This window comes from Rhyacophila brunnea, unplaced genomic scaffold, assembly GCF_057557595.1.
Source record: "Rhyacophila brunnea isolate RB1 unplaced genomic scaffold, BYU_Rbru_1.0 scaffold_22, whole genome shotgun sequence".
Taxonomy (NCBI): Eukaryota; Metazoa; Arthropoda; class Insecta; order Trichoptera; family Rhyacophilidae; genus Rhyacophila; species Rhyacophila brunnea.
This window is the reverse complement of record NW_028232882.1, coordinates 7,977,821-8,041,859: the sequence shown is the minus strand read 5'-3', so window position 1 is coordinate 8,041,859 and position 64,039 is coordinate 7,977,821. Positions and strand designations below refer to the sequence as shown.

Below are 64,039 nucleotides of genomic sequence, written 5' to 3'. Positions count from 1 at the left end.
GTTTGAGAAGGTGTCAAAAGGAAAATAATTATAAACTTTAAAATAGAGATGACGAAGAAATTTTTTCTGAACACGCTCTAAAACAAGCTTATAGGAAACTTCATAAGGACTCCAGATGATGGAGCCATACTCAAGAATACTCCGTACTAACGACACATAGAGTGTACGTAAAACAGTTGGATTCTTGAATGACTTGGCTTGTCTCATGACGAATCCTGGAAGCTTGCTCGCACGAAATGCCGTAGAAGTGATGTGCGAGCGAAATGATAAACGTGAGTCAAACAATATGCCAAGATCTTTAATTTCTGATTGACGCTTCAGTAATCTATTTGACATATTATATATGTCTTGTGATGTCTGTCTGTGTGATATAATTTGATGTGGTTGTGGCGTGTGTGTGATTGATGATAATTCACATGTAGAATTTTATTTTATATTATTTGTAGTGTATTTCCTGACTAATAAAAATGGCTATATGGAAACAAAAACCTTTCTTCAATTTTGGTTGAATTGAACTGAAGAATAATATAATACTTTGTCAAGAAAAACAATGCAATTAGGTACAATGCTACAATGTAACATCATATTTATGCGAAACGGAATTTTCTGCATTAGATGCAATGAAATCCTTATAACGAGCCCGTTTAGTAGAAATAAAGCACTTTGTGTAAAAATGTATTTAATGAAATAAAGGGGGAGGTGCCAAGATTAGATTGTTTTAAAAGGGAGGCATAGTAACGTAAAGTTTGGAAACAACTGCATTAGAGGCAGAAGGACGTACAGTTGACTTACATCTTAATGAAACTGAGTCATAAAGATGCAAATTCTTATAAATCTATCTGCTTCTAATGAGTTGCGAAATTCCTTTATTGTTTTGAGATATGACTTGCATTTCTCTGCCACTAACAAACATGATTATTAACTATAAGTTTTCATCATTCCCTAATTTCTTCAAATTTTAGACTTGCAACCAGTCACGTCCTGTGGGGGTGGCAGTTACTCGAAGGGCGGCAAATCGAGGAGAATCATTTGGTATATATATATAAATGCCAAATGGCTACCTAAACTTACTAATAACGGAAAATATCTTTCCACTAATAAGTCAGCTCACTGGTTGGAAACAAAATGTATCAATTGACGTAAAAGATATAACAGGATTATTATTTTTTATCGGGTTCGCGATGTCTAGTTTACTTCCGTTTACTTTGGATATCACGTCCTTGGTAACCACGAGCAGATTTGCGAATTATATTTGAATTATAGGTAAGTACATGATTATCTAATTTTAAATTTAACCAAATATTTTTGCCAGACAATCAATCGTGAGTTTTTGGAAGTTATCAGGTGTATTTTTAAATACATCTGAAACCCTGGACTCGCAATATTGTCTATTGAAGCAGAGATGGCATTTAAATTAGATTTGGATGACATATTTACTGACTTTGCAACAAAAAAAGGCCAGGATTTTTATGTTTTAAGGGTTGATAAATAATACACTATTAATTAACAGTGTGTGTATTTATGATTAAAAGAAAAATATTGGATTCGTGAAAGGATGATAAAAAATACTTTATAAAAAATGGGGCAGCATTTTGGCGCTGTCTAGAGGCGGTATTTTGTCTAGGGACATCACTGCTTGGAACTGTCTGCTTCTAATGAGTTGTGGTTGTTGCATCCGTATACACTTTGAAATTCATTTATTCTTTTGAGATATGACTTGAATTTCTCTGCCACTTATAAACATTAGCGTTAACTATAAGTTTTCATCATTAACTCATTTATTTAAATTTTGGACTTGCATCTGTATACTTCTCAGGTACAGTGACATTATTTACGTGTGCATATTTAAATTCACACCAAGAATTAAATAATAATATAATAATTTCAATATATACCTACTTAAATAATATTATTAAATATATAATTTAAAAGTACCTATAATTTTATTTTCGAATGTCATTCGATTGCGTGGCGCCCAGTTGTCCCGGCGCCGAATAGCCCTAGATCGGGAGAGAGGGGTTGTGAACTGGATTTTTTTTAAGTTACCTTTAGTTTACACTACACCACTGTAATCATTATCTATATCCGATGTTGTTCACAAGGGGAAATCTAGGCTTACTTAATATTATCAAACATTGTATGTACTATTTACTTGATAATTTACCTATTCTTGAATTAAAATATTGTGGGTTTTTACCTCAAACAGCACAACATGGTATCTATAATTTAACCAACAAGTTTATTGGTTTTTCTTGTGGTGGTTTCTAGTTCATCATTTGTTAATCAGTTTGTGGGAAAGTTAACCTTGCATTATTTAATTTGATTTTCCTGTAATTCCATTAAACATATTTGGTTAATTACATATTATTATGTAAAAAGCATTAACATCATTATAGTAGGTAATAATTTTGTACTTGATTACTTAGTTTTAAAGTATCGGGGGTAATAATATGTAGATCAGTCTTTCTCAAAGTAGGCGCTGCAGGCTTTCAGGAGAGCAGTTGAAGGCTCAAAAAATTAGGGGGCGTTTGGTTTAGCGTTAAGGAAATTTAGAAGGGTGATGGCAGACAAATTCTATCTATAAAAATCCGACGGAATCTAGACACGACACCACTTGAGATGCGATTTACTACTCGAATGCTTGGAGTTCCGTATATACGGCTAAATTAGAGTCGCTTACGCATGTAATAATGTGGATGCAGCTTTATATTTCATGTACGTAGTCCATGACTAAATAACTAAATAAAATTGTCTGTGATTTCCGATATTTTTTTTCATACAAAAATTTTCGGCTTTCAAAGCCTTCTTTTAATGTTAATAAAAATACTCCTAAATATGATTAAATGAGTTTTATTTCCTCTCATTGAAACAATCTGTGATCTCAGAAATAGGATATGGATCATCTATCCTATACATATAATAATGCATGTTTAAAATTTGCAATACAATGTAAAAATGTAAGTTAAACAATATGGGGGGCATTAGATTTGCTTTAAATCTCAAAGTGGGCGGTGGTCGAAATAAGTTTGAAAACTTGTGATGTAGATAGATGCTTATTAGTCCCCGATGTTATTAATATCTGGTCTGGAAGGTAGCGTTGGGTGTAGGTACGTGATAAAATGGTAGATTCGGGATACAGTTGAATAATACACGGTGTTCGTATTTTCTTGGGTTTATATTGTAGTAGTAAAGTTTGAACAAACACGGCACTAATAAATGACTATCACATTAGTTTTATGCTGCCCTTGCCCCTCCCTTGCCTTCAGAGTCCACGATTGAAAGTATAAATAAAATGGCACATACTGGTGAAAAACCATGTCAATTCGCAATGGCGGTTTCCCACGAAGTAATTTGGAGGTCATTGGCTGTTCTAGATACGAATATACTACATAGGTACCTACCTAATTTACGGTCAATTATTATAATTAATTTGAGACATATAATGCATATCTAGGTACCCTATACCCACAGGTTACAGCATTGCATAATACGTAGGTACATATAACTAAATAATATCATGGCTGCTCGCCATTTAGTGCTCATTATTGAAGGACTTGGGACTACGTCTACATGCACATTGTTGTTGTTGTGACATGTTGCAAGTGTTTTATTTTTAAAATATTTTTGAAGTTATACTTCTTGTGGGGCGTTTGGTAGAGAGTGAAATTGAGAGCTGCGCGCGCACACCTTTACGAAAGTGCGCGACAGTATGAAGTTAGCTGCGAATCAGTCAGCTGTATTCAAACGCAAGTTTGATAGTAGAATTGTTCCGTTCCTAGGCAACGAATTTATTATTGTCGGCCATTTGCAATTCCTTACGTAAACAAACGATTAAACGTCAGAGTGGCAGTTGTTACTTTAAAAATAAAAACAACGAGAAATAATAATTATATAATTTAGTAATATAAGTTAAAGTGTACTTATGAGAAATAAACAAACGGCGCTTCAATAAGCGGCCCCTTTTATTGAGTGTGTAATTTAACAAGGTATAAGAGCTAGTCGCACAATCTAGGTTATCACAAGTTTTGTTTTGTTACGCCAAAAAAGTATAACTTCTAACACGCGTACATAAGTACATACACCGATTTTTTTTTCTTGTCACTTGGAAACCGCTTGAGATATCGAGATGAAACTACTTATTTAGAACCTGAATACTACTGAAATCTAGAATATGTAAGTATGTAGTGTATTAAAAAATGGTCTATTTGCATGGTAGAGGGCGGCTGTTTTCGGCTCCAGCCCCTCCCTAGAAACGAAAAATACAAATTATTTAGGTGAACGGAATATTACCTACTTCTTTTTCTTTTTCTTCGCCATGTCAATCGTCGCCCAGATAATTTGGTTGTCGAATAGCCTTCTCTCACTTCAAAGTGCGGAGTGTCCGGGTATGGGGAATGTTCCTGGAAAATGTGGTGAGATTTTATTTCGCTCAATTAAAAAAAAACAGTAATAAAAATTATGGACATTTTCCGAAATTCCTCTCTCAGGCTCTCTCCGTGACACTTTTCTGTGTGCGCGTCCGTCACATGGCTCCGTCTGGTATATATTCCAAGCCCAATCAACTAACTTCAATTAATATTCATATAATGGTGTTAAAAAAGATTAAACCGTAAAGAGACATTGATAATAACTATTTTTGTGCATTTTAATTTGTATTATCTTTTTTACGGTTTTACCAGTAACATTAAATTATTATCGTTCAGTTTTTTTGTTCGTCGCTTGATGTCAAATCAGAGGTTCCCAACTATGTGCCCATATGCAGTTTTTTTTGTCAATATACCAACTAATTGCTTAACCTCATACGGTGTAAGCAGCGACGTCCCATGGGGGTAGGCAGATTGAGCTTCGCTTGGGGGCGGCAGTTACTCGAAAGGCGGGAAATCGAGGAGAATCATTAGGTATATATAGAAATAGCTACCTGAACGTAGTAATAACGAAAATATCTTTCCATTAAAAAATCAGTTCACTGGTTGGAAACAAAATGTAGTAATTAACTAACATACAAGATTTAATAGGACTATATTTTTTGTTGGGTTCGCGATGTCTAGTTTACTTCTGTCGTCCTTGATGACCAGCAATGACACGTGCAGATTTTTGAATTATATGTATGTACATACTTGCCTAATTTAAAATTTATCCAAATATTTTTGCCAGTCGTTCGCGAGTTTAGGAAGTTACCAGGTGTATTTTTAAATGTATCTGAAACCGTGGAAATATTTCTATTGAAGCAGAGCAAATAGATTTAGTAGTATACGTCATTTTGTCGGTAATGTAGCTATACCATACATTTCTTAGATATTCTTGTCAGAAGGATAATGAAGAATATTGTATTGAAAAAATGGGGTGGCATTTTGGCGCTGCTTAGGGGCGGCATTTTGTCTAGGGACGTCACTGTGTGTAAACTTCGACAATTAAGAATTTGGAGTAGGGTAGGAAATAGTAAGTAGGTAGTTATCAGTCAATTAATATGTTGGAACCTCAATATTAAAAAACCAAAAATCTGCAAAATTCTGCGAAAAGAACGACTACACCCACTACGGTGGTGGTGTAAATCAAAAGAACATTTTTTTCGGTGTAATTCGGAATAAATATTGTATTGTTATTTTAATTTAATAAAACTTTTATTAAATAGATTAGGACCGGTTTCGTCCGCCTCAGAGGGACATTTTCAACTAGTTGAAAATGTCCCTATGTATATCGCCATGTATTGTGAAAATATGTAAAAATATTTATATGAAGAAGAAAAAGAGCCTATGGGACTAATTTACATTCTCCTCCTTGGGCCCCCCCCAATAATAATTCCTGGGTGCGCCACTGGTAGTTATAATATGTCATTAGTATGTGTGCCTAAACTTGTTTCATCCTAGAAATCTACATTTCATGATCAAAATAGAACATACCATGTAATTTATAACTACCATAGGTATTATTGTATTATAATTTATTAAGTTATTGATGTTACTAAAACTTATTCCTAACAATTATAGCCGAGTTCCGAAGAAGAAGAAGGGCTCGGAATCTTTTGGAGCACACCGGAGCGCCCATCCGGTTTTTTTTTCTAGATGCCTTTATGGATACCTCGCATTTACTATCGAGGTTTCTTAAGAACTTTGGCACGCAAACTACTCTGCTTGGTGCCAGTCAAATGAAAATTGTGCCAGCTGAGAGAATATACCTTATTGAAAACTATTCTTCTACCCGCATCGGGTATTGCTAATTTGAATTCGGCCAGGGCCTATGAAACCGCCTTGCAAAAACCCTGAAAAATTCTTTGTAGCGCAAGGCGGTGATTTATCATATCTTATAATATGATCGCAGTCACTGGATCTGAAAGGCATGAATCATCATTGTTGACGAAATCTCCAAATGCTCCGTTCGCGGACAAATTTATTTGACCATCTGGGCATCTATTCTATACACAAGACTACTTTCGGCCTTTACGGCGGCTAAATAGGGTAGGAAAGTATCGAAATATTTAAACTTATTGTAACAATTACAATAAGTTAACCATTGTATTGTCAAAACTGTCTATCTCACTATGAAATTTATCAGAACCAAGAGAGGCGCTGTTAAAACATGGCACTTATTGTAACAATTACAACTAACTTATTGTAATTGTTACAATAAGTGCTAATACTTGGATACTTTCCTACCCTAGATAGTGGCCGAAAGCAGTCTTGTTTATAGAATAGATGCGCTGAGCTAGATAAGCGATATAACAAAAAATTTAAGACACTTATTTTCATAAAATACTAGCTGAAGTACCCGGCTTCGCACAGGGTCGCTTCGTGGTTATATTTATCTTAGATATTTAAAAAATAATAAGAGGTAATTATTTTTTAAATATTAAAATATCTGTGTAATAAATAATTCTAATAGGAGTACCTAAAGGTCAAACAAAAGACCACTAAATTAAAATCGAATCCAAAATATGCAAACGTTATTAGTGTTATTAATATGTAGTAAAAAAAATCTAAATTGGATGGGACAAACAAACAAAAAACTTTGTATTTTATATAATACTAATTTAGAAACCTTCGCAGGTGTGCGCACAACAACTGACAAAAGTTTCATCGCAATCGGATGAATGGTATATGAACGCATACGAATAGAAGAAGAAAATGAATTAATAATTCAGAAATCGTCGTGGGCATGCGCACGACAACTCACCAAAGTTTCATTGCGAATAGAAGAAGATAAAATAGAAGACGAAGAAGAATATGGTTGTACTAACTCAGAAACCTGCGCGAGTGTTAGCACAATTACTGACGAAAGTTTTATTGCAATCGGATGAATAGAATAGGAACCATACTAATAATAGAAAATAGAATAAAGAAGAAGAAGAAAATGATAATTTTTCTAATTCAGAAACCTTAACGGGTGTGCATAGAACCACTTACCAAAATTTCATCGCAATCGGATGAATGGTATAGGAACGCATACGGGACAGACAGAAAGACAGACAGACAGACAGATATTCATTTTTATATATAAGATATAGCTTATACTCTTCGCGCAAGTCCAAGCAATAAGTTGACAAAGTTTTATTGCAATCCGATGAACGGCTTGGCAGCGCATAAAATACGAACAAACAAACAAACAAATATTGATTTTTATATTATAGATATATTTTAGAAAATTATTTTTCCTCTAGCTCATAACGCTCTCGTTCGTAAAATTTTACATTTCGAACGCTGTAAATATTGTACATGGTCAGCGCCTTCTTTAAATTCATAAAGCCTGAGCATATCTTTTTGCAAAAGCAACGAGTGGTCCACTGTTCAGCTGTTAAAATCAGATCCCAGATTGCTTGACATATTGATTCGCCCTTTCTCGTTTCAAATTAAATTTTAAAAATTCTCAAATCAAATATATTAACTATCAGTATTATTTATAAATACTATACATTCCTGTTATTCATCAGCTGTCAAAGTCAGACTAGTCCTTCACATAGAAACCGGTGGTAATATGGTGGTGATAAAAAATATGTAGCATTGATCTATGCATTAAATTATCGTAGAAGGTGTGTTAATGCTAGTGTATTATTTATCATGTAACTCATATATCTCAATCAAACCATCCCCTGTGTGAACACGACAGACGCGTCAGTATGAGCACTCTATAGAACAATGCCAGGTCATCCATAGACAACAACGGGAGGGGCGGAAAAAGTAGGACCAGTCGTTGTGAATGTATCGGCTTTCTACTTGAGTCGGCAATGACATGGTATAACTACAAAAACAGAATGAGCCCTCCACTCCCTTCTTGGCAATGAATGTGTTTGTGAAAAAAAATCAATTGAAAACCTGTATGTTAATCAATGTATACCGCGGTCTGATTGTTGGCAACATAGTCTGAGGTTAAAAAAAAACTGGACAATGGTCGTGATAAATAGGTAACGCATAATCACACCACAACTAAGGGATGAATCATCGCCATTGTTTTTTTTTCAAAAAAGTGTTGTCATCAATAAATATATTAATTAGCTGTCGGATATTACGATAATTACGTGTTCATTTTAACATACGATTGTTATAAAAAAAACCGCAAAATTTCAATCTGAATATTTTAGTTAATACGTCAGGCAAGACATTTCAATTTCTTATCGGCCATTTATTTACTTAGTTATTTTTTATTCATAAAAACAGTGGGTAGGCATTGTGAGATATGACCAGGGGACTCATGGCGGATGGGGAGATATGGCTTGGTTTTCGCAGGGTTTCATTGAATTTTAAAAACTAACCAACACTCTGTAAATTGTAGTCTGATTTCAATGAAAACAAATAGGTATGAAAACAAGGAGAGGTCGTCAGTTTATTAATTTTGTTGTTATTAAGTAGGTAAGTACATATTTATCTTGGTTTGGTGAAACCATTGTTTTACATATTTTACAATATTAGCTATTATATTTTATTGTAATGTGTGATTCAAAAACCGCCAATTGAATGACGTCTTCTAAGAAACTGGACGTCCTTTGATGATAAGGCGGTAAATGGCGTTACAAAGTATTTCCGCTTTGATATAACATAAATATGCAAACATTAAGTTTTACTGGGTAGATAGGTGCCTAGTACGTACCATCTACTGACATTTAATTTATCGATAAATAATACTTAATAAAATATATTACTTACTTCTTTACTTCACCATGTCACACCACAGCATAAGGGAATAGGGCTAGCACAAGTTCGAGCCACTTCCCTCGGTCCATCGTCAACTTTCGCGCCATGCTAGATCGCTTTTGTAGCACCGCTGCAGGGTGACGGAGGGCCGGCGATGGGGACGGAATCCTTAAGGGTGTGCCACGTCACGTGCCACGTGTTACGTCATGTCGCTATTAAACTATCTTTTGAAAATGTACAAGAGAGTTTTTCGCCAAATTATTAATCTAAAACTGTATTTTAGCTTTGAAAGGTTTTATAGAGTTTTACATAGCTAATCATTTCTGTTATAATATAATATGTTTATTTTTCCCCTGATGTTATGGAGGTTACCTAATGGTTCGAATGTTTGACCTTTTGAAATTATTCAATTTTTAATCTCTTCCAAAAGATTAATATATCGGCCAAGAACAGCTTTGCCCTTACTTAGCCATCTTATATCTGTATGTACCTAAAATAAGGTCAGCTTGTCAGGATTGTTTTTTTCTATGAGGGCTTTCTGTGTGATAAAATGATTTATTCGAATATTGTTGATTATTTTCAGAACGTCATGCATGACATTTTCAAATGATAATATTTTGGCACATAATTCTTCTTGATGGATAATACAATGATTCAATATAAAATACGTGAAGGATGATTCATCTCTCTTGCAATGGGAAATTTATCTTTGACATGTTGTGTGGATGATGAAGGATGAGGAGAGTGTTGTGTGGAGTATGTAGGCTTGTCGTAACTGGCAGAGATGACGAGTTTATTTTTATGGATTGAGGTGTACGGTTACATAAAACCAGGTTTGACAGTTTGTTAACACAATAATACATTATAATATAACGTGTGAGATATTTATTAAATGCGCGGTAATACAGAGTGACAGTTGTTCTCTAACAAGATAAAATGCGGAGTGACATATCCGTTCAATCGTGTTAGCCTTTTTATTGAACCCATCACGATTGAAAATGCTTACACTAAGTATCCCAGGCCTTCGGTGAGAAAATGCATTTTAAGCATAAGTAATAATAAATTATTGATAAATATTGTTGAGATGAAAAGTGATTATTTGCATTTGTAGAAATTCGATTGTATGCAAGAAATATATAAGTAAGTAATAAACAATGTTATTTTCGGCGTTTCTCACTGAGTTAGCATTATTCAAAACTGCCGACGGCCTGTGAACAATGTATAAATAATAATTAAATAAATAATATCAATTTGAGAACTATTCGTATGTCAGAATTTTGCTGACAATGCTTGGTTTTCACTGACCCTTTGACCACCACAAATCCAATCTTGCAGCCCATCATTGCTGAAGCGCCATCAGTAATTATTGCTGATACTTTGGACACAGGGTTAAGAACCCCTAACATCAGTGGTGAAGGGTGGAGACAGGCTGTTAAATCCGCCATAAGTAGTGCACATTCAACTTTGTTAGGCATACGTATCTGTTTTTATTGAATCAAGACTACAATTGGACATAGTTATGCAGAAAGTAGCCAGTCCATAAAAAATAAAAAATGAGATATGATATAGATCAGATGCGAGAAGGTTTTCTCTACGTTCTGCTGAAAATAGCCAAGCCGCAAAAATCATTCTTGAAATAAAATACTATATAGAGGAAGGGTGCCTATTATGAGATACTTTTTTTTGTGACATTCTCAAATCTAAAATAAACTCATTGCAGGGTATCTATTATTATAAATACATCAAACATACTGTTTACTAATAAATTTGTAGTCATGAGATTTTTCTTTCAGCCCGTTTATTTTAGATTCGCATTTTAGTGAAAAATGTCAAATAAGCTGTTCTCCAAAAAGTGTTCCTAATTTGAGATAGTCGCTGTTCCTAATATGAGACTATCTCATATTGGGAACATTATGAAAAAAACAACAGCTGTAATTGATATGAATAATTATATATTTGTTTACATATTTTCACGTGATCTCATTTAATCCAAATCCACTTTTTATTCAAATATTATCATAACAAAAAACACAAATAAAAACATCTCCTCCTGCTAAATTACTACAATCTTCATGACTCAATTTGAAACACCTGCGCCCATTTTTATACTCTTGTATCTTCCGTAAAATTCCAACTACAGTAAATAATTACGCATGGCATCATTTTCTTCATCGTCGTCATCAGCACTATCATCGTTAAATATCATCTCTTCTCCACCTTCGCTTGACGACGACTCAAATTCCTCTTTCTTCCTTTTAATTTCTTTCTAATTTTTCTTTCCCATCGCTTTTTCCATTCTAGTTTTCTTTTTTTCCTCAGCCGTCTTTTCTTTTTGTAATTTGTGGGTTTTGACCATCTTTGACATAACGCTCCAGCGTGGCTTTTGGTACTCCGAACTGTTTGGCAGCTTTCGGATATCCCATTTTTTTCTTTCAAACGACGTTCAGAGCTTGAAACATAGACTCGGGGTCCCATCTTTTCCTTTTTGACGGAGGCATCTATGGAAAATATAATATAAAACATACACACACATTATAAACGTTGATATGGTTTCAAAGTAAAATGTGTACCCAATATGAGATATCTCATATTGGGCACACCCAAGTATCTCATTTTAGGCTCATTCAAAATTTGACATAAAAAATTAACTATTCTTCTTCTAAAGTCGATAATGATACAGAAGATACTCAAATATAAAGTAAACTACCAAACCACGTGTTTAATTAAGAAATAAACATTGTACGATACCTTAGAGATGTTCTATGATCATCAAAAGTAGCACGTGGAAAAATTTCTTGGACGAGTGATCGACGAAAACACACATCCACCACCAAAGACAAGCGCTGCATGCTGCACACTGACAGTCGTTTGGAGCTATTACTCCTCGCTACCGCGTGACACCAACACCATATTTTATTATCGTCCGGTTGCTGAGTTATTGCTATATCTCATATTAGGCACCTATCTCATAATAGGCACCCTTCCTCTACCAGTGGTTCCCAAAGTTGACTGGGCTCCGACCCATCTAACAAAAATTTCCAATCTTGGGACCCACCTCTTAGCTGTCTTAGAGTAAAGAGGGCATAAATGTTGGTAATGCTCAGATTCCCTAGTGGCGAGTCGTGGAACTACTTAATGCTGTCTTATTTGTTCTAAATGAAATAAAAAAAATATTTTTTATAAGTGTTACCAATATGAATGAAAGACTGTTGAAATAAGAAACACAACTTAAATAAAAAAAATATTACTTAAATACCTACACCTGCAAGGTTTTTTTACAAAGTTATTTCAATGGGAAGGATGTATTTGTTTCTTATTTCTCTTCATTACAGTTTTAGCATCAACTTCAACTTTAATTACTTTTAATCGCAGTGAGTTTGATATATCCAATTTATTTCGGTATTTAGTTTTAATGTTAACCATAGCCGAAAATCCGACCTCACATAGATATGAGGTAGTAAAGAGGAGGAGGACTTTCATAGCATCATCGAACAGGCAAGGATAATTATCAGCAACTGAGAGCCAGAATTTCGTTAACTGTTTACGATTGAAACTATTTTTCAGTGACGTATCTTCTGATAAATCAATGAGTTCTTCACTTGCTTTTGTTGATATACTAGTTGGTAAGTCGTCTTGAAACGGGTTACAAATCCAACGCAACGAATCAAACTTTTTCATCTCTTCCCCAAAATAATTATTAAGGAAATATTAACGAAATGGGAAACAATATTTGTTGAAGATTTCATATTCAACAATTTACGTTGAAAAAAGTCTACTGGCTTGTTTTTATCGTTGGAATGCTTTGTTTCTATATGACGCGTCAACTTACATGGGCGCATACTTTCGTTCGCTAATGTATCGTAGCAAATCACGCATTGAGGACGCGGATCTATCGTATCATGATTCCAAGTGAATCCTAGTTTTAGATATGCAGGGTCATATTTTCTCACAACTTTTCGTCGCTTGGTTTCATGTGAACTCGTTGAGGGAGTTCGGAAGTCAGACTCCTTGCCACTTTTGTCACATAAAAGATTTTCTATATTTTCATCACTTTGTTCACAATTCAACCACTTTTCCATTGCTTTATAGATTACAATGACGTACGCGTACGCTGCCCAACACAACACAACGCACCCCCAGTAAAATACTGTCGTAAGTCTGAAATGGGCGTTTTCGAGTTATGGATGTGGTTGGATTCGTATTTTTATTTGCTATTTTAATAAAATACTATCGTATCTCAAACTCAAATAGTGTCGGAGAGAAAGCACTTAATACAGTACATTACTTTCCGAAAACTGTTGAATAGATAATAAAATAGTGTTGTAACTAAGTTACGACAGTATTTTACAAGAAGCTTTCTAAAAAACTAAAACAATACTTTTCAAAAAAATACTGTTGTAACTCTGTTACTACAAGAAAATCTTGAGATACAGCGTAATTTTCTCACTAATTGCATGGATATTATTGTTCCAAAGTATTCAAACAAAAAAAACTGGAAGCAGCAGAGGCAACAATTTTTGTTATCAACAATTAAATGGAAGTAAAATACAAGAAGTATGCAAAAAATACTTTATCAACACATTTGGGGTGAGTGAAAGGTACTGCTCCACTGCGTGGAAAACAAGAGATCTTCTTTCCGGAACGCCAATTCCAGAACAAAGAGATCACAAAAATCACAAAAAAATTAGTGATGTTTAAAAAAATGATATAAGAGCTCACATTAAGTCTTTCCCAGTGATCGAGTAACATTATTTGCGTGCACAGACGTCCAAATTGTATTTAGATGGTAAATTAACAATTGCTGAAATGTATCGGTTATACAAAAAACAACAAGCTGACAGCAATATGCCATTTGGAAAAGAACACTATTATACGCATCTATATTTAATGACGAATTTAATATTGGCTTCTTTAAGCCTAAAAAAAGATTTGTGCGTTGAATGCGACCTATACAATAATTCTTCACCACCAGATGGAAAAAAACAACTTCAAGAAAAATATGAGACACATCAACCTAGAAAAAAGAGGCAAGGGATGAAAAGATCAAAGACGTAGCAGAGTCCCGAACTAATGGCCAAAATAGCGTCATTAATGTAGCTGTATATGATTTGCAGGCTGTTTTACCGCTTCCTTGCGGAAATGTGTCAACTTTCTATTATAAACGAAAGTTTGGCAATGTACAATCGTACAGTCTATAATATCACTGAAAATATTGCAAACTGATACATGTGGGACGAGAGTCAAGCTGCATGAGGATCCAATAAAATTGGTAGCTGTGTACTCGATTACAATGCATGTAAAAAATATCACCACAATGCGCATTTTATTTTTTACAGTGACAATTGTGCCGGGCAGAATAAAAATAAATGCATTGCTGCAATGTATTTATATGCCACCGGGAATTCACAAAAAATACAACGATCTCTCATAAGTTTTTGGTCACCGGGCATATAATTGAGCAGCAGAAGACCAGGGCTCTAAAAAGTGGACCAATATTTGTGCCCAGCCAAATGATTACCATTGTACAAACAAGTAAGAAAACAGGACAACCATACATAGTTAAACCCATGACGACAAATAATTTTCTCAACATGAAAAAACTAGCAGATGAAATCGGTAAAAATTACAACACGGATGAAAATGGAGAAAAAGTTTTGTGGCAGAAGATTAAAGTTATAAAAGTAGACAGAGACTATCTATACATTATTTTTTTTAAAACCAGTTATCATGAAGAATGTAGGAAATTGAATGTTCGACAACAGCAAATAGGCAAACCGTTACCAATGGATGGTCTCAATATATCCAAAGCATATCAAGAGTGGCCAAAAATAACGACAATTAAAAAGAAGGATTTGCTTTCCTCTGCACCGCTAAACATCGTGAATTTTATTATGATTTTTTGCTTCTCTTCCAAGTGATGTTTAAAAATTAAAAATCGTATGTAAAAAATTTATTTTCCCATTAAATTAAATAATTAAGTATTTTTTTGTTGTTTTGAACTAATAATTGTATTTTTCTTTTTTTTTTCAATAAATCTTTAAAGATTGTACCATAACTTAATATTTTGAAAACCTTCCTTTACAGTGCCCAACAAATTAGTTGAAATTATTAGAGTGATGGTAGGGAAATTTACATAGAAAGTATTGAGTTGATTCAAATTTTACCATGAAATTGTCAAATATCCTAATAAAATACAGTCGTAACTCAGAAATATTCAAATATCTCCGTTTGTATATGTTTTAGAGAAAAATGATGAATACAGTTGAAAATAGATCATGTTTTTCCATAAAAATGAGTAATAATTTTTACATTCAGACTTTTCCTGTATTTACAAAGAATATTTGAAACTTCAAATGGCTCTCCTGCAAAATGCCAATTTTTGACTTACTACAGTATTTTACTGGGGGTGCGACAATGCGAAATGAACATCGCAAAAACAATAAGCTGAATGAAATGTCAAATTAATATCACTTCCTATTTTTTTAAATTCATTTATACAGTGGCGAGGGCCCACTCAATATTCGCTCGCGACCCACAGTTTGGGAAACCATGCTATATACCTACAATTTTACATTTTTAATAATCTTGTTGTTGATATAGTGCTATTATCTCAGCTCGACATTATTGTGGACTGGCTATATTCTGCATAACTACGTTCAATTTACAGATGGTGTTGGTTAGTTTTTAAAATTAAATTAAACTTTGTGAAAACCAAGTCATAATAGATAATAGTCAAAAAAAACTCATCTATCTATAAAATATCTAAAAGTATGCCATTAAATCATATATAATTTTGGATATTTTATAGATAGAATAATATTTTTCGTCTATTCGGTATTAGTTTGGTTTAGGCAGAGATTAATGAATTTAAACAAATTAACCAACAACATTGCGTCACACGTATTCATAAAAAACAAATAAGTATGAATAAAAAAGTGTGTACAATTTTGTTGGATTGCCCAAAGTACCTATACCAAAACTATTATGGTTTGGTTTAAGTAGCATTTAATTGATTTTTAATAACTAACCAATACCATCTGTAAATAATTGTAATATTAGTTCAATAAAAACAAATACGTATGACTAACAAAATTTTATGTGCGCTATTTATGTCAGATCTTGACAGCCTAGCTCCACACTCGCCACTGCCTGATATATAGATGGTTCAACTCTGGCTCTGGCTTCTTTTCGGGCACCATCACCGCCATCTTCCATCGCCAAAGCCTGAGCATAACTTTTTGCACAACCAACGAGTGGTCCACCTTTCAGCTGTCAAAATCAGATCTCAGATTGCTTGACATATTGATTCGCTCTTTCTCGTTGCAAATTGAATTATAAAAAAAATCTCAAATCAAATATAATAACTATCAGTGTTATTAATAAATAATATACATTCTTCACCAGCTGTCAAAGTCAGACTAGTCTTTCACACAAAAATCGGTGGTAATATCGATTTCCAAAAAATATGTAGCATTGATCTATGCATTACATTTCTAGAAGGTGTATTAATTCTATTGTATTATTTATCATGTAACTTATCTATTCAAATAAAACCATTCCCTGTGTGAACACGACAGACGCGTCAGTATGAGCACTCTATAGAACAACGACAGGCAATGACAGTTCATACATAGACAACAACGGGAGGGGCGGAAAAAGTAGGACCAGTCGTTATGAATGTATAGGCTTTCTACTTGAGTCGGCAATGGCACCATACATATTATAAAAATACAAGACAATAACGATGTAAATACAAAATATTGTATTTTAGTTAAAAGTCTTCTTCTTCTTCCACGGCGCTACATCCCGGGGTGGGATTTGGCCTCCTCCACAACCGCTCTCCACTCACTCCGGTCTCTCGCAACACTTCTCCAGTTACCGGGTCTTCCTATATGAAGCCAGTCAACTTCTACGGCGTCAGCCCATCTCCTTCTTGGACGGCCTCCGGGTCTCTTCCGTTGGGGTAGCCACTTCGTCATGATCCTTGCCGCTCTAACTTCAGGCATTCTCCCACATCTCTCGCCCATCGTAGTCTTTGGGACTTACAGTATCATATGATTGTTTGCTGTTCAATCAGCTCAGCCAACTCGTGGTTCATTTTTATTCTGTAGTTCCCATTTTCCAACGTTAGTTACGAGGGTGGGTCAATAAGTCCTTAGAAAAGCCGACAGGTGGCGCGACTAGTACTGCAAGCGATTTGTTTTCATGCAGCGGCACTACCGATTCAGTATGCTGCGAAGTTTCAATCAGATTGGTCGGGTTGTTGTGTGTTTCTCGTACATTTAAAAAAAAATTGGCTTGTGGAAAATGGAAAAATGGAAAATGGAGAAAATTGAGTTTAGAGCTGTTATTAAACATTTTAATATAAAAGGGTTAACAGCAAAGGAAATAAAAAATGAGTTGGATTTAGTTCACGGCATATCTGCTCCTTCACTTGCAACTATTTATAACTGGTTAAATGAATTTAAACGTGGTCGTACATCAACAAAGGATGAACCACGCTCAGGACGTCCTGTAGAGGTGACTACACCAGAAATGATCAATAAAATCCACGATATGGTGTTAAGTGACCAAAGATTAAAGTTGAGTGAGATAATTGAGGTTACAGGGATCTCAAAAAGTAGCGTCATTTCTATTTTACATGACAAATTGGGCATGAAAAATATTTCTGAAAGATGGGTGCCGCGTTTGCTCACAGTCGACAATAAACGCAGTAGGGTGGTGGCCTCTAAAGCCCTGTTGTCGCTCATGCAACGCAATCCGGATGAATTTTTTCGTCGCTTTGTGACTGTAGATGAAACATGGATACACCACTATACTCCCGAGACGAAAGAACAGTCAAAGCAGTGGATTGCGAAGGCAAACCATGTCCAAAGAAAGCGAAAACCGTAAAATCAGCTGGTAAGGTTATGGCTACTGTATTTTGGGATGCACGTGAAATTATTTTCGTTGACTATTTGGAAAAAGGAAAAACAATAACAGGGAATTATTATGCATCTTTATTGGACCAGCTAAAAAACAAAATTGAAGAAAAACGGCATCATTTAAACAGGAAAAAAATCCTCTTTCATCAGGACAATGCCCGTGTTCACACATGTTTACGATCAATGGCTAAAATTGAAGAATTGAAGTTCGAATTGGTCGACCACCCACCGTATTCGCCAGATTTAGCCCCCAGTGACTTTTTCCTTTTCCCAAACTTAAAAAATGGCTAAGTGGACAACGTTTTTTTCAAATGAAGAAGTCATCGATCGGACAAATGCTTATTTTGAGGACCTTCCGAAAACTTATTTTTCTGACGGTTTAAAAAAAATTGAGAAACGTCTAACCAAGTGTATTGAGCTCCAAGGAAATTATGTTGAGAAATAAAAAAAAATACAAAAATAAAACCTGTTTTAATGTTTTTTTCTAAGGAATTATTGACCCACCCTCGTAGTTAAAAGTACTGTTGAATAAATCAGATTGTAAGAAATGAGTTTATTTTGTTCTGTGTTGTATTATTAAAATGTATTATTATTTTTCTCAAGTTGGTACGTATTGCAAATTTGGAGCCCCTTAAATCTCGACACGACGTGCTGTAAATTCGGATAGTCACGGACCGGTTCTTTATACATACATATATAATATACGTGTCCTGCAATTTTCTTCAGTAGCATAATATGCTATCAAAGTGAGCAAAGGACTCACAAAGAGATGCAACACATAACAATGAACAGACACGCGTCAAGATGCAAGGTATAGAATACAGATATACGACTATATACATACAGATATCGCAGGTGATTTCCCGTAACAGCATTGCAATGCAAATTTAATGTTACTTACTCAACAAGCCATCTTATAAATAATTATAATATATTATAAAATTATATACGAAATAAGCCAACAATGTTGTATGTAGCCGTGTATAATTAGGTAGGGAAAATAGGGATGGAGCCCATATCCATCGGAATCTATGTGAGCAGCTTTACTAATTAATCTACCCGCTCAAATACGAACCATGTCTAAAATGCTGAACAATTACACATGTTATGTATACTAATTATAATTAAAACTCTCAGGGATGCGCCAAGCGGGGGTGTTAGGGAGGTAGTAGTCAAGGGGCGAAAAAAGCCCGACAATTTTTTTAATGCTATTATTTAAAAATATAATATGTTTTTCGATTATATAATATGAACTCTATGATGAGAATCCTAATATAATATGTATCTACTTATACCCAAATTAATATAGGTACCTACATAAGCTTAAATTATTGGTGGGGTCCAGGGTCAAGGGGGGGGGGGGACGTGGTGGGTGTAGATACTCAAAAATACTAAGAATTGGTAAGTATACCCTTAATTTTATTTCGAATACCTACCTTTTGAAAAATGCTTCTGTAGAGCGTCACACTGCCTGTAAGCTTAGCGAAAGAGAAATGGCCTGCTTCAAGATGTGGGGGCCATGCGGATTTTTGCAAATCTTTTTTTGTCAAAATCATAATATTATCTTATAATAACCAACAACGCTATCGGAATCCCCAATTTTACTCACGCAAATTTTGGACAATACTGCTACATAATAATATAATTAATTATTAGTTAATATTATTAAGTAGGTACCAACATATCTAATTTTGAATTAGGGGTATTTAATTTATGGGGCCTTATTATTTGAATACCTACATAATAATTGTAAATAAATACAGTACCTAAGTATCAAAAGTTTACTTCTATTTTATATAGGTACTACTTACTAATTTCATTGGATATAGTAAGTAATATTTTAATTCTTTTTGTGTCATGAAGATTCACATAAAAATCGTCTGAGACACAACATTCATCTGAGATTAAAAATACTGTGTAAAAGTAGGTGTGACATGCACTGTCCTTTCATAGTGGGTTTTGCTGGGAAATTCCCGGCTGCTTTTTTATTACTTTGCAGTCAGTGCGTGTCAGTAGAGTAAAATATTATAACTGGTTGCCCAGGCAGGTAACGTTCGCAAAATCTATTAAGTATTAATAATTTTCATTGTCAATAACTCAGCGCGAAATTCCCGTGGATTTTTTAGAGAATAAACATAGACGTGTCATACCTACAAGATATCACGTTTTCTTTTATCGCATTTTTTTCTTAGCTAGAAGGAGATACATTATAGAGATTGTGGATGCTGTGTACTTATGAATTATTATACATTATTGTGGGATGACCATGGTAGTAGGTATTTTATATTTTTTGAGTGTATACTTTTTAGGCGAGTAAATCGGATTCGTATTCCGCATGCCGCCAAAGAATGCGGCACTTCGTACAACTGTGGCACTGCCTCAAGGGTTCCGTCGCCGTGGCCGGCCCTCCCTCACCCTGCAGCGGTGCTACAAGAGCGACCTACATGCTGCAGGTCAGACATGGCGGAAGGCGCGAGAGTTGGCGATGGACCGAGGGAAGTGGTGCCAACTTGTGCTTGCCCTACGCCTCAATGTTGTGACGTGACAGGGTGGAAGAAGAAATCGGATTCGTGCGAACTCGCGGGTTTGAATAACTTATAATATTAAGGGGGATGCTTATAATAGCAGATGCACCTAGCGGAAAATACGAAGCTTGCAATGTGAGACATTTTTTTGATAATTTACAATTTCAAATGTATTCATTAATAAATATGTATCTGAAAACATTAAAAAGAAAAATATATTTTTTTAAATCAAAGATTTACCTACTTACAATAATTATTGTAAATAATTACAAGATACAAAGAATTTTTTATATACAACGTTTTTAAATTTTCTGTTGAACCATATAAACTTGACTTGACTAGCTTAAACGATCAAAAAAATTTGTACTTGACATGTCATATTGATTTCCATAGTAACGCACGTATATATTAATAATTTAGTTGCTAGGACCCCAGACAATAATGGTGTCGAAAAAACTTTTCATACAAAACAGAATTAACTGAAAATGAATTCAATTCTACTTAAAGGTGGCTAAAAGTATTGAAAAAATGCATTAGCATCGTGTTCTGATATATTCTAAAAGTTTCAAATGTCTAGCTAGTCGGGAAGTTAGTTAAAAATCTATTGCAAGATTTGTACCGGACAAACAACCATCAGACAAATAAGAATACGAGCTAAGAAAAACGTTGTAAAATTGTTATAAAATGTGAATTTGTCACAGGACCACATCTTATTAATACATTATATTTTATGGTCATATTTATTATTAAAATTTAGTATATTAAGTTTTTAATTTTTTCTCAGATTTTTGACTAATTCATAGTTTTAATATTTTTTATTTTTACATATTATTTTAAAAAACATAGATTTTTATAAAAATATAAATGTGTAGGTATAACTTGAAATCTTTTTTATTTACATATGAAATCTTATTTAGGTATGGTCCCATTTAAGCTCGAGCTTGTACGAAAAAAGTGATTAATTAAAATAAAATAAGTATTTTTAAAACGTGCGGACCCTAAAACTGAACAAAAATTAAGGATCCCCGATTTTTATTTAACCCTTTGGCTACTACGATGTTATAAAAATAATATAACGCTTCAACATATAATTAAAGTAGCGTGGGGTTACTGCCAAAAGTTGGTAAGTCTAGAAATCATGTTATGGAGTAATCGTAATTTGATGTTTGACATGCCCTCTAAAATCAGGCATGATGCTAATTTCGTTGTGCTTTATGTGAATATTCTATATATAGGATGGCCTTGATTTTTTTTCTAGCATAAATACCTATATAATGTGTATATATAGCTATGTAGTTAAGTCTAAATATATAAATTATCGACTTACCAACTTTTGCAATCCCACGATATATTCCCAGGACAAAAATGCCAGACAGTGAATAAAGAATAACCGAAAACTATTTTTTATAGATGGTAAACGCATAATAATTATGGAATGATTACAATATTGAAGCTTAATTATGTACAAATAAAAAGGATTTCAAGTTTTTAAATACATTTTTACTTTTATAAATCAAAATATGGTAAATATGCCGCAGATGCCCGCATGAGATTTTATAACTTTTCTTTTTAGACCAAACCAAACGTAACCTAACCAGTCCTACCCCAACCTAATATAACCTAATATAATCTTAGTTTGTGATATGAAAATTTCAAATTTTAAATTAACAATAATTATTGGATCAAAAATCATCTTCGCCGACAGAAAACGGTATGGTACAGTTCGGTTATGAAGAATACAGCGGCAAACACATTTTGAAAATAGCTGATATACTGGATTATTTGTTAGGTTAACCTAACCTAACCCAACCTACCTGATCTAACTCAAACTAACAAATAATCCGGTATATAGGGTATTTTCAAAATGTATTTTCCGCTGTATTCCTCATAACCGAACTGTACCAGAATATATTATATAAAAGCTCATGCAGGCATCTGCGGCACAATTACCCAAAATATTTTTTATGCATTATTAGGGCAACGCTGCATATTAAGAATACTATATGATATTTTTATGATAATTTTACGATCGGATGGTCATAGCATTTGTGCAGGACGGACCAGCCTCCGTTGTTCATTAGTGTGTGTGTGCGAACAACTTCGCATCGCGTCAAAGGATTATAATATGACAAACTATTCGCGCTGGCCGAGAGTCAGTTACTTGGAAATCTCGACCCGGCGCGGTCGTCGAGTGCCAACTTCGCTTCAACCAGCTTGCATTAGACCAATTTACATTTTGTATTTTATCGTGATTGTTTTTGCAAATTGTTTATGTTGTTGTGTTACCGGCTAGACCGTTGCCATTTCTGAGAATTAATAAATAAACAATAATTAAATCTACTTAATAACTTTTGACCTGTGAAGAATAACCGAAAACATTAAATTTTGTGATTTATTTATTGACATTTTGTGCCGAGATTAACATCAGTCGTAATATTTACGATTCGCGAATTCGTGGAAACAATATTCCAAGTATTTTATAAATACATCGTGATTTTTCTGTGTGTCTTCTTCAAGTCAAACATTACAGTTGAAATAAATAAACACTACATGAATAAACCTTGAATTTATTGTTTACAGTACCTAAACATTGTACCATTTGAAATAATATAATAGGTATATGTACTTACTATCTTATAACTATAACTGAATGCACTTTTTTAATATTATAATGTTTATTAATATTATAATATAGACATAGTATAACGTGCGAAACGAGAGGTTACCTGTGTGTTTAAACGTTGAATGTTGTTGTTGAAACATTACCTGTTGTGAAGACAAAACTTTATTACCTTAAAAAGGGACAGAACCTTGACCGCGCAGATATATTTGACATTAAAAAAATACACTCGTTGAATTTGTTTAAATAAAATTATTATTATTTGACTTTGACTTTGAGAGAATTTTTGAAATAAAAAGCCATCAAAATTCTTGGTGTTAAATTTCTGGCGTCACGATGATGCTGTATCCTGAATCAGTATATGAAAGCAGTTACGGCGACTCGCAGCTGCAGTACGCCTCCAACGAGACCTTTTCCATGCTGTTGAACTCAACCTTCGTCGACACCACCATCCTGCAGAACATAGACATGAATCAAATGCAAGAAGGAACCATATCCCAGTACCAAGATCAGCCTGCACAAGAATTGCGATACGGAGAAGACGTATATCAAACACAGCAGTACATCACAAACTATGACCCGTATCCATCGGGAGACTATAGCAGATTGTTAGCAGGTCCTGAACACCTTTTTGAATGGACACTTAAGCCAGTACGAGACTGGACTTCGATAGACGTGAGGAATTGGATTTTGGACACTGGCACAACGGAGAATTTAAAAATTGCACACATACCTTCGTTTCATTTTGCAAATATGACTGGACAAGATTTAGTTCAGATGCCCAGAGAAGCTTTTTGCGAGAAAATGAAAACGGAAGATTACGATTCAACATCTATAGGAGATATATTTTATAAAGCACTAGAAGTGAGATTGAATAGAGACGCTCCCTATGAGCAAGAAGCCGTTGTACCAGTGACAGTTATGGATAAATTTAATGCGGATGAAAATTTACACATTCATTCGCTGGACAACGATCGGCAGCTGTTGGATATGGACAGTAAATACAACACTAGCGTTGTTACCGGAAGCACAAATGATATGTCATTCATTGACAATTTCCCCACGGCTGAGTCAGACTACGCCGAAAGTCTGCGTGGAGATTACGAAATGATGCACAGTGATAGTCAAGATTACCGGGACGCCCAGAGCGAAGAGTCAGCCCGTACCCAGGTGAAGAGGCTTCCTGGAAGGCCGAAGGGCAGCGGAAAGAAACAAACGAAGCGTGTGAAGAACGTCTCTGTTCCTGAATTCCTGAGAGATCTACTCCATAACCCTAAATACTGCCCAAAGATCATCAAATGGGAGGACTACTCCGAAGGGAAATTTAGGTGAGTTAAGATAATTCATTACTAACGGAGTAGGTAGTCAGATAATATCCATTTAGGTATTTCTTGGAATAATAAAGTTATCACCTGAATTTATTAATAATTATGAAAATTCCAGATAAACAACCAGCTTTATTTTCCTCATTTTCTCATAACTTTAAGAGATACAAAAATAATGAAAGATAATTTATTTTTATCATTACTTGTCTTGTAATCATGGCCATGAGGTTTAAGGCAGTGTGATTTTCTACAGTAGTATTCCCCAAGTGGTTTCCACGGAACCCCAGAGTTAAGACTATTAAACTATTAATTACTAACGGAGTAGGTAGTCAGATAATATCCATTTAGGTATTTCTTGGAATAATAAAGTTATCACCTGGATTTATTAATAATTATGAAATTCCAGGTAAACAACCAGCTTTATTTTCCCCATTTTTCCATAACTTTAAGAAATACAAAAATAATGATAGTTTATTTTTATGATTACTTGTCTTGTAATCATGGCCCCCACATCCTGCAGCGGGCCCCCAGGCCAAGATCTATGGCGGGCCCCTTACCTATCGCTAAGGCTTAAGGCAGTGTGATTTTCTACAGTAGTATTCCCCAAGTGGTTTCCACAGAACCCCAGAGTTAAGAGTATTTCGTATATTTTTAGCGATTTTTAAATAAATCCAGTTGATTTATTGAGTTGTCAGCACTCAGCATAATATTATGAAACATTTCTCGCGATCTCCTTTTGTGGTACCTAACCAAGTAACATGCAACCCTTCGCCATATTGGATAAAAAGCCATTTTGTAAGTCAGGAAACACACTTAAATTAAGTAATTATAAAATAAAATTCTACGCGTGAATTATCATTTAATTATATCAATAATTAACATATCACATCAAATTACATCACACAGCCATATATTTTTAAATGTAAATTTTTTCATTTAGGAAAATTTTTTACTATTACAGAAAAATTATGGTGTGTTTTTTTTCACCTAATTATTGGTCGACCCACCACGCCCGGCCCCCTCTAAGCCCGGTTCACAGTCTAGAGCCCTGTCAGCCCCCCCCTTTGTGGGGGTCATACTTATAATACACCAATGACATATTAAATGGACAACTCACTTCATACCGGCGCGCACGAGAAATTGTGCATGAAAGTCATTCACAGATGTATAGGTAGATGTCACGTGACCATATGACGTATCCATTTCCATTATGCGATACAAGCTTCGAGAATTTATAGTAATATAACCTTTATTGTAATGGCGTATTAGTGTCATGACTCATTGCGTTAGAAATAGATTCTCGGTTACTTACGACTTCTCGGAGATTAGACGCGCATCACAGGCGACTGTCCAATGGTTTCTGTCATTCAATTGCATTGAATAAACATTATCTTAAAATGGCATTTTATAAATAATAAATAATACTAACACATGAAAAGTGATATCCCATCTTTCTTGGAGTGTTTAGTAGATTTTATTTACAATTTTTAACTAGGCACATTGGCATTTTGTAACACAATAATAACGGTGGAGTCGAAACCTGACAGTCAGAAATTTTGTATGGGCAGACCCAGCGGTGTCGCCAGACCGCTTGCAAGCAGAATGTTCATTTGAGCGTAGGATACCGATATTAAAATATGAATTTCGCCATCCGGCAGACCCGACACAAAGTGAGTGTCATTTTATTTTCTAGATGCTTCGTCCATATTAATGTCATTGTAATACACTATTAAAGTGGTAATGAACATATTATAGCACGCGTGCCAAACCAGTACAACAGTAACACAGGCATATCCAATGTTGGCGGAAACACTGTAGGTTCTCACCGAATATAAATTATAAGTAGAAAAGGAAGAGCTAACGGAAGGTCTTGATTTGGATTCTGGACGGATTTTTATTAGCAGCTAAAAAGGGTGTTAGCTTTTTTCTATGTGCGTCTTCGTGAATACAGAGAACTCAATATGGCTCACCGAAGTCATAATGTTCGACACATATTCTCTAATCATAAATGGAAAGTGTGTTTAGGGGAACGCTTCGTGCAAGCCACCCATTAAGAATTACATGAGTATATATTTTTTATTTTTTTTTTACCTAAGCCAAAACGGTTTGGCACCCCTGAACTATTAAAAAATACATATTAAATAAATATTGCATAATATTTTATGATATTTACGCCTAAAACTCAATGGCGGGTTTATGGATTTGGGGACCCTCAACGATAAAAAATAAAGTAAAAACCATAAATTCTAATCACCAACGTAGGTATCTTAACATATGATTGCATCTCTTATATTATAGAATCTCATCATGTAATTAACAAAAATTAAAGTAATGACTCAGTAATATATTATATAAAATCATATATTATAATATTTGAGTGGTTATGTTATCGGCCCCTTTGGTATAAGTTTCAGGCATTTTGTTACGATTTGTGAGAAATACGCATCTTTTTAAATATCTTTTTAAACCGTTTCGAGGCCCCCTTTTATATTTTCTGACGACTTGTTTGCGTCATATTCTGCGTCAAAGAAAATAACCACTGCGAAAGCTTATAATATTGTTCGTACAGTTGATAATGTCACACTAAGTGCGCCAAACTAGTATCCAATCTGGGTGTTGGTTGGAAAGCCTGAAAATACTCATAATTATTTTCCCTGCATGTTAAACGTAAGGCCATGCATTAGTTGAGGCTCGGTCTAAAAAGATCGTCGCTAGGCGATACGCGGATTGCGGGTCGCGGGTGAAAATGACGCCTGTCAAACGAAATATTATTTGTCATATAAATCCAACATACGTCCATTTTATGTTCTGTTTATTGTTCTATTAGTAACAATAATAATATATTCATTGACATGTTTTCTTTTTAAAGTAAATGGGTAACGTTTTTAGTCATCTTTACACGATTTTAGAATTAATTGACCCGTCGCCATCACGCAGCAAAGTGACGTGTTCCTGGCTCGACATTCTCTCAGTGAATGGCAGCGAGTCCAAAATTTCGTCGCGCCTACAGTTGAAAATTATTTGGCGTTTCACTGATGCGTCACCTTAAGAAAATGTCGATAATTTTCGTGTGTGTAATTTTTACAACAATTACGTCATGATTATTAAAACTTATTAAATTATCTATATGTACAGAGGGGCAATTTTTATTCATTGATATCTTTTCCTCTATGGTCAAAAATTATTTTTACTACTTAGTTACTTACTAATTATCTATTCTATAAGGAAAGGAATTAATCGCAAATCGCGTTAATCAAAATTCACACCAACAAAAAGTATGCTAACATTTAGAAACCAAATAATACCAAACAAAAGTAACGTATCACATTTTTTTTGACAACTAGATACAGAGAAAAGGAAGGAAATTCAAAAAACGAAATAATATTTCACCAAGCAAAATAATCCTTGTTTGTGGCTAATGTCACTATCTGTCACGGATCTGTCAATAATAAAGTTTGAAATTACTGTAGCAATTAATAATTGTCATTTGAATATGAATTGATAATAATAATTATCGTATCTTATTTTAACATTTTACATTATTTATATATTGTAAAAATTAGATAAATAATAAACAATGCGATCCGTTATAATTGTCCAAAATCTTTTCCGACAATATGTCCATCTATCTACAGCAGATGATACTGACATTGGATTGATTGTGATATTTTAGGAAATATTGATATATGCCTAGTTAACCAAATGACGATATAATATTTTTGAAGACACAAAATATCATTAATATAGTATGATCTATCTATATAATAATTACCAGTGGCGAAGGGTGGAGGTAGGCTGTTGAGATCCGACATAAACAGTGCACACTAAACTTTGTCATTCATGCGTATTTGTTTTCATCGAAATAAGACTATAATTTACAGATGGTGTTGGTTGTTTTTTAAAATTTAATTAAACCCAGCGAAAACCAAGCCATAATAGATTATAGTCAAAAAGTATTCATCTAAGTATCTATAAAATATCTAAAATTATGCAATTAAATCATACATAACTTTAGATACTTTATAGATAGAATAATATGTATGATGTATTCTTAATCCAACGAAAACAAATAAGTATGAATTAAAAAGTGCGCACAATTTTGTCGTATCGCCCAAAATATACCAAAACTATTATGGTTTGGTTTAGGTAGAGTTTAATTGATTTTTAAAAACTAACCAAAACCATTTTTAAATTGTAGTTTTAGTTCAATAAAACCAAATACGATTGACTAACAAAATATAATGTGCACTATTTATGGATAACAGCCTACCTCCACCCTTCGCTACTGATAATTACAACCTTTCATCAAATTGATCATTTTGTTTTAAATGAATTTGTTCTTGCATTCTGTCTAGGGACGTCACTTTATGTAGGTAATGAATGCTAAGATATTCTATCAAATATATTATTATGTATTAGTATTACTATATTGCCGTCATATTCCGTTGGAAACAGTTGCAGATACACTTTGAAATGTTTGAATAATGTAAATTTTATAGAGAGATATCATATTATAGGAAATTAAATAAAAGTATTCATAATAATAATAGAAGTCTTCTGTGAATTAGTAAGTAGGTAATACCTGTTTAATAATGAAAACACATTGTATTTGTATTATTGTATTGACAATATTGAAATACATAATACGTGTACTTATAACCTGTAACTACATACTAGGTACTGGCAGGGACGCGCTAAGGGTGTTTGCCGCCCGGGTGCAAGCCAAAAATTGCCGACCCCAAATTATTAATTATTCTTTATTAGTGGAAATATGCTAAAAGTAATAATATAACATGCTGAATATAATCAAAAGTGACATGAAACGACCGATACGTATGTGGGTAACGATGTGGCACGGAAGCGCGCAAGGAAAATTGAGGAATTTAATTGAATTTTAAAAACTAACCAACGCTGTCTGTAAAATGTAGTATTGTTTCAATGAAAACAAATACGTATGACTGACAAAGCTTATTGTACACTTTTTATGTCGGATCTTAACAGCCTATCTCCACCCTTTGCCACTGGGTAGGGTAGGTTTGGTGTTTACTTCTACCTATATAATTGTAATTGGAGAGTCCAAAAATAACGATATCTGATATAATTCTTATCTACTTACATATTTATTATAATACACATTTAATTTGAAAATTAGAGTGATAGTATCTACCTGTACTTACATATTGTATAGGGACTATTGAATGATGTGATTGCGTATTGTAATTTTGCTAATAATGTGTACAAACATATGTTATCATATCATTCAACACGCCTTCTAAGGATTATTTAAACATAGAAACGTACGATAATATTTTTTATCAATTGTATATAATATAGATACAATAACTTCTCGGTAATAAATATTGTTATTAATCCTGTTGGGTGATTTTGTACGAAAGTACTTGTAGGAATGAAAATTGGCAGAAACAATTATTCCGATTCACATATGGCAGAAAACTATTCAAACCAATGGGGGGGGGGCATTTTCGTCGAATTAAAAATAAATTTGCATTAGGTATAAGTAGGTGTCTAAAATTAACGATATTTCACATACATACTTGCTTATAACATAGAATTGAAAATACAATGTACAACAAATCGTCTCTGTTCTGGCAGAACACACTAACTGGAGAATACTAGTTTTGAGTAATTTGACTTTGAAGTTGTTAAAATGTTTGAAATGGTCTATCATGTGAGTTTATTAAGTGATCGTAAAAAGGATGACTTTAAAATAAAGTCTGTTTATTTATTAAGAAGGTTTCCAGACGGTAAAGTTTGAAATAAGGAACATTTTGGTATAACTAACTCAATATGTCATTTTTTCGAATTAGTGTCTTCTGCCAGAACAGTGACGAAATACGTTAGGTAATTTACTTAATTACTTACCCCTTATTTATTGTGTGTGTTTGTTAGTGACGAAGACTCCATACTAGGCGATTATTCGAAGCGAAAAATAATTTTCAATTGCATATTGACGTATTATAATCGCTTGATTATTTTATATTCTATAAAAATAATTTAATTTGTCAAAGACATCTGTCGTATAATTATGTAAGAATGTATTATAAATATATACAGATTCAGAATCTGTCAAAGGTTTAAAAAAAATATGCCACAGCGCGACACCTGTCTTTAATGTGTTTATCAGATTATTCGTCGAGGAATACTGATGTTTTTTTTTTGTACGGATTTTATATCACGTGACCTCAGCATGTCTATCGCAATGTATGCAATATGGTAGGCTCCGATCGTCAAGCCTACCTTTGCGCATAATAATCGTCCATGACTGCAGCTTTGTCCAAAATAATTAGATAAATTAAAAAAATTCTATGGCACATGGTTTTAATGGTAGGTAAAACACATCGCTCAATTTTATATCGTCAGTGAGCTATTGAAATTTCATCGATGTACCTACCTATTCATTAGTAGTAATATCGTATAATCTTTTTATTTCGCGTAAGTGTACCTGGAAAGTGTGCTCTTTTTCTCTGATCACCACAGCCTACCTCTTTCAAAAATTCACACTTCGCCAATGGTGTTTGTATTTAAATTATAGGTTAGTAAGTACTTGCATTTTACTGTTATGATATATAGAAAAGTGCAATATGACAAAATACAATACAAATAGGTATATATAATACCTATTAGGTAGGTAAATATAATACCTAGGTAAAATGTAAAGAGAGATGAAAATAGACAGTATGTCTGAGCAGGTAGATACGAAAAATTTGCATTGGGTATAAAAGGCCTAAACAATGTAAACATCGGTTATCAAATTGTACCAAATGCAAGAAATTAATTGGGTGATAATTTATGACGTGGGTACAGATTTTTTTCTCTAACAACTTGATAACGAATAACAATATTATTGTAGTATCTGATAACACATAGCTTAATTTAAAAATCCCCTAAAAATACGTAGGTTCCTAAAATAAATACAATACAGAGAAAATAGCAACACTCATATTTTATTATGCTTCTAAATATTATTAGAAAAGTGCCTACTGGCCAGTGGTTCTTTGTAGATGGGAAACGTTTTCAAAATGCTAATGTCGAACTTGGTTATTACGATCACGGAAATAGCGAGATCTCGAATGTAGGTAATGAGGAAACATTTTGATATTTTAGTTTATGATTTTCTCCATATAACGAGCTACTTTTCGGGTATAGCGAGCAAAACTGTTAATGTGTCGATCGTTTAAAAACAACATTTTCGATCCAAAATAATAAAATCCGACCGGGCAGTTGACTAGACCGATGCCGTCGGGATTGAATTACGTTATTGACGCTAGTTAAGTGTCTAAGTACCTAATTGGTGTTTTCGCCGACAGCATTGAAAAAGTTTCCACGCATATGGTTGAAATTGCAGGTAAAACATCCAAGCTTTGTGAAGTCAGTAGGTACCTACCAGCGCCGGCGGCTCAGCACTTCATTACAGTCCTGCAGTAAAGTAGCAGGCGACTTTTTTTAAAACTATTAGAGTAAATTGTCCATATGTGTTAATGTCACTTAGCTGGTCGACCCGCCACTGCCATGCATATAGGTCTAGAATGAGATAAGAGAGACATTCGTCCAGCAGTAGATTGATCCCGTCTGATGATATGTAGGTATACAGTAAATTTATAACGTTAATATTTTTAGAGCTTTGCAAACAAAGCTTTAGTAAGCCCATTAACCCCTTATCATAAAAAGACTGTTTAAGTAATAACTGTCACAATATTGCTAACAATAATGTTTTATTTGATGGGGAAATCCGTACCGTACAGCGCACTCGTAAGTTATTACTAAACACTGAGCATGTCCGAGCAAGTAGATGGAAAAACCACTTAAAACATTTTCAATTAGGTGTGTTTTAGGTATATGAAAATATGTAGACTACCCACTCGCAGTATTTATTGCCAATAATTTGTCATTAACAAAATTATGCCAGGTGAAAAAATAAACTAGTTGGCAGGAAAATTGCTAGATTTTCTCAAACTTAAAAACTGTTTATAAACATGCCGCTATGGTGTGAGGTTTCATAGTTTTGCCATAAAACTATACAATATTATCGGAGCGACGCCGTTTGATGTAAATACAACCGAAAATCATGACCACTTGAAACTAATAAATAAATCGTAGGTACGAGGGTGGGTAAATAATTCCTTAGAAAAAAGCATTAAAACAGTTTTTATTTTTGTATTTTTTTTTTATTTCTCAACATAATCTCCTTGGAGCTCAATACACTTGGTTAGACGTTTCTCAATTTTTTTTAAACCGTCAGAAAAATAAGTTTTCGGAAGGTCCTCAAAATAAGCATTTGTCCGATCGATGACTTCTTCATTTGAAAAAAAACGTTGTCCACTTAGCCATTTTTTTAAGTTTGGGAAAAGTCACTGGGGGCTAAATCTGGCGAATACGGTGGGTGGTCGACCAATTCGAACTTCAATTCTTCAATTTTAGCCATTGATCGTAAACATGTGTGAACACGGGCATTGTCCTGATGAAAGAGGATTTTTTTCCTGTTTAAATGAGGCCGTTTTTCTTCAATTTTGTTTTTTAGCTGGTCCAATAAAGATGCATAATAATCCCTTATTATTGTTTTTCCTTTTTCCAAATAGTCAACGAAAATAATTTCACGTGCATCCCAAAATACAGTAGCCATAACCTTACCAGCTGATTTTACGGTTTTCGCCTTCTTTGGACATGGTTTGCCTTCGCAATCCATTGCTTTGACTGTTCTTTCGTCTCGGGAGTATAGTGGTGTATCCATGTTTCATCTACAGTCACAAAGCGACGAAAAAATTCATCCGGATTGCGTTGCATGAGCAACAACAGGGCTTTAGAGGCCACCACCCTATTGCGTTTATTGTCGACTGTGAGCAAACGCGGCACCCATCTTGCAGAAATATTTTTCATGCCCAATTTGTCATGTAAAATAGAAATGACGCTACCTTTTGAGATCCCTGTAACCTCAATTATCTCACTCAACTTTAATCTTCGGTCACTTAACACCATATCGTGGATTTTATTGATCATTTCTGGTGTAGTCACCTCTACAGGACGTCCTGAGCGTGGTTCATCCTTTGTTGATGTACGACCACGTTTAAATTCATTTAACCAGTTATAAATAGTTGCAAGTGAAGGAGCAGATATGCCGTGAACTAAATCCAACTCATTTTTTATTTCCTTTGCTGTTAACCCTTTTATATTAAAATGTTTAATAACAGCTCTAAACTTAATTTTCTCAATTTTCCATTTTTCCATTTTCCACAAGCAATTTTTTTTTAAATGTACGAGAAACACACAACAACCCGACCAATCTGATTGAAACTTCGCAGCATACTGAATCGGTAGTGCCGCTGCATGAAAACAAACCGCTTACAGTACTAGTCGCGCCACCTGTCGGCTTTTCTAAGGACTTATTGACCCACCCTCGTACCTACAACTAAAAATTAATGCAGATAAAAATTTTGGTCAAATGATAGGTACAAAAGGCCAGTATGACGATTTCCACGAGAGTCTGCTGGTGTAAGATTTTTGCGGAGTCGAAAAACGCTAGATTTGATGCCGTAAGCCAGATGCGTATTTTGCAAGCCAGAGGCCTGTTAAAAAAGCTAGATCTGTCAATACAAACACTGCCCACGCGTGGTCAAATGATGTGACGACATTAATAATAATATGATATTAGTAAACACTTTGTCGGAAAAACAACATTGATTATTTTAAACAAACATTGTGTTTTTTCTTAATTATGCGCAGTTTAAGGCAGTTTTTAAAACATGCACGGACATGATAAGTTATTGTTATTACTATCTATCGGTGCTAAAAATAGCCGTATTTCGTAAAAAAAAAATAATAAGTAAGTATTTATATTTTTTTAAACACTTACCTTAGAAAGGGACCAATACGTGGCAGCATAAGAAAACGTTGTACCTATATTCTGCTATGAATTACCACTGCTCAATATGCCATTTACGATAGATACGATTGCGAACATACGTCTCTGTTCTGGCAGAACACACTAACTGGAGAATACTAGTTTTGAGTAATTTGACTTTGAAGTTGTTAAAATGTTTGAAATGGTCTATCATGTGAGTTTATTAAGTAATCGTAAAAAGGATGACTTTAAAATAAAGACTGTTTATTTATTAAGAAGGTTTCCAGACGGTAAAGTTTGAAATAAGGAACATTTTGGTATAACTAACTCAATATGTCATTTTTTCGAATTAGTGTCTTTTGCCAGAACAGTGACGATAATTAAAGTCTAGTTCAGACCAATATACAATTATCAGGGAACTCAGAAATAATGGGAACTGAAATACCTAACGGGTAAGGAGTATCGGGTAACCGATCTCGAGTAAGGGATAAACTTAAACACTGTCAAGAATACGCCATACGTCGAATACCGACAACTGCTCTCGGTTTATGCATTGACGCTCATTTTTTAATATTGGTGTAGGTACTTCACACACTATTTCACGTGATTATACGTGTTTCATTTTCGTATGACACTCACACAATCTAAACCCAGCATCAAAATGTAGTGTATGAAATATTGCCTATCGAAATTCTATTTAATATCGTTCTGTGACACCTGTCCTTAAATAAATGATTATTGTAGAAGAAAATGCAATCTTGTTTATACAATCATTTAAAAAGTTTTTCCATATTTCAGGGATTTTTTTACTACTTCACCGGAAGTAGCGACGCGTAGTCTTGTGAAATGTTGTTTTGATTAAAGTGCACAATTTTTTACAACGTGGCATGTAAAAACTATATTTAATTTGATAGATTTTTTGCAGGTGTGGGCATTCGTTGATTTTAAAACAAATGTCATGGTTTAGCTTGAAGCTGCAACAGTTAAATTTGCTATAAATGCACGATGGCCGCGCGGCAAGTAGGTACACATTGTTTTTCAATTTGTGTATGAGTCAGACCTAATAGGTTGAGCAAGTGGCTGCAGGGGCGGCTCTACCTTAAGGCTTCGTAGGGACCATCCCCATATCATTATGTCAAAAACACAAGTTCGATATTTTTATCACTGTCACAATATACATACTTATTTACATGATTAAATTAACTATTTAATTTATTTCATCATACTGGGGAGCAAATCAAATGACCCCATGGTGAGTAAAAACGCTAGCTGTACGTCGTTGTTCAAAACTGATAATGGTAAATCTATAATAATCATTAATAGGCTTTTTAGATATCATTAAGTGACGACTCAGATAATCATAATATTTATTCTGAAAAATTACTGATTTCCTCATTAATAACATCATATTATTATAAGTATCATTTGTATAATATGAGAAAGTAGGTTGGGATGTATGTATATTTAATAATTAATGGCTAAACCCCACCGCCTAGAAAGTCGTCAAGCACTGAGTGGCTGACATCCATTTGTCGTTAAATCATATTCTGTTAATACACACCTCCACTCTGTGGAGGCTCATATGATCCTATTAGGATGAATGAATGAATTTCACATTACAGATTCATGTATAGTAAACTTCACACTAATATCGCCCGCATATGTCATCAACCGCAAGCAACTCACCGAAATTTTACATTCACTCTATAAATGATAAGATGTGCGTGCGTATACTGCCGAGATAAACTTAATAACTCGTGCTATGTTAATACGAGAGTGATGCAATGCACAATAAAGAATCACTCATATATGACGTAGGTTGTAGACATATTATTATTATGAACGATGCTTTAATGATTAATTTACTAGAATTCATTTAATTAGAATGCAAGTTAATATTAACTTACTTTACCTTCCCTAAGATCGGATTCTTCAAATTATATGGACGGCTAATCGCATGAATGCTTCTATCATAGAAAAGCTGCCCATCCAGGATAAGATATCGGTGGTATATTATATGATGGGCATCAAATCAAATCAAATTTATTTATTTTACATATAATGAACATAACAAATTATAAATTCAAAGCGTTCATGACATGACATAAAATAAGTGTTAATAATTTTTAAAAATAAAATACGGAGAATAAGTAATAAAATAAGAAAATAAATAAAATAAGTAACAAAATAAAAGTAGATGGAAGCACACAGAGTGAACTTTGATAGACCCTATCTTAAAAACTTATAAAACAACGTCCACCTAAATTCGCCCTCACGTAAGTGGAATATATCAATATCCGAAGCGATTTCATTAAACATGGTTACTGCCCTCCCAATTGGCATTACTAATGGCAGGTTAGTTCTGCACCGTGGGAGAACAAACAACGGATTCCCTCGATTCCTAAGGTAATTATCAGAGACACACAAGCCATCACCACCAAGAATGGTAGAGTTCACATTTACGCCGCGTATAAGTCTGAAAAAATATGTAGCTAAATAAAGATCCCTTCTAAATTTTAAGCTACAGTATGTAAGCATCCCTAAGAGAAAATCAGTCGGATAGAGCCACGGATAATATCCATACAGCCGAAAGTAAAGGAGTCTCAAAAATTTCTTTTGGACTCTCTCCACCATAAGGCCGTACTTCAACTGATGAGGGGCCCAAACGATAGACCCACTCTCAAGTCTGCTTCTAACTAAGGAGTTATAGAGAATTTTTAGTACCGTAACATCCGAAAAGACCCGGGAAGCACGCAAGACAAAGCCCAACATCTTTAGCGCATGCATGGTTTCCTACCACACATTTCCTGCTGGAGCGCCGATAACCTGGAGAGGCTGGTGATCACAGAACATATTGAAGGATGGAACTGACATGGAAACCACGGAGCTCTCTACCGATAGCCTTCTGGGCTGCGGAGTGAGGGAGTGGAAAGTTACGAGGGCAATGAAGCTGATCCGGTCTAAGATAATTACTACAACGAAGGACCGGAACGGAATCAGCGTTCGAAATACATAGACAGTTTTAGTTAACGAAATGCTTGATAATTTTCCGAACATTCGTTATGTATTGAACATGAATTGAAAAATAACATTTTCAGCACTGCAGGCGAAAATGTAATTTCTACTAAATATGCTGTCACAAATTGTATTATTCTATTTCCTTCATTTGAGTATATAATATTCCCAATCAGCAATGCATGGTCTGTGTAATTTATAAATTTAATAATGCATTATTGAAGACTTGCCAATGATATACAATTTTTGTAGCAAACAACACTAAATATTATCTTTATTGTAGAAAAGGGGGATTACGACATGTCATAAATATATATTTCTAGCATCGTAATACATGAGTTACGCATTACGCTAAGTACCTATATATTAAACTGTTTCAACAAAAAGTGAATATTTTTTTCCATAATAATTCACGAATCAAAACGATAGTCTGGAAAATTTGAGAAACCCGAGCCGATCTCCGGTCCATTTCAAGTACCTAGGTACTGAATGTAATCACATAGCCCTTTGTTTCACTGAGCAAATATCTATCTTAGTTTAAAACTATTTCGTTTTATTTTTAATCTTAATATTAGATTAGAATAATATGTTTTAATATAGTTTTATTGTAGTTTTAGGAATTTAGGAATTGATAAAACGGGGATTCCCGTGCCACTTTGTTGGAAATCCCGCGCGCTGATAAGGTGTGGTAAAAATGACGAGTTTTGTTGATAAAACATAATATTTTGTTTATTAAAACAAGAATAAAATTATATATTAAAAACAGATAAGTAATGTAAATACTTAAAATAACTCAAAACATTTTGTTAAACTCTCATAACAAATATAAACTAATACAGTCGAACTTGGTTATTACGATTACGGAAATAGCGAGATTTCGGATGTAATGAGGAAACATTCGTTGGCATTTTAGTTTATGATTTTCGCCGTACAAACATTTAAAGGCCATCCATCGACTGAAACCGTATGCGGTTTAGAACCGTATACCATACTAAACTTATGATTTCTGTTAATGGAAATATATTTTGATAAAGTATAATATCATAAGAATCTGATCGTATCCGTTTATAGTTTATACCATACACTTACACTTAAAAAGTTAATAAAAACATATTTTCATGAACAGAAATCATAAGTTTAGTATGTCACACGGTTCTAAACCGCATACGGGTTCAGTCCATGGATGGCCCCTTATTCACTTTTACAACGAGCTACTTCTCGGCTATACCGAGCAAAACCGATATTGTGTCGATAACATTTTCGACCCTAAGCAATAAAATTCGGCCGGGCAGTTAACTAGACCGATGCCGCGGGGATCGGATTACGTTTATGACACTAGTGAAGTGTCTAAGTACCTAATTAGTGTTTTAGCCGACAACATTGAAAAAGTATCCACGCATATGGTTGAAATTGCATGTAAAAAAATCAAGCTTTGTGAAGTCTGGAGGTACGTACCAGCGCCGGCGGCTCAGCATTTCATTACAATCAACAACTTCTTTTGTAGTTTATGAATGGTTTTCTTTTTGATTTTTTTTATGTTATATGCTTAAATAGAACGTGGCGCGAAAAAATGTATATAACGATATAACGAGTAATGCTTATAACGAACAAATTCAGTCGGTCCTATCTTCCTCGTAATAACCAAGTTCGACTGTATATGTATTTCGATTAGGTAGGTATGGTATTTATAATTGTTAATATAATATCCAATAAAACACAATATAAAGTTTTTTTTAATAACCCGTTAAATTACCCGTTAAATTCGGTGTTATAGAGATGACCGTATATCACGAAGAACTGTGCTACGGTGAAATGCAGGGCTCGAAATGGAGCGGAGCGCACCGGAGCGCCGTTCCGGTTCATTAAATCCTCAAAATTATCGCTCCGTCTAGAGGAAAAAATAATTAGAGCATCTCACCAAGATATGCCTTATAACGCTCATTTTTATAAAATATACACAAAATTAGATAACTATGTTAACATAATATTATCTGAAAATTATCAGCGCTCCGGTTCGTAAAATTTTCCATTTCGAGCGCTGGAAATGTAATACGTACAATTTATTAACATGTAACCAAACACACCATTGACTACAGTATTTGGCAGCCTTCATTCGACTTTGTTTAGGAAAAGGGGCGTAACCCTCGATTTTTCGAAAAGTGCAAAACAAGTAAGCCGCAAATGCCGATTTATTATCCAAATTCAGGTTTTAATTGAGCTTTAATTAAATTTTAATTTAAGGAAAAAAGCATTTACCCTCAATTTTAATGATTTTCTGTAATAACTTCTTTAATTATTAGTAGATCGAAAAGATATTACACCAAATCACCAATCATCATGCACCCAATGTCTGTGCCTATTTTTTTTTTATTAATATTAAACCAAAATCATTCAAAACACGTTTTTTGCCTCTCCTGTAAAATTTGTTCTGTATGGGTTACGCCCTTTTTCCTAAACACGGTAGAATATGACAGCCCTAGTCAATGTTACAACAAACCTTTTTTCAGTTCAATCCGACGGGTTTCTGGTATGAACAGTCACTTTCCGTATTGTGTTTAAAAAATCCTCATAACTCAAGGTCATCGTTAAATAATCGTTTATTATTCACACTTTTATGATGTATCATTTATTATCTAGTTCATACACGTGTGTTTTAACTATAAATAGGTAACTAATATAAGTATTGCCGTTGTAACTAAATTTACGAACGTTTAAAATATTAATCTTAGGAAACCGTGCGGTTAAAATTATACTGACTTAAATGTGGTATATTATTTCTGACGGATATGATGGTTTTAGTTTTTTTGCGTAGGTGTTTATAAATAAAATAAAATATTGTAAAAATACATGTGGTATTGTTTACGTAGTTTATAATATAATAATAATATGTTCATTTGTAATTACTAATAGAACATTAAATTCATTCAAACACAACTATGTGTCAATGGACTAGTACTTATTATTATTGTTATCTACAATTTAATAAAATAAAAGTGGCGAAGATCCTTGTCATTCGCCTTAGCAAGTCCTCTTCATCACTGACGTCTCGCAGGGGAGAGACAGGTTGAGCGTCGCTTGGGGGCGGCAGTTATTCGAAGGGCGGCAAATCTACGAGTTTTTGTTATTATTAAACCCTGCCGTAACTAAATCATACTGGCTTAGGTATCCTATGAGCGAACCGACAAAAACAGTGCACACTATCTCAGTCATACCTACTTATTTGTTTTCGTTGAATTAAGAATACATAAAGATGGTGTTGGTTAGTTTTTTTAAATTCATTAAGCCCTGTTTAAACCAAAGTATAATCAATACAAAATATTCTTGTATCTATAAAATATCTAAAATTATGTACATATTGTTAATTTTAGATGTTTTATAGATAAATGAATATTTTTTTGACTATTATCTACTATGACTTGGATTAGGCAGGGTTTAATTGAATTTTAAAACTAACAAACCCTAACTACACGTTGTAGTCTTAATTCATTGAAAATAAATACGTTTGAGGGAAGTTTAGTAAGCACTATTCGCCACTGGGTTATACTCGTAGTATATAATGACTTATGTATCAATATAAAAATTAATGGATATTTTGTAAATGTATATAAGTAGATATATTGAAAACATTTCAAAATGTCTAAGAAAATTTAATGAACTATTTTAAAATCAAGAAATCAGATATGCAATAACATGAATTCAAAAAATACAAGTAAGTACCTACATATTGTGATAATTCATTTTATTTCTATACAAATATTATGTTTTCTCCACAGTTTTTGAACTGTAACGATATATCTTAATACGATAAGAAAATTTTATCACTATCAAATACTACGTTTTGATAGTAATCACTATTGTAAGATAGTCGCAATTGTTTATTACAACTTCTCGTCACGAAGTTGTCTCGTGATGCGTCTAGGTTTATTAGGCACAGTCTGAAGGAACTTGAACAACAAAATTATGAAAAGATTTTTTTTTTAATTAAAGCATATTTTTGTATATTTCAATATGCACGTAGACGCCGTAATTTTTCATTATCTGGACTAAATAAAAATAATTACAAGATAAAAAGAACTCTTTATTTACTTACAAAAGTTTGTAAATTTTCTGTTGAATCATATAAACTTGACTTGACTAGCTTAAACGATCAAAAAAAATGTACTTGGTAGAAATAATACTGAAATGTCTTTTTTGACATGTCATATTGATTTCCATAGTAACGCACGTATATATTAATAATTTAGTTGCTAGGACCCCAGACTCCTAGCAACCAATAATGGTGTCGAAATAACATTTCGTACAAAACAGAATTAACTGAAAATTAATTCAATTCTACTTAAAGATGGCTAAAAGTATTAAAAAAAAATGCATTGGCATCGTGTTCTGATATATTCTAGAAGTTTCAAATGTCTAGCTAGTCGGGAAGTTAGTTAAAAATCAATTGCAACATTTGTACCGCACAAAGAACCACCGGACAAATAAGAATACGAGGTAAGGAAAACGTTGTAAATGTAGGTAATCCAGTGAATCATAAATATGGATAATCAAACAATAAACTAACTAATATGTTTAACCATTGTTTGTTATTTTACAACATTTTTCTTAGCTCGTATTCTTATTTGTCCGGTGGTTCTTTGTCCGGTACAAATCTTGCAATCGATTTTTAACTAACTTCCCGACGAGCTAGATATTTGAAACTTTTAGAATATATCAGAACACGATGCCAATGCATTTTTTAATACGTTTAGCTATCTTTAAGTAGAATAATTAGATTCATTTTCAGTTAATTCTGTTTTGTATGAAAAGTTATTTCGACACCATTATCGGTTGTTAGGGGCCCGGGGTCCTAGCAACTAAATTATTAATATATACGTGCGTTACTATGGAAATCAATATTACATGTCAAGTACAAATTTTTTTGATCGTTCAAGCTAGTCAAGTCAAGTTTATATGGTTCAACAGAATTCAAAAACGTTGTATATAAAAAGTTCTTTTTATCTTGTAATTATTTACTGTTTATTCACAACTTTTTTGATGATCATAATATTGAATTCTAGATAACCAATTATTATGTGGCAAATTATTAAAACGGCATTTAAAACATGCCAATGTGTAAGCATTAGATAAATGTCATTGTTTATACCTATATTTAAATGTTTTATTATCAATGCATTATTTTGTTCTTTTGTCCTGGAATCGGGATCCGGAAATCGCAAACCCTACTATTTTTACACCGCACCTTTGTGAAGATCATTCATGTGGTCAAGTCCTCTGAGTACATCCGTTTGTGTATTGCAGGTTTTCCTCAATGTCTCGTGCCGCAGTTATCTAAGGTGTTTGGTTTAACATCATTCTTTACCTTGAGCTGTAAACAAAACGTTTTCACACCAGCTGTGTATGAATGTATCACTTGCTATTAATATTAGTATATATTATATGTTTAATTTCTACTTAATGGGTAGTTATCGAGACACGTTTGTGTTACAAGAGGTATCACTCCAACGAGCAATCAGTTAGTGGAAAATACATACCTACACAGAAAACTAGGCCATTGTCACTGATGGGGGGTTGTTTATTTACTCAGTTCGCCGATGTCGATTAAAATAAGTATTGTGAGTAGGTGACAGGACGTGTATAGTTTTAGAATGTATATTAAACTAATATTGGTTCGATTGGCATATAAAAAGCTTAAAAAAGCTTTCGACTTGGAATTTTCAATTTGGATTGAAACCAGGGTGCATAAAAATAAAGTTTTAATTAATTAAATATAGTGTGCAGAAATATGAGGTTAATAATTCGTAATTTTTAATAGTTACCTACGTCTGTATATGCATTCTTCCCACGTAAACGAAACGCGAATTCAGTATTGACTATATTTGAGAACATTCAGGCCGGCTTTGTGTATCTAGCTAACCATTTTTAGACTAGAATGTTACATTCTTAAATCTTGTGAATTACCTGTTCGTTGAATAATTTTTTTTTTCCGACCATGTCCGATCTTAATAGGATCATAAGGGCCTCCACAGAGTAGAGGGTTGTATTCACAGATTTTGTTTTTTACGAGAAATGGATGTCAGCCACTTGCTCAACCTATTAGGTCCATACCCTGACTCACACACAAATTGAAAAACAATATGTGTACTTGCCAGACCCAGGATTCGAACCTGAGACCCACGGCGTAATAGTCCAGCGCTTAAGCCACGTGGTCACCGTTAATAGTTAATTAAAAATTACTAGCAAGTTCAAGTAAGTTACAACAAAAAATCTTGGAGTGATCCGTGACGTCGGTTCGTAGGTAATTAAAATACTAAGTCCTTACCTACTTTGATTTAAAATACAAAAGCCGATCGCTAACAGTAGCTGAATTTTGAAAGTGCTTCGGTGGGTATAAAAAGCCAATCGTTAAAATTTGTCTCAATTAAGTATGACTCCTTTAACATAGTGGTCAATATGCGTGGGCGCGATACCCGGAAGATGTTTTCTATTGGTTATACCTAATATATTTTCCCAGAAGTGTTTTTAAAGTTATGTATGTTCGATAATTTCTTCATTTACTTTAATTACCCTTTCATAGGTAAATGTTCTTATATTTGGGTTCTGTTTATGTAGAAATGATTTTCTTCGGTGTGTGTTTATTACTTGATTGTAAATAACACAGATACCTACACAAATTTGTTTAAAGATCATTTTAATTCGTACCTGTATGTAGGTAAAACTCAGGTAGAGGGGCCAATATAATATGGGATCAATGTTGAGTTATTGACACTCTGCGAAATAATGTTTGCAGCGACTGTCTCGTAAAAGAAATATGCGAGTCCCAACGATAATAACACGGGTGCATCGACATTGTGAATACCTCGTCCTCGCGAATGCACTCGAATGCAAATTGGCCAGGATCGATGACTTGACACGTCAATCTAGTTTAACTGTCTGTCTGGCTGGCAAAAATCGCACAACACTGCATTACAATGCAATAAGAAAATACACGCACATACAATTATGGATAAAGGACATACTTTAACTTAACAGTTAGTGTTTCTTTTTCTCGTGGTAGGTATACTCTATCAGAGGTCAGCTACCATTAGGATTATTTTTAAATATATATTATTAATAACCATGTCCTTGCTTTTTCGGACAAGGTGGTTGCTAGTAATTTTGAATACTCACAAACACTCAGGCTGTGAGATAAACACATAAATATTATATTGTGTCCCAGAGCTCCCTGATGGAAGGCCACAGCCTTACGCACTGCACCACGAGAGCCGCTTACCATAAGGATTAGACAGATCTTCATTGTATCATTGAGCTTGGACTTGCCCATGTGACGGATAACTACAGCATGCAAACCATATATTTTGGGAATGTCAGAGAATGTGCTCTGAAAGGGAAGAGCTATTCAAATCGGTCCAATCAGATATTGGTCCGACCTGGTCACCACAAAAGTAAATAAAAAATATATTGCGGACGTGAAGATTTCTTAACATAATTTGGTATGTCCGTATTATTTAGCTTTGTTTTTGTATTAATTAAATTCTTTTTCGCACGTGTATAAGTAGACGTCACGCAATTTCCATTATGCGATATCACGCATCGGGAATTTATAGCAATATCACCTTTATTGTAATGGCGTTAGAACAGTGTTTCTAGTGTCAATGTTCATTTGAGCGAACCCGTTCGAACCGAACCATTCGGCAGACCCGAAAACAAGTATTGGGAATTTATAGCAATATCACCTTTATTGTAATGGCGTTAAAACAGATTATGCCATTCGGCAGACCCGACAAAAAAGTGAGTGTCATTATTTTTTCCAGATGCTTGGTCCATATTAATGTCATTGCTTTCAGTAAACTCAGTCAAAGCTCACTTGAGAGCGTGGCGACCCCAGTCTTGGGTATCTGCTCCTGAGACATTCGCATGCGTGAAAAACTGCTAATGCTTCACATCAAACGTAGGACCTTGTGATACGCTCAATTATGACCGAGTGTGGTGCGGGGCGGGATGTTTTGATGGGGTCATTGTTTTAATTCCCAATCTATATAGGTACCTGCAATAATTGACGCGGTCTGTCATTTTACATACATTTTTACTTACCTTTTTATTATATATTATATATGTGAATGTTTTTGTTTTGGTACAAGTCGAACATAATATTATTCCGTGTTCAAAGTGGCTAATGTAATTGGTAATCAATAAAACAATACCACAACACATTCAAGGTTCATGGCTTTGCAATATCTGCACATTTTATATTTTATTAAATTTCGTGAATCAAAGATTGTGCAGCCAATAATAATGCGTAGTTTGTTACAAATGAATATCACACAAAAATAATGTCTTTGAAAAATACCGTATATTCGTGTTGTACTATTGTATAATATATGAAACGACTGGAGTATTTTATATCAGCTGAAACAACTATGTTAAAAAGCTTTACGGAAATATCACATGTCTAACGGGAAAATCCCTTGAGTGTAGCAGAATATTTCTGAAATTTGTATTATAATATATTATATGTTTGACAGAGCTGTTCGTAAAAAAATGTATTTGTGTTTTTTTTTTTAATAATATTCTTAATTATAACGAACGAGTGCTTCATGCTTTATGTAAAACGCCTCTGACGATAATTAATACTGTGGTCTATCATTATAACAAAAGCTATAGGTATATATTATTATTGTATATGTTACACCGAATGTGTGAAATTGCGTATTACACGAAATCGGCAATATTTTGCCTAATTCATGAATAAGGCAACGGGCTTGCATTATTCATGAATTAGGCAATTTATCTGCCGAATGCGTGAATTTGGCAGCGTATGGAATTCTTAAACTGTCAACTTGACAGTAGAAAAATTAAATTTAATACAGATGGTTTTATCAGTTATAATTGGAGATAATATACTTAATATTATTATTATTAGGTTATGTTAGGTTAGGTAAGGTTTTTTTAATTCTGAATTCATCTGTATGTCCATTGTGAGGTTAACTAACAAGTGTCAACAAACTATCAAATCATACTATCACAAACAAACAATCGACCATTGCCTGAGACCTGAGACCCAAGCACGAATCAAATCGCGAAAATACCTTTTAATAAAATTCTTCCGTTATCATAAATTATAGTTCTAGATTTTTTTTGGGCATAGTAAATGTATATGAACGTCATTGTAGTTATTGATTGGTATATTTTTATATAATCAATGACGTTTGACACATTTGGTTAGTTTGATAAGTTGCAAAAAACACCACCGGAGCGCGACCGTGTATTTTGAGCAATGCATGAGCATTTAACACATTTGGTTTAGTTGCAAAAAACACCAACGTAGCGCTACTATCTAATTTGCCAAATGCATGAACAAGGCAGAAAAATTACTGCCGAATTCACGCACTCGGCAGATATTTTGCCAGATTCAAAATTAAAGCATCGGGCTTGCATTTTTCATGAAATAGGCAAAATTATGCTGATTTTATGTAATACGCAATTTCACACATTCGGCGTAACATATACAATGCATTATCATCAGATTGACAGACAAAATATAGGTACATACGCATGATTTCTGACACAGGCAAGTACTAAATTCAATAAAATACCTAGGTCTAGGCACTTCAATCCAATATTGTCTGAAGATACCCACTAATGTAGTGGCGAAAGGTGGAGGTAGGCTGTTAAGATCCGACATAAATAGTGCACACTAAACTTTGTCAGCCAAACGCAATTGTTTTCATACAACTAAGACTATAATGTGTTTGTTAGTTTTTTAAATTCCATTACACCCTGCCTAATCCAAGCCATAGTAGATAATAGTAAAACAAAATCGTATATCTATAAAATATCTAAAATTATTCCATTAAACCATATAGTCATTTTAGATTATTTTATAGATAGAAGAATGTTTTTTTATCGATTATTGTTTGGGTTTGTTGTGGCAGGGTTTAATGAATTAAAAAAAAAAACTAACCGACATCATCTGTAATTTAATGAAAATAAATAAGTTTGACTGAAAAATTGTGCACTATTTTTGTCGAACCGTCCATAGCATACCTAAGCCATCGTGGTTTGGTTTAGGCAGGGTTTAATTTAATTTTAAAAACTAACCAGCACCATCTGCAAATTGTATTTTTAGTCCAATGAAAACAAATAAGTATAACTGATCAAGTTTAGTGTGCACTATTTATGTCGAATCTTAACAGCCTACCTCCACCCCTCGCCACTGCACTAATGTATCAATAGATTTTGTTCTACATTTGTATTTCAATTTTAGACATATTATTACTCTATAACAAAATGCTTTAATTAATTAAACTCGATTTTCGTAATATGTATCTTCTTATGATCACAACCAGAAGGTAATGAATGCACTTTCCGTTGTTTTTGTATGCCCTGATCATTTATGAATATGATGTACCTAATTACGATTAATTTAACATTAATTTACAATTAGAATGTAGCTTGTTTTCTGATATAGTTAATGTACCGAAGTATTGTAGGTATATACAATACAATCTCTTTATTTCTATTTTGATTTTATTTCTTAGTCCCAACATTGGATTAGTAATTTATTTTGTTTTTAACTTGTTTTTATTTATCCTTTCAAATTATACGATAAATCCTAACAAAATCTTATAATAAGAATGCATACAACGTTTGCAAAAATAATAAAATACGACACACGTACAAAAAGAGATATTTATTTTATAAAATAATATCAATTTAGTTACCAGCTAAGTTTCAAAACAAAGATTCATTGGATTTTATTTTAATTATGTCATTAATTTACTACCATTCTTGCTGCACGATGGCTTATTGTATCATTTTTCAAGACACATGCAACATTTTATCTAGGTAATTTACTATTGTCATATAATTACAAAAAAAAAATATTTTGAAAGCCTGTTTATTCGATGATCAAATTATGTACCTACTTAGGTACATGATTCAAGCACGTGTGTCATATCAATTTTTAAAACATTGATTTTTCAATTGTAATATCTACAAATTGAAATAATATTTACACATTCACTTATATATATAAACTTTTCTTATATGTTCAGATATTCAGATACAAAAAAACGCTTGTTACACCAGTGACTTGTGACGAAGACTCCATACTAAGCAATTATTTAAATCCTACCTTCATAAGAAAAATAATACAATTTGTCTGTAGTTATGTATTAAAAATTGATTGCCCGCTTGCTTAACCAACCGACATGTACGTGGCGCAAATAGACTAATACAACCAAAAATACTCTAAATACTTTCGAACATTTCACGCATACAACACATACATGCGATTACAAAATTATTGTAAAAAAACACATGCACACAATGTCATAACCAGTGTCATACTATCACGTGACATGAGGATGTATGTATTTAAGCCTAACGGGCCCTCCGGTGCTTTCAGTGATGTAATTTTTATAAATTATATACATTCATTTTGATGCGCTAGACTCGATACCAAATAGTATCGTGGTCAAAACACCATAAAGTCTCCTGGCGATGGGTTTTACATTTCCATCTAATTTATCTGTTCTGTGGTAAGAATCAAAGAATTAAAGGACTATTGTACCATAATATATTGCTAACATCCAATGGCGATTAATTGCATATCAAAAAAAAATACAAATTGTCTTCCACATCTGTCATTGTCTCGGGAGTCCATATATTATCTATAATAAAACCGCCAAATGCATACAATTTATGGTTGTACAACTCAAAAACGCAACGAACCACTTATCATATTATTATTAGGTATATTCTTTGCAGTTTTTATGTCTTACTAAGTAATATTTTGTCTTCATCGTGGAAGTTGACAAAGGTATCACTATTTTCCTCAGATTCTATAAGTGCATTTTAATGGGCATGGCATGGATGAAAACAGATGTTCCTAATACAAAATAATGTCTTTCGAACGTTTCTTCGATAAAACATTGTACCACAGAGCTTCGGAAAATAAAGTTGTCCTTTGTGTTTATCAAAATAAATAAAGAGATACAGTGAAAACAAAAATTAATCTGATATTGAATAATGTAGCCTTTAAACTAATATTCTCAAATGACGCACGTATGATGTTATTTTTGTTTGATAAACACCATTAAATTTTACCTGTCAGAGGCTCAGGTATATTGATTAAAATTGTCATTAAGGTGGCACCAAAGCAATATGTTTTCTTCATTTTTAATTATCCTTATCTGTGGTGGAATCCATACGACAATGCTATGAATAGCCATGTAGATATTATTTTTTAGTTTTTTTTTTAATGTTTTCGTGGGTAGTAATTAACATCTTAGCAGATGACATTTTATGTTTTTACCAAAATAGACAAAATATTTGAAAAATAAAAGTGACCTCGTTTTTCTCACAGCTGAATATTTTTTTAATATAAGTAATAGGGTAACTGCATTAGTCCCCGGACAGCTTCAGTATACGGACAGTTTTGTACAAATATAACGAAAATAAGCAAAGTATGAGAGTTTCATATGAAGGATGACTCACATATTGTGCCTGTATTGTTCCTTGACCAATAAAATTATATTTGTCACGCACAAATGAATTCATTCTATAGTATTACATTAGTAGTGGTGCACATGCTGACTCAACAAAAAAAAATATTCGATTTCTTAAAAAATAATTAGTGAACGAAGGATACAAAAAGTACGTTAAAACTATGATTATTTCATTTATTCGCTTCAAAGATGTTTCATATTATTCAGTAATATATTCTTGTATATTATTCAATGATAAAAATAATGTATTTTGTTAAATTTAGTTAAATATTTGGTGTCCGGCAACTAAAGTGCAAAATTTTATCTTTTTTTAGTTGTCGGACGCAGTGTCCGGGCACTGAATTTATAAGAGACATTGAGTATTTGTGTGTGTACAGTATCACATCGAGGCTTGCTTGGTTTCATACAAGTTAGAAAAGGACAAACATAGAATTGTAAATATTTTTAGTTTTCGGACACGATTTTATAATTTTGATCCTGCTGTCCGGCGACTAAAATTCAATATTGAATGACCGGACAAAGCTATTTTCTAATTAATTATTATGTATTTACACAATTGTCTCCAATAGCTGGTACGAGTACGTCAAATACAAGCACCAGTTCATCAAGTGTGAGCAATTTAACATTAAAATCTCATCTTTTTTACCCCAAACCTACTCAATTTGGGAGTAAAAATAGAATAATAAGACACTGTCAAAGCACCAAGCGCCATTTCTTCGGAAGCGTGGAAGAAGATCATAAAGTGAAGGATGACAAAAGTACAGCAATTCATAAAAGATGAAAGGTCTTCCTTAGAAAAGAGAAGACAAATAAAAAAAAGGAAAGTGAAAAAGGCGATTTGCCAAAATGTTCTGATGAATTAGAAAGTGATGTTGAGGATGGTTTATTATTAAAGAACATTGGCTGTGATGGATGTGTTCGTTGGTTTCACCGTAAATGCACGACAATGTCTATGTTATCTTATAGTGAAGCATCACTAAAAGATTTTGTATGTAATTTTTGTTTAAACTTAGACCTAAATTAATATGTTTATCACCCGTATAATCACTCAGACACCCGTATTACGTTGAACCCCGGTTCCGGGTTTGTAGGTGTTTAGACATTAAGTCACATATCCAGGCTATTGGGTTGGGGGTATAGCATTGAAGCATTTTTTTCTCTGTAAAACTACTGAAGAGTGCTTGATTCAAGCATGGATTTTTTACACTTAGTTCTCTTTTATATTTATGATTGAAAATAGCACTAGAAAACATTTATTTTTCGTCAGAGAAGGGATTAGGATTAGTATTGAAATTTATTTTAGTGTGTTTGGAAATATAATTATGGTGACTGAAGTGTTGAACCTTTTTAAAATTATCAATGGCAATAATTTAGTTGCCAGCAGTTCTCAAGTATGTTTTTTTTGTAAGCCTGCTTTGCATATTATAGAACACAAACAAAAGTTACACAGTTTGAGATTTTTTGGATGTAATAAAAATTAATGTCAAAATTTGGTCAACTCACTTGAGATGTTTATTAGTTTAACCATTTGATTTATGAAGTTCAGTTTTTTATTTCATTTTGCTTTGCTCAATTTGCACTCAAAATTACTTCGACAGAACTATATGAAAGAAACACATTGAATAAATGAAAATATGTTTTTTTTTCAAGTTAGCAGTTGCTTGAGTGCTCATTGTGAACTATTTCTGCTTTTATTGCATCATTGTATTAACTAAAATTGTTTAAACGTGAAAAAATATTTTTTTAACACCAAAACTTGTCTTATTTTCTATACGAAATAATCTGTCCGACCACTAAAAATAGTACGTCCGGAAACTAAGATTGTGTGTCCGGAGACTAAAAAAACCAACCATTTTTCTTAACATGAGAAATATGATAGTAATTTATCTAAATATAGATTTTTAAAATATTTATAAACCAAAAGAATATATATGTAAACATTTATAAATCATAACATATTTTGTTTTCTTCTAAAAATGGAAAAGATAATCGAAAATAAGGTGAGAAAATAGTTAACTGTCCGGATACCAGTGCATTTACCCTATATTATTTGAAATGATTTGACGCCATCTATGCCTACCAAATAAGTCAATGTTCTTGGCACGGAAATATAATATTGCTAAATTATAAAGTTCTATTTTCTAATTAATATAGGTACAATAATTCTTGTGGGTGTTTCTTCAGGGTGGAATAACGGAGGAAGCATACGGCAGCAGAAAGGAACGGAGACGCCTTCATTATTTGGGATTTCAATTTTGCGATTTGTTTAGAATTTCAACTTTAAAACCAAAGATCTTATAATATACTTATATTAGGAGAAATTGTCAGAGATACAATATTCATTAGTGTACGTACATCCTTGTCTAGTCTCCAGTCTATACCAGGACTCGAAATTGACCGGAGTGCACCGGAGCGCCGTCCCGGTTAATAAAATTCCCAAAATTATCGCTCAGTTTTGTGGGAAAATTAATTTGACCATCTGATTTAGACAAGTGATTCGATAGAATCTAAAACATTTATTTTTTTATAAAATACACATAAATTAGAAAACTATGGTTATTTATATATTTATCTTAGTAAATATTTTTGTAAAATTATCGAGTGCTCCGCTTCGTAAAATTTTCCATTTCGAGTGCTGATCTATACCATGTTTATCCAACGCGTTGCATCGATCGCCGGTGGATTTTTGTCGATAGTCATGAACATATAAAAAGCTTGAATGTTCAGTTGTAATATAATAATGATTTCATCAAGATTTTCCTGCATTACCTCCACGGCCTGCCACATGAGTGAGAGAAATAGAATACTCGCGCTTTAAACTGTTCTTCCACTTATCCTCACGCAGTAGACTCTTTACATATTATGATAGTAGTTTGATGGTACATGTCCGAGAGAAAACCAAAACTTATAATTTACAGTTTACACGATGAATGGGTAAGTGAGTATTTCTTTGTGACAGTGAAAGACGTTTTCTTAATTTGTAACGTTTATTTAAATTGGATAAGGACGTAGTAGATCACTGGCAGTTGCAATACGTTAATATGACTATTTTTGCTCTGATCCAAAGGCTAAATATATACGAATACATACTAGGTATAAATTATTACAATGTCGTTCGATTGGGGTTTTTTTTAGTAGGAAAGCATACATACTTAATTATAAATAATTTATTGTAATAGTAAGGCAATACATTTTAAAATCTTCCTCGTTCCTCAACTACTTTAGAATTTTCCTGGCGGGGGTTTTACCGTTTGAATTAATATTATTTCACTCTGATGAAAGAAAAAATCAAGACGTCATTCAACATAAAGCATATTTGCATGATTTTATTTATTTAAATTTAGAATGAAATTAATTTTAAGTCCATGCTAAACTATTCTTAGAAAACTCATTGTTAATAAAAAAAAAAAACAATAAAAGTTGTAACCTTGTACTGACCAACAGCTAACAGATATACGCATATTGTAATCTACAATACATAATATTATTTGAGAATAGACCTGTCTAGATTTGGGAATTTTTTCGTTAGCGAGATGAACGCTTCGTATTGCATAAGTAGCGTGCGTATTGCCTGCCTCAAACCGTTTTCAAAATAGCTGTTTTTCGTGTTGAAAGTGCTAGCGCACGTATCTCCGCCCGATTGACTTTTTTCCAACATCATGTCAGTGATCCGCGACAAAATTATAATAGTAATTTATACTATAATTTTTACCCCGAATAAGTCAACTGTTTTGTGTATTCAAAATACTATAATTTGTATTAGCAGCATTACTGCTTCCCTTGAAAATTGGAAAACTACTTAACGTACAGTTGTAGACAGTTGGCACGGTGCGTAACACGCTTTCAACCTAAATTTTACGCAAAACTATTCATTGGAACCAGAATTAAAAAGTTGAAGTGAAATGGAAGATGAAGTGATCAAAATAGTGATTATTGTAATTTGGGTTCGTGTGACTGACCTACTCTGCTAACCTGCCCATATTAGCATTGATATTTCGGAGGATTGTCCTTGTATACATACGTCATTGATTGTTATAAACACCGTCTTCTGCAGGTACGTTGACAATTAAACCAGCTAAATAAAAAAAAATCAATTAAAAAAAAAATCATAATATAATAACATTGACATTTACATTGTAATAAAATAATTTAAACACATAAAAATAATAATCAATACTTTAAAATACAACCTCGATAAGTTTTAAAGATTTAACCAATATTTACCTACACCATTTCTCAGGTAGGGATATAAATATTAATTCATTGTGGCTGAAAAATTTGCGTTTATTCGCTGTCAGTTCTCAGAAGGCTTTCAGAGTTCAATATAATTCGCGGTAAGGTTATTTTACCTGTACGTAGGTATAACGATATGCATTTAAATTATACCTACGTTAGAAAACCACAAACTGTTAGTGGAATATATTGACATAATATTCGCCACCATTTCGTGGATTGCTTCTAGGAATTATTTTATAATAAAATGATTTTCAAGGTTTATAATATTATTAAAACGTTTGAACCATAGAGAGAATAATAATAACTACACTGAAAAGACAATTTATGTGACAGTAATATATCTCTTCGTATCATTTGCCTCATTACTGAGGAAGGTGATCACTAAAATTGCAAGTGTTGACAACAATCTCATAATAGCTAGAGCGATCCTGCGCTGATCATATTGATTCAGTCGCTTTATTGGTGGGGTTGCTCCATCTGAACATCATCCTTTCGGTAGCAGAGATCATTTATCTCTCCAGGCTGCTCGGGTCTCTTCTTATCACCTGGCTGAAGAATTGTATTCTTTTGCGATTGGCCGATAGACGTTATTTGATGAGAAAGTATTATACCTACATATTATTATAATATAATGTATAGGCAAGGTAATTTTATTATTTAATAAAAGCTTATGAGCTTTGAGTCGTGAAAATGTGAAAAGCTTTTACATTCAGTTATACCTAAGATAATATTATTATGATTTCATCTGAATTTTAAAAGGAAGCATTAACTATTCATATTTATAATTATTTCCATGAATATCTCACATGAAAGTCGTTTTCAAATCAACCGTGAGTAAGCCCGCGTGACAACGTCATATCATTTGATTTGTATTGCATCAAATACTTTATACCTACGTCGCAGGAGTGAGAGAAAGAGAAGATATGAATATCTGCGCTTTAAACGGATGCGTCGTATAGTTACATAGTAGATCGTAGCCACAGAACAGATTAATAAATAAAATTGTAAAAGCCACCGCCATGGGCCAAAGTTCTGAAGCAGGGTAATTATGGCCTGACCATACAATCCAAGTAAAAAAAAACCACGTCGACTGTTCCCAAAGATTGAAAGCACGTTACATTAGCGTGGAAAACTAAAATACATAATATTACATTATGAACTTTTGAAAATAGTATATTCTTTGTATCCAGATATACAAATGTATCCAGATATCGTAAGCCAATTCCCATTAATTTTGTGTACGCTGATCGCAGCCTATGCGAACGGCGAAATGCAAGAATTGCTGCAACTGGAGAGGTATATTAAAAAGGAGTCACGATTGTGAACAGTGAGGAATACGATGAACTATGCTAGATCCTTTTAATTTTTCATCAGTATCAGCCAAAAGGTTGTCTATTCTAATACAATTATTGATTCATCTTCTTTCAACACTCGTGATGTAAAAGAAACAATCATCAACCTGATTTCAACATTTTTACAATATTAATATGTCCATCTCGAATAAATAATTCTATGTAAAGTTTAAACACGTGTTTGCAAAAAATTAGCATATGTGTGTTTTATTAAAATGGTTCGTATGAACATAAAAAAAGACAATAAAAACAAATGTTATTCGTATATACGAGTATTTAGAGAAAAAATGCCGAGTTCGCTTGAGAATAGTCAAATTTTATTATTGGTACGTCAATAGAATTAACGTTTTTTTTTATAATCATAAATAAAATTTGCAAACAAGTTTTTAGCGTCTCAAAAGTTTAATATACGTCGACACACTTGTCAAAAAGGTCTACGTGACCGTTCTCACCTATGCAAAACCACGAAACGTATATATTTATAGATTTAGAAATACATACCTATATCCTAAATTGTATAAAAATAGTTGCAACACAATCAAAAAAATGAATCACACGATCTAGACACGTTAAATGTCGAGCCTTTGATAATATGCATACATTCATAATATTATATATATATATATGATCACCTGTTTATATGTCATATATCTATTTTTTTTAAATGTGAAATCAGAAGATATTGTAGATATTATGCAATTTTGAGACTTGGTGGTCTTTTGGAATGACGAATTAGTTTATTTTCTACATACAAGTAGGTGAAGTATGGTTCTTCTCTAAGCTGCGGCACGATATTGTAAATTTTAATCGTACTCTAGTGCAAATTCTTGCTTATATAGATACTGTAGTTGTTTTATTGTAAAAAAAATATTTAAAGTTAATACACACAACTGACACAACTACTAACTAATGAGATAAATTTAATTAGTTTTACGTCATTCCGGATGGACAACGTATACTTGTACCAATTGCTCGATATGTGCATTTATTATCGATCGAGACAGTTGGCTTTAGCTTTCTACCGATATAGGTATGTAACTATTATAATAATTCGAATGCAATATATATGGTAAATAAACTATCGAAAAATTTCATTTAAGTACTACGAAAAGGCCACCGCATTGCCTTCGAAGTATAAGCACTAACTAGCGCTACTATCGAAAAACGCAATTTCGTGCTGTGGTTATATATAATATATTGATATATATTGATCCTGACTATAGTTATATGGCCTTGTTTATGTGAGGAACACTAGAGAATTGGCAAAAGTTTGCGAAAAAACGTAGATACAACTTGAAACATATTGCGTAATTTCAATTAAGGCCTTCAGCTGGGGCACGGTCTAAAACGATCGTGACTACGCGACGCGAAGATTGTGCAAATGACGCGTGCAGAACAAAACATAATTTGTCATAAAAAGTCAACATACGTCCATTTAATGTTACGTTTATTGTTCTATTACTGATAATAATAATATATTCATTCAGATGTTTTCTTTTTCAAGTAAATGGGTAACCTTTTTTTAGTTATCTTTACACGACTTAAGAATTAATTCCCCCGTCGCCATCACAAAATAAATTGACGTGTTCACACTCTCGACTTTCGCTCTCCGATTGCCAGCCAGTCCAAAATTTCATCGCACCTATAGTTGAAAACTATTTGCCGTTTCACTGAAGTAACGTCTTAACACCACCATTTTTTAAAAACAAGTACCTAAGCATTTTGAATGTTTTATTTAATTAGATATCTCGTTATAACATTATTATCAAAATACCTAATTAAAGGATATTTCGTAAAAGCAATAGATTGGAGGAATGCAAAATTTAGGAATATACTATATACCCCTACTACGCAGTGTTACTTTTGTGTATGTGTAAAAATAAATATGGTAATATTAAAGTTACAAAATTGATTTATTGGACTGTACGTTTCTTTTGGACCATGTGCAACCCTTCAAATTGACATTACGCTAATTGGCTCTCTGGTCATATGGATTATTCCAGAGGAATCTAATTACTGAATTGTCAGTAAATTTAACGTTTTAAGCCTGACATCGTTTTTTCCAGTGGTTTCCAAACTTTGTGTCACTACGCCTCCCTTTCAAAAAAAATCTAATCTTGTCGCCTCCCCTCCTTTATTTCATTAAATAATACGGACACCTTTTTAAATAGTCAACAATGTACTAATACAAAAATGAAAAAAGTATCACATCAAATTGCAACGCACAACCACATATTTAAAATATTTAATATCCGCGAAATAAAGCACCGCCGCAGGCGACTTTTTTATTGTTAATAAAATAATGTGAAAAGTGCATTAGAAAACTAACCAAGAACTTAATATATCTGGCACAGAAATTTAAAGGTGGAAACATGGCAAACTTATTTTATTTGTAATTTTGATTTCCAAAGCTCCAATTTTTTATGAATGCCTTCACTTTGTCTTTTTAAATCAGTGAATGCATTAGTGGTCCATGCATTGATTTATTTACTTTTTTTTTAAAATTTCAACCAAATAGACAAGTTTATCAACAAAATTATCGTTCCTAATAAAAACAAATTTGTCTCAAATTTCATCATTATGATTTGATCCTTTTATTTCATTTTCACGAGATACCCAGCGCGCTTCACAATAGTATAGAAGTGAGGTATCATAAAATTTTGTCTCCATACTTTACTTACTAGGTTTGCAAACAACCTTTTATAGGACTGTTTTTTTATTAGGTTTATAACTAGCGGCCGTTTTATAAACTATGCATTCGCAAACTGCAAACTGCAAACATGTGGCTACATTAATTGTGTTAAACTTTTCGCGCCTCCCTTTGCAACACTCCGCGCCTCCCAGTTTGGAAATTGCTGGTCTAATCAGCTCAATTTATTTTGTTACAGATTCGTGAAAGCTGACGAGGTTGCCAAGTTGTGGGGCGCCAAGAGAAACAACGGAAAGATGTCCTTCGAGAAATTCAGTCGCGCCATGAGGTACCATTACAAGCAGAAGGTTCTGCTGTCAGTCCCGACGGCCCGCCTCGTCTACAAATTCGGCCCCAAAGCACCCGCCTACGCCACGGAAAACCCCAACTTCGAAACCCTCTGCCTGCCCATGGACTCCAGATGAGGAACCGCCAGCGGTATTCTAACGGAAACTAATTTTACCAAGTCGTGATGACGTCTACTTCCACCTCTTGAATAGACAAAAGAATTATTACGTAATGTTACACCGATTTGTGTTAAGTATATATTTTGTGAACTCTTAATAACTATTAATAAGTACACTGTCTTTTAATAGACACATATAAGAAAGAAAAAAAATACAATTAATTCTGAGTGATACTAAGTACTTACTTAACTCTTACAACCCGCCAATTTACCACCGGGGAACTCCCCCAATCAATAAACATAATTACATCAATCATAGAGTTTAACATGGAACATGTTTTACTCATGATCTCCGACGCAAAAGCGTTACTTAAAATAGACGTAGAATAACTATAGACACGCAGCCCGCACGTGAAGGCTGCCTGCGGCCCGCACCCCGCCGGCCATTACTTACGCGCGCCGATTATTTTAATTTTACGTTCAGTAGCCTGCATAGACCAATATCTATACTGTTGCAGCTTACATTCTGTGCGACGTATTGTTCGTCTGTTATTATTACTTCTTTAGTTTTATTATTGTAATTACATACATAATTTTCAGAAAAGTAAAATTGTAATAAATTTTCTTTGAAATTTGGACAACCAGCATTCAGAGAATCAGTAGGCAAAGCATGTTCCATGTTTAATAATTTTAGCCGTCAGGGTTTTTTTTAATGATCATGTTAGTATTACAAATTTATAATGTGATTCAAAATATTTTCTTCATAATAATATTCTCAGAAAAAAATATAATAAATACCCTCTCCCAAAAGTGTGCTAAATTGACAATCATAGTTAAGTATATTCTCATTATTAAGTTATGTATATATACATGTAAATAATTTAATTGAAAACGTAATTTATGTAAAACTGTATTTATAGTTTTTTTGTAAGTTATATTGTCTTAAAACACAACGTCCTGAAAAACTAGATAATAATATGTACATATTTATTAAGCTACATAAGAACAAAAATAATGAAATATTATTATATAGAATCTATATAAAGAAATTAACTTTATTTAAATTTAATAGATACGTGTTTATTAAAGCTTTGATACTGCTTTCAGCCAAATTTTAGTGTTTCATTTGTTTTTATATATATATCTTTACAAATACGATGAATTTGTTTAACGTTCTTATATGCTTTGTGAATCGTTTGCCATACTTATTTATAACATTACTTATTACGCATAAATACGTCCATATTGTATAGACCAGATAACACAGAATTAATGGGAATTGAAGTGCCTAACGGGTGTGGAGTAACAGGCAACCGATTTCGAGTGTGGAAGAATATGGGATAACCTTAAACACGTATCAAGAATACGTCATTATAAAAGCTCTGACAACTTCTCTCGGTTTATGCACCGACTCTCATTCTGTATTGGTGTATTTGAAGGTTGAAACACACACTATTGCACGTCTATAATGTGTGTTTCATTTTCGTAGTTTTCACACATTCAATCGATCATGTCCGATCCTAATAGGATCATGGGCCTCCACAGAGTAGAGGTTTGTATTGACAGATTTTGTTTTGTACGAGAAATGGATGTCAGCCACTTGCTCAACCTATTAGATCCATTCCCTGACACCCACACATTGAAAAACAATATGTGTACTTGCCAGACACAGGATTCGAACCTGGGACCCACGGCGTTATAGTTCAACGCATAAGCCGCGCGGCCACCGTGGGCAACACATTCAATACCCTGCTTCAAAATCTGGTGTATTGACGTAGAGCCTATCTGAATTATATTTATTGATCTGTTCTGTGGTATGGACGAAAGTATTGTTTTTTTAACATCAGAACGTGTTGTAAACAATGTTGGAAACAGTATTGCTATTAGAAGAAAAATCAAGAAAATAAACTACGATAAAAAAATTTTTTTATAACGATTTCTCAAATTTACCACTAGGTAATTTAGGTAATTTTAGTACTTATAAAAATCTGTGACTTAAATTAAAAATTAATGAATCAATTCTTCCAATCAAGTGCCAATTTTAAATCAATTTATGAATCTTCGATAAAGATTCAAAGGCATCTGTATATTATTATTTTATTAATAAGATAAATGCTTTTAACGTTAAGTCTTTTGTGATTTTATATTCTGTCTAAGTAGGTACATTACATTAATTATTATTAATACATAGTTACAGTATAAATATTACCAATGTGCATTTTTTGTAAGAGATTAATCATTTATATTGTATTAGCAACCAATGATTTTTTTCGATCAAACAACGTTTAATTTTGTCAGTTGTTTTTTTAATAACCTACGACATTCTTACATTGTAATCACTTCATGTCTTTCCACCAAAAAATAACAGTAAATATCATTAATAATTATAATAATGATAATGAATGCAAGTGTACTTATTGTATGTAGTTTTCTGTTTACTTCAAAAAGCTATTAATGATGTTAACTGTATAAAATTAAGAATGTTTCAAGAAGATAATAAAAGTGACTCAGTGATCTGACATAATTAAAAATGATTCACCTCTACTTCGAAGATCTGAACGACTGTTGTGAGTCTCAGATACATGATATACATTTACACCGATCTTTATTGTAATTTAAATGATTCGTTTGCTTTATAATCGATTATATTTATAATCATATTTTATTTTTATGTGTATTGAACATTTTTTTTATAATGCCTCCGGGTGGAAATGAGTTACTCGTGTTAATGAGTGTTTTTTTTTTTACATAATTGATAAAAAACCGTGATTAAATTTTTTTTCTATGCATAAACAATAGTTATCTTTATCCCATTGAAATGTTTACACTGATAAAGTAAATCAAACAACAAAACTACAGACATTTTTTTTAATTTTACTAAACAAAAATAATGTTCTACTTTTTTATCTATAAGAAGTTAATCATTATTTAATATTTACCTAGCCAATCTTTTAGCTCATTTAAAATAACATACAAATGTTAACCTTCTAATTGACTTACAATAGGCTTACATACACAGTTTTTTTTACTATTTCGGATGATATGTACATACAAAATTTATTTAAATTGTTGTGATATAATATAGGAATAAACCAAGCCATGTCATCGTATTATAAATATATAGCTTAAAAATTATGAAATATTTGTTATACCTAACTGTTTCATATTTCTTAATTGTAAATAGATTGATATAAATTATATTATATAATTAATATTTATTTCTCTTATGCTCGTTTAGTGAAAAACAGTGATGCAAAACTGCCTATCCGTTTTCTAATCATTGATCGCGGGCGGTAGATACAGGGTTGAAGTCTAAACATATTACATATTATTTAATTCCAACCACTCTGTATATATGTACCTATGCGCTATGGAAATTAGTGTCAACGCCAGTGAGATCAGTATCACTAAAGTGGAAAGGATGCAAAAAATACTATTTATTTGACGCACATACAACGTTATCCCCACTTTTACAATGGTACAAGCAAGGCAAGACGTTTGATACACCGTGGCAATGGGACATACGACACGAATGTCGATCTGTCTACAGTAACAATGGTGACCACGTATGTACATTCGCTTTACTTGGGCCATGAGGCTAAGGCCGCATAAGTGCTTCGCTAGGTGCTATGCTTGTCTACTAAAAACACTACTGCCACATTACACGCTACGTGCTTAGATACAAATTCATTTGACATTTGGGAGCGCTCAAGTCAACAACGATATGTCTCTCTAAAAACTAACCAGAAAGCTACTTCTCACAGAGAATTTAACTTTAAAATTTCGAAATATCTCAAATTTGAACTAGTTGGTGCATAATGTCAATTCATCCCATGTGTCATTATTCATAACCTCAAAATATACGGTGTTTGACGTTTGTCATACTGAAGAAACATCACCATATTGCAAAATCACTAGGTGACACAATAAAAATAACCAACACGTTTGTCCGTCGGGTGACTAATAATCACGTAGCGAGGCGCGAAGCGTGCAGTGTGGCCATTTCGATAGTATAGTGTGCGCCCGTTTGCTAGGATATGTCACCTAGCACGTAGCCACCAATCAAGGCACCTGCCTATGTGGCCTTAGCCTTATGAAGGGCAGCATTATATTGTGTGTCGTGTATCAGACTAAAAATAGCAATTTGACACTACCCGACCATGTCCGATCCTATTAAGATCATATGGGTGTTTAACAGATTTTGTTTTTACGAGAAATGAATGTCAGCCACTTGCTCAATCTATTAGGTCAATACTCTGACTCTGAAACTGAAAAACAATATGTGTACTTGACAGACCCAGGATTCAAACCTGGGACCCATGACGTTATAGGTCGACGCTTAAGCCGTGCGGCCATCGTGGGTTGATTAATTACTTATTATATATAATATATTATTGTGTAATCGATAGGATTTTTTTTTTGCATATTTAATTTTGTCGACAGGTCACAATAAATGACATGGTAGGCTGAAGGTTGTGTATCACTGTTTTAGAAACTAACAAAAACAAAAAAATGCCAGTACGTATTGTAAATATTATTATAAAATACATATTTAATTTATTAACATTCTATTGCATTTTTATATAATAGTTTCGCTAGTGCATAAAACGCAAACGTATTCAAAACATCTGTAAGTTCAAGTGAAAACGTTTTGGCATAATGCGACTTGCACACACGTGAAAATGCGTTGAACATACCTATTGCTAGAGTTGGGTTTCGGGAATTCTCGAGAAATTTTCGAGATTCTCCATCCCGAATCTCGAGAATTGAAATTTTTAACATTCCCGAATCCCGAGAAAAGATTCTCGATCTATTAAATGAAAAAACGATTTTTTTATATGAAAAAAGTGGACAGAAAGTACAAAGCGTTCAAAGACTGATAGGGCATTTAACACAATTAAACCAACGTCGACTAAAAATGAGCGTAATTTTTCAACTTCAGGCAATTTTGTGTCTCAAAAGCGTATGCGATTATCATATGCAGTTTTTGAAATTCAATTTTAATAAGTAATGATTTGTATTATTTTTGTTTTTCTACTTCTGTTTTGTTTGTCTGTTTTTACACTGATTTTAGGATTTTTACGGGTTTTTTTAATTTCGTCGATATTTCGAGAATTCTTTTTCTGTAAATCCCGAATCTCGAGAATTCAAAATTTCATCATTTCGGGAAATCCCGATTCTCGAGATTGAGATTTTCTCGGGAAATGCCCAACTCTACCTACTGCTAATTTTCACGTGTGCGCAGATCGCATGCGTTAAAGGTTTTAATATCAAATATCAATTTGGATGGATTTTTTAAATTCACAATAATTATGATTTGTTGAAATGGAACTGTGAAAAATTATTAATTATATATACTGCTGTAAAAAATATGAAATCCTTTATTATATAGTAAGGATGCAAACCACACCAGTGACATTGCTCAATTTCTTTTGTAAATAGTTTTCTGTAAAATAGTCT

The 64,039-nt window shown here is 33.4% G+C and overlaps 1 protein-coding gene across 1 annotated transcript; it reads left to right on the top strand.

Annotated features, from left to right (window-relative positions):
* Nucleotides 1-23,248: 23,248 nt before the first annotated feature.
* Nucleotides 23,249-59,580, top strand: LOC147070006 (uncharacterized). The gene is made up of 2 exons (XM_085949353.1): nucleotides 23,249-24,519; nucleotides 58,373-59,580. Exons 1-2 carry the CDS (start codon nucleotides 23,528-23,530, stop codon nucleotides 58,596-58,598), a joined length of 1,218 nt encoding a protein of 405 aa, XP_085805479.1. The 5' UTR covers nucleotides 23,249-23,527; the 3' UTR covers nucleotides 58,599-59,580.
* The last annotated feature ends 4,459 nt before the right edge of the window (nucleotides 59,581-64,039 follow it).

Bases quoted from the DNA above. Each gene is read 5' to 3' on its own strand.
- LOC147070006 (XM_085949353.1), top strand. From the start codon at position 23,528: ATGATGCTGTATCCTGAATCAGTATATGAAAGCAGTTACGGCGACTCG. The intron at 24,520-58,372 runs GTGAGTTAAGAT...ATTTTGTTACAG, and splicing joins TACTCCGAAGGGAAATTTAG to ATTCGTGAAAGCTGACGAGG.